The 64,892-nt window shown below is 52.2% G+C and overlaps 2 protein-coding genes and 1 long non-coding RNA gene across 6 annotated transcripts; 1 reads left to right on the plus strand and 2 right to left on the minus strand.

Annotated features, from left to right (window-relative positions):
- Nucleotides 1–4,516: 4,516 nt before the first annotated feature.
- Nucleotides 4,517–24,787, minus strand: B3GNT3 (UDP-GlcNAc:betaGal beta-1,3-N-acetylglucosaminyltransferase 3). 4 transcript variants are annotated; one of them, XM_055541589.1, is made up of 4 exons: nt 24,396–24,787; nt 8,606–9,273; nt 6,150–6,200; nt 5,811–5,939 (listed from the first exon to the last, which is right to left on the minus strand). In XM_055541589.1, the coding sequence occupies exons 1-3, from the start codon at nt 24,664–24,666 to the stop codon at nt 6,198–6,200; spliced, it is 942 nt and encodes a 313-aa protein (XP_055397564.1). In that variant the 5' UTR covers nt 24,667–24,787; the 3' UTR covers nt 5,811–5,939; nt 6,150–6,197. The 4 variants fall into 4 exon arrangements, with proteins under 4 accessions (XP_055397540.1, XP_055397546.1, XP_055397555.1 ...); XM_055541565.1 differs by lacking the exon at nt 6,150–6,200 and having other exon boundaries at nt 4,517–5,939; XM_055541571.1 differs by lacking the exon at nt 6,150–6,200 and having other exon boundaries at nt 4,517–5,939; nt 8,606–9,214; nt 24,396–24,524.
- On the plus strand, nt 24,656–28,469 carry LOC129623744 (uncharacterized). The gene is made up of 3 exons (XR_008700637.1): nt 24,656–24,792; nt 25,122–25,221; nt 28,053–28,469. It is a non-coding gene; the product is annotated as an uncharacterized LOC129623744 (long non-coding RNA).
- Nucleotides 28,470–28,492: 23 nt separating this feature from the next.
- On the minus strand, nt 28,493–58,879 carry FCHO1 (FCH and mu domain containing endocytic adaptor 1). Its single transcript, XM_055541603.1, has 29 exons — nt 58,789–58,879; nt 53,983–54,031; nt 53,663–53,748; nt 53,188–53,258; nt 47,696–47,787; nt 46,561–46,635; nt 45,122–45,263; nt 43,200–43,352; nt 42,859–42,963; nt 41,756–41,854; nt 41,585–41,681; nt 39,956–40,000; nt 39,762–39,840; nt 38,767–38,791; nt 38,307–38,364; nt 37,445–37,623; nt 37,318–37,342; nt 36,884–36,935; nt 36,205–36,296; nt 35,565–35,840; nt 33,498–33,610; nt 33,306–33,393; nt 33,041–33,149; nt 31,956–32,111; nt 31,532–31,664; nt 30,884–31,083; nt 29,960–30,015; nt 29,291–29,455; nt 28,493–28,752 (listed from the first exon to the last, which is right to left on the minus strand). The coding sequence occupies exons 4-29, from the start codon at nt 53,212–53,214 to the stop codon at nt 28,730–28,732; spliced, it is 2,664 nt and encodes an 887-aa protein (XP_055397578.1). The 5' UTR covers nt 53,215–53,258; nt 53,663–53,748; nt 53,983–54,031; nt 58,789–58,879; the 3' UTR covers nt 28,493–28,729.
- Nucleotides 58,880–64,892: the final 6,013 nt, after the last annotated feature.

Consider the following 64,892-nt stretch of genomic DNA (forward strand, 5'->3'; position numbering starts at 1 on the left):
TAAGTACAGGAGTTTCAGCTTTAGCATCAGTCCTTCCAAAGAAATCCCAGGGCTGATCTCCTTCAGAATGGACTGGTTGGATCTCCTTGCAGTCCAAGGGACTCTCAAGAGTCTTCTCCAACACTACAGTTCAAAAGCATCAATTCTTCAGCATTCAGCTTTCTTCACAGTCCAATTCTCACATCCATACATGACCACAGGAAAAACCATAGCCTTGACTAGACAGACCTTTGTTGGCAAAGTAATGTCTCAGCTTTTCAATATGCTATCTAGGTTGGTCATAGCTTTCCTCCCAAGGAGTGAGTGTCTTTTAATTTCATGGCTGCAGTCACCATCTGCGGTGATTTTGGAGACCAAAAAAATAAAGTCTGACACTGTTCCCACTGTTTCCCCATCTATTTCCCATGAAGTGATGGGACCAGATGCCATGATCTTCATTTTCTGAATGTTGAGCTTTAAGCCAAATTTTTCTCTCTCCACTTTCACTTTCATCAAGAGGCTTTTGAGTTCCTCTTCACTTTCTGCCATCAGGGTGGTATCATCTGCATATCTGAGGTTATTGATATTTCTCCCGGCAATCTTGATTCCAGCTTGTGCTTCTTCCAACCTAGCGTTTCTCATGATGTATTCTGCACATAAGTTAAATAAGCAGGGTGACAGTATACAGCCTTGACGTACTCCTTTTCCTATTTGGAACCAGTCTGTTGTTCCATGTCCAGTTCGAACTGTTGCTTCCTGACCTGCATATAGGTTTCTCAAGAGGCAGGTCAGGTGGTCTGGTATTCCCATCTCTTTCAGAATTTCCCACAGTTGATTGTGATCCACACAGTCAAAGGCTTTGGCATAGTCAATAAAGCAGACATAGATGTTTTTCTGGAATGCTCTTGCTTTTTCCATGATCCAGTGTATGTTGGCAATTTGATCTCTGGTTCCTCTGCCTTTTCTAAAACCAGCTTGAACATCAGGAAGTTCACGGTTCACATATTGCTGAAGCCTGGCTTGGAGAATTTTGAGCATTACTTTACTAGCGTGTGAGATGAGTGCAATTGTGCAGTAGTTTGAGCATTCTTTGGCATTGCCTTTCTTTGGGATTGGAATGAAAATTGACCTTTTACAGTCCTGTGGCCGTATCTGAGTTTTCCAAATTTGCTGGTATAGTGAGTGCAGCACTTTCATAGCATCATCTTTTACGATTTGAAAGAGCTCCACTGAAATTCCATCATCTCCACTAGCTTTGTTCGTACGATGCTTCCTAAGGCCCAGTTGACTTCACATCTAAGGATGTCTAGCTGTAGGTGAGTGATCACACCATTGTGATTATCTGGGTCATGAAGATTTTTTCTGTACAGTTCTGTGTATTCTTGCCACCTCTTCTTACTATCTTCTGCTTCTATTAGGTCCATACCATTTCTGTCCTTTATTGAGCCCGTCTTTGCATGAAATTTTCCCTTGGTATCTCTAATTTTTATGAAGACATCTCTAGTCTTTCCCATTCTGTTGTTTTCCTCTATTTCTTTGCATTGATCGCTGAGGAAGGCTTTCTTATCTCTCCTCACTATTCTTTGGAACTCTGCATTCAGATGCTTATACCTTTCCTTTTCTCCTGTGCTTTTCACTTGCCTTCTTTTCACAGCTATTTGTAAGGCCTCCTCAGACAGCCATTTTGCTTTTTTGCATTTCTTTGTCTTGGGGATGGTCTTGATCCCTGTCTTCTCTACAATGTCATGAACCTCCATCCATAATTCATCAGGCACTCTGTCTATCAGATCTAGTCCCTTAAATCTATTTCTCACTTCCACTGTATAATCGTTAGGGATTTGATTTAGGTCATACCTGAATGGTCTAGTGTTTTTCCCTACTTTCTTCAATTTAAGTCTGAATTTGCCAATAAGGAGTTCATGATCTGAGCCACAGTCAGCTCCTGGTCTTGTTTTTGCTGACTGTATAGAGCTTCTCCATATTTGGCTGCAAAGAATATAATCAATCTGATTTTGGTGTTGACTATCTGGTGATGTCCATGTGTAGAGTCTTCTCTTGTGTTGTTGGAAGAGGGTGTTTGCTATGACCAGTGCATTCTCTTAGCAGAACTCTGTTAGCCTTTGCCCTGCTTCATTCCGTACTCCCAGGCCAAATTCCTGTTACCCCAGATGTTTCTTGACTTCGTACTTTCGCATTCCAGTCCCCTATAATGAAAAGGACATCTTTTTTGGATGTTAATTCTAGAAGGTCTTGTAGGTCTTCATAAAACCATTCAACTTCAGCTTCTTCAGCATTACTGGTCAGGGCATAGACTTGGATTACTGTGATATTGAATGGTTTGCCTTGGAAACAAACAGAGATCATTCTGTCTGCTGGGACTCAAACCCAGCCAAAACTCTGCTTAGGACTTGGACCACGTGACTGGGACTTAAACACAGCCAAAACCCATGGTACCTGGTTTCAGAACCTAATGAAGCTCAGGCTCTTGATATCTCATCACAGAAAGAATTCAGTGAGAAACAAAGAGATTTTAAGAAGTGGATTTAATCATATACAGAGAGAAGCACACTCCAGACAGAGTGTGGGCCATTGCAAAGGGTGAGTGCAGCCCCGGAATTTGGTGTGGTTGGTTTTTGTAGGCTGGGTAATTTCATAAGCTAATCAGTGGGAGGATTATTCCAACTATTTTTGGGAGTTCAGTTCAGTTCAGTCACTCAGTCGTGTCCGACTCTGCGACCTTATGGACTGCAGCACACCAGGCTTCCCTGTCCATCACCAACTCCTGGAGCTCACTCAAACTCACATCCATCGAGTGGGTGATGCCATCCAACCATCTTATTCTCTGTCATGTGTGATGTCTTCAATCTGCCTTTAATCTTTCCCAGCATCAGGGTCTTTTCCAATGACTGAGTCTTTGCATCAGGTGGCTAAACCTTTGGAATTTCAGCTTCAGCATCAGTCCTTCCAGTGAATATTCAGGACTGATTTCCTTCACCTCACTTTAATTCTCCTCAAAGTTCTTACCACTTCTGGTAACTTCCTGTTTCACTGTTCACAGGTTTGTTTTCTCACTATAAGGTGGCTCAGTGCCCACTGACCTTTCCCGGGGGCTGGAGGAGGAGTACAGGGCAAGGTGTGTAGCATACAGTATGACAGAAGGGGAACTTCCCGGGTGGTCCAGTGGTTATGAACCTGCCTGCCAATGCAATGGACATGGGTTTGATCCCTGGTCCAGGAAGATCTCACATGCTGTGGAGCAACTGAGCCTGTGTGCGCCAACTGTTGAGCATGCATGCCATCACTACTGAGGCCATGCAGGACAATACTGAAGCCCGTGCGCCTAAAGCCTGTGCTCCACAATGAAGAGGAGCCCCTGCTCGCTAGAGAAAGCCCTTGTGCAGTAACAAAGACCCAGTGCAGCCAAAAATAAATAAAATGAAATTGAAAAAAAAAAAAAAGCAGAGACACAAGGAAGGGGACAGAGGAAGGGGACAGAACTGTAGTCCCAGTGGGAGGAGGTGAACCCAGTGAAGAGAGGGAGGGCAGGTGGGGGGATTCACAAGGAGCCTGGCCAGCAGCGGGTGGGTCCAGTGTCCCATGCAGCTAGGAGCACTCTCTCCATTGTGTCTCTCTTTGCTGAGCCTGCCACTAAACTGGCAGTGAATATCAGTCTGGGGAGGTAATATTGTTAGGAGAAAGCTGACTGAAACTGCCCACCCTGGCCAGGCACCATGGTAGCCATTTGCATGAGCTATTTTATGACAGGAGGTCCTTGTAAGGAATGCAGAACTAATAAGCCACCATCAACCAGAAGAATTTGGAAAAGATCAAAAGAAGATATCACGTGTCCAACCACCTCCCAGAATCCTCGCTGGCATCCATCCTGGCTGAGCAATGCGGGCACCACCAGGAAGGACTCTGAGTCAGAATGATTAGTCAAAGACAACCTCAACTCATGGGGAACTAACCCCATCGCCATAAAACCTGAGACTGTGAGCCACGCAGCACAGCAGTTCTCCAGCATTCCTTTACCCTGCTGCTCTCCACCCGGGTGCCCTTTCCCAACAAAGTCTCTTGCTTTGTCAGCACATGTGTCTCCTCAGACAGTTCATTTCCAAATGTTAGACAAGAGCTCACTCTCAGACCCTGGAAGGTGTCCCTCTTCCTGCAACAATATGAGCTGAAGGCAATAGGGAGCCATGGAGGGTGTGTGAGCGGGTGGGGGGATGACGTGAGATCTGCCTGACAGAAGGTCTATAACTTCTTCTTCATCCTTGCCCTATTTTTACTGGGGTATATTTTCTTCTGGAAATAAGATTTTAAGGATGAATGTAGACTGATCTGATTTAAAACTTGTAAATCACTGTGAAAACAAAAGACCTCAAATTCTTTTGCGAAACATTTTATTCCCTGAGGATCTGCTCTCTGCAGTGAGACCCCCCCCCCCTTGCCACCATCCCAATCCCTGTGAAGCCCGTTTCAGACACCTGTTTGAGGGTAGCAGGGTGGGGGGGGAGGTCACCAGTTCACTTGGATCTCCTCAGTGGGAGAGACACACTGGGGTGGGGGCCAGTCTGAGAACTTAGGCGTCCCAAATACCCAGATATCCTCCTTCTCTGGGCACAAAAGAGTGTGTATGCAGGACTTGGACCCAGTGAGAACCCCTCTGGCCTCATTACTCTTCCCTGAAATCTTGGGGAGCACAGATGTGGGTGCTGGGCCCTGCCAGGGACACCAGAAACTCTGAGCTCCCATAGCCTGAGACAGATAGCCGCCTCCCTCCGCTGCTCAGTGTTCCCACTATTAGAGCAATTGATGCCACAAACAGGGAGGAGGCAGTCACGTTCACTGCCTTTCTGGCCCCTCCCACCATCTGAGGGGTCCAAGATCTGGGGAGGGATGGAGAACAGTAACCCTCTCTCCCCAGCTGAAAAATCCTTCTCCCTTCAGCTATGTGTGGAGCCAGAAGTTCTCAATTGGCCTTGAACCATGGCCAGAACTCACCTACCACAGCAGGTTCATGACCGAGAAGCGGCTGGCCACTGCTTAGGGTTCAGCCCTTGATGAAAGTCAGGGCTAGGAGGTGGGACATTGAAAAGGAATGGATGTAGCCGCAGTAGCTGGGACCTGAGCAGAAGTGCTTCTGCCCTTAACAGCCATGGAAAGAGACGGTCCCTCCAGCTGAGCATCTAGGGAGGAAGATGGAACATGGCCTAGGCAGTACCAGGTAGGTTTTGAAGGATGTGTAGGAGTTCACTGGCCAGATGATTGACTCATCAAGCCCTCCCTGGTACCCTCCTTGCTCCGCCTACTTAGGAGGACAAAGGTCTCAGCTTCCTGGATGGAAGATGCTGCCTTTTGCATAGGGATGGAGATAGTAGCCTCAAGGCTGGGGGCATTGACCCACCTCAGTAGACCTGTCCCCGCTTGCCACAGGTGACATTGGGCTGGCTCAGTGCATCCCACATGAGCAGCATCTCATAGGGTAAGAAGCGGTGCACCAATAGCAGCTCTCTGTAGAAGCAGGGGTCAAAGGAGGACAGGCGGCTGGAAGGGGACTGAACGCCAGCTGTGCGGATACCACTGTGTGAGGCGGGCTCCAGGCCCTCCTGCTTCAGGCACATGCCCAGGAAGACATCATCGATGGGGAAGAGGTCCAGGGTGCGGGAGGCGTGGCGCAGGGCGGTGGCCGTGAAGCGGGACAGTAGGAAGCCACCACCCCCGCAGTAGGGCGGGTAGTGTTCCTCCTCCATGACCACCTTTGGCACGTAGTACTTGCTCCATGGAATCCGAACGGGGCCCACATTGTGGATCAGGTGGCCCACAAAGAGGTGGTGGTCAGGGTTGTGGCTCTGCAGGTAGGCGACCATGTTGTCTGTGTGGGCAAAGACGTCATCATCCCCGTTGAGCAAAAAGCTGGCATTGGTGCACTGTGTCTCCTGCCACTGTAGGAAGAGCACCTGCGAGCGGGGGTGGGGCGTGGGTAGACAGGGCATGAGGGCTTGATGCCTGGGCCATCGGCTTTGGGTCCCTATCGGCCACCCCAGTAGTCCCCCAGTCAGGCTAACCTGGGTTCAATAATTCAGTCTGTGGGATGATCTTTGCAACCAACAGCCCCTCTCGGTGCCTCAGTTTTCAACTTCCCAGACAGGAATTGTCATAGGACCTACCTCCTGGAGTGTTGGGGATCTTCAGAGATGATGCTCTATAATGTCCCATCACTTCATGGGAAATAGATGGGGAAACAGTGGAAACAGTGTCAGACTTTATTTTTTGGGGCTCCAAAATCACTGCAGATGGTAACTGCAGCCATGAAATTAAAAGACGCTCACTTCTTGGAAGGAAAGTAATGACCAACCTAGATAGCATATTAAAAAACAGAGATATTACTTTGCCAACAAAGGTCCATCTAGTCAAGGCTATGGTTTTTCCTGTGGTCATGTATGGATGTGAGAGTTGGACTGTGAAGAAGGCTGAGCGCTGAAGAATTGATGCTTTTTAAACTGTAGTGTTGGAGAAGACTCTTGAGAGTCCCTTGGACTGCAAGGAGATCCAACCAGTCCATTCTGAAGGAGATCAGCCCTGGGATTTCTTTGGAAGGAATGATGCTAAAGCTGAAACTCCAGTACTTTGGCCACCTCATGCGAAGAGTTGACTCATTGGAGAAGACTCTGATGCTGGGAGGGATTAGGGGCAGGAGGAGAAGGGGATGACAGAGGATGAGATGGCTGGATGGCATCACTGATTCGATGGACGTGAGTTTGAGTGAACTCTGGGAGTTGGTGATGGACAGGGAGGCCTGGCGTGCTGTGATTCATGGGTTTGCAAAGAGTTGGACACGACTGAGCAACTGAACTGAACTGAACTGAATGTACCAAGAAGTGCTTGAAAATTGTCTTATTTACATTTATTGCTATTCTTTCTCACTCTGCCTTGCCAAGCACCACCATCACAGAATTACTTGTATGATTCTTATATAACATCTACTTCCCCTACCATGGCTCAGACGGTAAAGAATCTGCCTGCAATGCAGAAGACCCAGGTTCAATCCCTGGGTCTGGAAGATCCCCTGGAGAAGTTAATGACTACCTACCTCAGTATCCTTGCCTGGAGAATCCCATGGACAGAGGAGCCTGTCAGGCTTCAGTCCACGGAGTTGCAAAGAGTCAGACATGACTGAGCAACTAACGCTTCAGTACTTCCCCCACCAGACTCTGGACTCCCCCTGGGTGGGAGCTGTGTCTCTCCTATATGCCATCAGCACCCAGGAGGGGGTCAACACTTCGTAGACACTGGATTCATGTTTGTCAAGTTGACGTTCATCACAGGCTTTTATGTTTTGCATTAAGAGGTTCTGGGTCCTCTGCCCACCTTGGCTTTAGTAACCTTCATAACAACTATGGCTGCATGCCAGTGCTTGCTCAGTGTCTGCCCTACCTTGAATCCTTAATACAATTTTAGGAAGCAGGTGTGGTCTTCAACCCCATTTACAGATGAGAAAATAGAGGCTCTCCAGAGAAAGTGCCTTGAGTAAGGTCACACAACAGAGATGGTCTATTGTTCAAGGTCTTGAACCCAGACCTTTCTGTACTTACTATGAGCAAGAATCTGCACTGGGTCTCTTTCAACTTGGATCTCTACTCAGCTTGCTCCACCCCTCCCACCCCCCAAGCTGGTTGGGTTCTTGGAGCCTTCAATTCCTCCTCTGAGCATGGGCAAGATAACCTCTACTTCTCATGGTTTCTCTTCATCAGAAAGGTCTTTGTTGAATATCTACTGCACAGACCTGAGCCTCAGAGGGAGACAGACCAGAACAAAGAAACAAAGTGTGCTCTATCTAGTGTTTCCCACCGTGTGAAGTCGCTTCAGTCATGTCAAACTCTTTGCGACCCCATGGACTACAGCCCACCAGGCTCCTCAATCCATGGGATTTCTCTGGAAAGAATGCTGGAGTGGGTTGCCATGCCCTCCTCCAAGGGATCTTCCTGAGCCAGGGATCAAAGCCAGGTCTCTTGCATTTCCTGCATTGGCAGGCGAGTTCTTTACCACTAGCTCCCCCTGGGAAACCGTACCGGGCACTGGCCTAGGAACTTTATAAATATAACATCATCTCAGGGACTTCCCTGGCGGTCCAGTGGTTAAGACTCTGAGCTTCCACTGCAGGGGGCGCAGGTTTGAGCCCAGATGGAGGAAATTAAGATCCTGCATGCTGTACCACCAAATAAATAAATAAATAAATAAAACCTCAAATAATCCTCACTGTAGCCCTCAGAGGTGAATGAGTCCAATTAATATCCCATTTCCTTGATGAGGAAACTGATGCACAGAGAAGTGAATGATCATCTAGGGCAAACAGCAAATAAGACATTTGAACCCAGGTCATCAAGGCTTGGAAAGCCAGGCTTGCAAGCTCACACCACACTGTCCTTTCTCCCTGCCTTTCCTGGATAAAGAAGACTTCAGATCACTATAAGGACAGTAGAGGGGGTGGGGTGAGGGGGCTTCTAGTCTCTAGTACCCCTCAGAGGAGATGGTAGCAACTTTGGGCAGGAAGGACAAGTGGCCCCAAGTAGGTGACACCCCGCCCCCCCGCCGCCCCTCCCCACCCCCACCACTCCCAGGCAACCTGCTTGAGCGTGAGGTTGAAGAATGTGTCATAGAAATCCCACTGCAGGATGTCCTCGTGCGTCCGCGCCTCCATGGCCAGCAGCCGGTTGACCTTTCGCGCCTCCAGCGGGTTGGAGTCGGTGCCCACCAGGAAGAGGCGGCGCAGCTGGACACCGAGAATCTGGCGCTCACGGCCCCACGTGCGCCGCACCAGCTCCCGGCGCTCGTAATTGCTGGGCGAGGACTTGATCACTAACAGCAGGAAGACAGGGTCCGCACACTTGTCGGGTGGCACTTCCTGGAGCAACGCGAAGTCGCGGCAGTGTTTGTACAGCAGGAAGTCGCGGATGTGCTGCGGCTGCCCTGCGAAGTCCCGCAGCGACGTCAAGGAGGTGTTGGGCGGGCAAGGGGCTGGCGGGGCGCGGAAGTGCGGTGAGGGCCAGTCCGGAGCCTTGGGGGTGCGCGGCGGCTCCTTCAGGTGGGGGCAGGTGGGTGGTGACCAGTGCAGACTTAAGAAGAGGAGGGTGAAGGTGGCTAGAAGCAGAGCCAGGCCCGCCTCTTTCCGCTTGGGACGGGAACACTTCATTGTGGTCCACTGGAGTGGTCCGAGGAGACCCCTGGGCAGCTCCTGCAGACAATAACAGTCGCTGAAGGTGCCAGATGGGCCAAGCGCTTTTCCCGAGCTACCTGTGGACCCCAGAGCCTGGTTGCAGCCTTACAGTTGCTCAAGTCGGTAAAATGCTGAAACCTACCCCCAGAGATTCCCCTGTCCCCTACCCCCTCCAGTACCCCATTTGGCTCTGACTGTTGCCCAGGGCCTACTGGGGATCAATATTTACAGAGAAAACAGGCATGGAGATGCCAACGGGAGCCTCCTAGATTCAGTGTGCCCAAAATCCTCGACATCCAACCTGGACCTCTTTATGTTCCAGCCTCAGAGATGGCTCAGGAGCCTCCCAGAGAAAGAGACAGAGAACTCCCCTTTTAGTAGAGAGCTGCTGGGATCCTTCCTGCTTCCCTTTTCACTTGCCCCTCCAGGAAGCTCTGAGCTTCTGATATAACCATCACTCATTCTACATTTTGGTAGCAGGGCACTGTATGTGGGATCTTAGTTCCCCCACCAGGGATTGAACCTGCTCCCCACTGTGGTGGAAGCACAGAGTCTTAACTCCTGGCACACCAGGGAAGTCCCATGACTATTTTTAATGGTCCTGTGAGCTGAGCATGGACTTTCCTGATGGCTCAGTTGATAAGGAATCTCCTCCAAAACAGGAAACCCAGGTTCAACCCCTGGGTCAGGGAGATCTCCTGGAGAAGGGAATGGCAATCCACACCAGCATTCTTGCCTGGAGAATCTCATAATCAGCGGAGCCTGGTGGGCTCTAGTTCATGGGGTCACAAAGAGTTAGACGCGACTGAGGGACTAACACACACTGAGCTGAACATGGGCCCTGGCTCTTCACAGACCTCTCAGGCTCAGCATGTCTCAAACAATGCTATCTTCTTTGGCAAACTCCTGTTTCTCCTCTAAAGCCCATCTCAAATGATCCATTCTCCAGGAGGCCCTCTTTGACCCCTCAGGAAGAGTCCTGGTTCCCTATTCACCACTTCTAGTCCCATGGCCCTCTCTGGCTCAGTCATGGTCCCATGAAGGTGTATCTGACTTTGATTTCTTAAGGCTGAGGGCTTCTTGAGGGTCCTGGCATTGCCCAGCATGAGGCAGATGCACAGGGGAAGCAAGGTATGTCTGAATGAATAATTTATGAATAAAAGTAAGTTCACTTAGTTTCTTTCTGGCAAACTCTTGTTCATCCGTCAAAACCCCTCCTCCTAGAAGAGTTCCTTTCCCATATCTATGCAGAGCCCTTGGTCTCCTGTTCAGATCCTTTTCCCAGGCTTCCCTGGACTCCCTTGATGTCCTTTTGTCTGAAAAGGTGGTATCTGTGCTGTGTTCCGGCCCTAAATGTGAAGATGAACAGCATGAAAATGCTAAATTAGACCCAAGGCAGGACCTACTGATCCATTAAACGCTTACTGGCTTATCTCAAAAAGGTGCCCCCTGGAGCCACATTCCTGGGTTTCAGTCCCAATTCCATCACTCCCTGGCTGTGTGCCCTTCATACCTAGGGCCTTAGTATCCTTAGCTATAAAGGGGACACGTGAGCAACCCCCAAGTCACTGGGTTGTGCAGGTGTGAGGAGAGCTCCTGGCACCTGGCACCTAGTGGGCATTTGACCAGTGTTTGTTGAATGACTATGTGAACCTCAGCATTTACCTCAGATTGCTTCAGGAAGTCCGTGCTGGTCTGGGGTCCCCTCGTTCTCCCCTTTGGCACCTGAAACACTGTAGGGCAGTCAGCAGATTCTCCTAGGCCCCTCCAGCTCTAAGCAACTTCAACCAGCTCTTCCCTAAGAGCAAGAGTTTCCCATCTTATCTAGAGCCACAAAAGCGTGCTGGTGCTGGGGACAGGGCTTCCTTCCCTGATCCATGAGGTCGTTTCCCCAGTGTGCCCATCATTATCTCTGCACACTGCCTAGCCAAGGACTGTCTGGCCAGGTATGTCCCCAAGAAAGGGCTCAGACTCCACTCTACAGGTTCTACTGTGTGACTTTGGGAAAGAAGCTTGACCTCTCTGAGCTTCAGCGTTAAATGGGAATTAACCCTATGTAAGAATGTGATTGGGATTTTAACCTCAAACATGCTGAGGACCTCAAAAATGGTCCTGCCTCAGGACCTCTGTGCAGGCTGTCTCCTCTGTCTGATTCCCCAGATTTCCACACATTCCCTCCTTCACCCGCTTCCTGTCTTTGCTCAAATGTCCCCGTCTCAGGAACACCTCCTCAGGACATACCATCTCACTGGCAGCCCCTGATCCTCCACCTTAGCCCACTTTTTCTGTCTTCCACAGCACTTTTCATCTTCTGAAGTGAAGTGAAAGTTGCTCAGTCAAGTCCCACTCTTTGTGATCCCATGGACTGTGTAGTCCGTGGAATTCTCCAGGCCAGAATATTGGAGTGGGTAGCCATTCCCTTGTCCAGGGGATCTTCCCAACCCAGGGATCAAACCCAGGTCTCCCATATTGCAGGCAGACTCTTTACCAGCTGAGCCACCAGGGAAGCCCAAGAATACTGGAGTGGGTAGCCTACCCCTTCTCCAGCAGTTCTTCCTGACTCAGGAATCGAACCAGGGTCTCCTGCATTGCAGGCTGATCCTTTACCAGGTGAGCTACCAGGGAAGCCCCTTTCATCTCCTAAAATACATGATAAAACTTTAAAAAGGTACTGCTTTTCATCCATCTTCTCCACCAGAACACGAGCTCCATGAAATGTTTTGTTCACCATTCTATCCCCAGCCCCCAGAACTGTGCTTCGTACATAGTGGGTGTTTGGTAAATGAGTATTGAATGAATGAATGAATGCTCAAATGCCGAAGATTCTGAAAAATATTGACTCTTGGGACTTCCCTGGTGGTCCACTGGTTGGGACTACTCGCTTCCACTGCAAAGCACACAATCCCAGCTGGAGAACTAAGATTCTGGAAACCCCAGTGTGGCCAAACATACAAATATATATATAGACTCTCAGAATGACTTTATACATTCATTCAAGCCAATATTTAGTGCTTGTCCTGTGCCAGGCACCTCCTGGGAGCTGAGGACCCAGTGATGAACAGGCATGGGATACCTCAACATCTCTGCCACTCTGGGACCCACACTCTCCAGGGGGGAATAAATACTAAATAAAAACATCAGTGAAATGACTTGGGAGGAAATGGGGTCTGGTGTGTGTGGAGTGTGGATTTTGAGATGACATTTAAGTGGGATGTGAATGGCACAGCAGAGCCAGCATGGCTGAGGTTGGTGTGTGTGGGAGGAGGGCAGGAGGATACCAGGGAAGGCAACAGCAAGTGCAAAGGCCTGGAGGTGGGGATGAGTCAGTGGAGTCTGAGTAGCTAGGGACCCTGTCTGCTCATGGCACAGAGCCTGTCTTATTGCTGTGTGTCCCCGGCTTGGCTGCCGGCCTGAGAAGGGGTGGTTTCATCATCTGGAGGGCAGGTCTGTGAGTCCTAAAAGGACATATCACAATCTTGTGAACTGACAAATGTGATGCAAGAATGAACAAATCCAAGAAGGACATTTTCCTGAGCTGAAGAGGAGCCTGAGTTCAGAGTGGACCACAAGAAAGCAGTGTTTCAGGCAAACCTGGCAGATCCCTGAGCTCCAAGGATGGGGGAAAACAACTCAGGAGCTGCAATAGAAAGCCCAAGTCACCAAAAATCAGACGAGAGATGTCACAATGTTCTCTTTGGTGAAACTGGTGGCCAGAGACCCACAGATGCTGGAAGACACATGGGACCCCAACTTCTAACTCAGCACCTTCATTCAGAGGGTGAATTCATTTACAGTCTAAATCAGTTTTCAACCAGGGGTTATTCTGCTCCCAGGGGATACTTACTGGGCAACGTCTGGGGACATTTCTGGTTGTCATGATTGGGGGCGGGTAGAGATATGGGGCTGCTAATGGCATGGAGCGGGCGGAGACCAGAGATGCTGCTTAAATGAACATCCTACAGGTCACAGGACAGCCCCCACAACAGAGAATGATCCAGTCCCAGACGTCAACGTTGTCAGGATTGAGAAATCCTGGTCTTATTTAAATAAATAAGAAACGGAATAGAGAATTGAAAAGGAGGATGGATTCAAAGAGGGGAATGAGGGCTGGCCACAGAACCTTGATATAGGTTTAGATAAATTCCCTGGATGGAGTATTTGAGATTTATTAGTGTTGATTTCTATTTAAATAGAAAATCAAACCTAAATGGCCAAGGATCCCTTAGCTGGGAATGTGTTTAGTTCCCATAACAAAGAAAAATAATTCAGTGAAATAGTAATACCTACAACTCAGCAGGCTTCCCTGGTGGCTCAGTGATAAAGAATCCACCTGCCAATGCAGGAGAAAGGGGTTCAATCCTTAGGTCAGGAGGATCCCCTGGAGAAGAAAATGGCAACCCACTCCAGTATTCTTGCCTGGGAGATTGCACTGACAGAAGAGCCTGACAGGCTACTGTCTATGGGGTCAGAAAAGAGTCAGACACAATTTAGCCACTAAACAAGAAAAACAATTCAGCCAAACCTGGGCATTGGGGAGGGGGAAGGAATGAGAAGGGATAAAATGACTAAGTGGCTCATATTACAGGGATCAGTGTCCGGGCAAAAGAGAACCTCTTGAGGGTGGTCATTTGGTTCTAATTAATTCCATTAATGCTTGTTCTTTTCCTTGCATTTTCTTTCCTGTTTACTTGTAAGAACTCTTTGTATATGAAACATTCACTGTTTGTTGGCTACCTGCATTCCCAACTTTTTCTTGCCAGATCTCTTCTTAAAATGGAGGGAGCTTACAGAGACTCCATCCTCCCAGTCTCTGTGAGTCTCCTGACTGGGATCTGAGAGTTCAGGTTGGGAGCAGGGGAGGGGATGGAGGTTCTCCCTACACTTCTCCCTACACTAGACCTCTATTAATGCACCCCAGTTCCCCCCCCTTCCCTTTTTCATCCACCAAGGTCACCCTCAGTGCTGACCCATGGCCCCTTGAAACTTCAAGCAGGAAATATTTCCAAACTCACAACATCCCACATCCAGATTGGCATAAAAAAGAATCCCTGGGGCTCCCTTTCAGTCAGGCTGAGAGTATTGGGGATTCACTGATCCAGAATACCTTGCTGGGTATCTCAGTGGATGGTACCCCACGTGGTCCCCAATCTCCCCTTATAGGCCTTACTTTCTAAAGAGGTAATGACCTCACACCTACTGTGGGAAAGACTGGGTCTTAGGGGCCCAGTTGGGGAATCACTTGGTATTACTTCCTCCAAGCAGCTATGCAGCAACTCTGGGACCTTTGCTGGGGGGCTGGGTGGTTGGTGAGAACTTCCTCTCAGGCCTGCTTTCAATTCTCTGACCCTCCACCCCACCCCAAAATTCTGCTGTCTACTCTCTCCAGACTGGGAAGGACCGGACTTGTGGAAACCGAAATAGCTGCTCACTCTGAAGTCTGAGGGGTCTGAATAACTCTGGGAGAATCCCCACCCTCACTCCATAGCTGGGGAAGTGAAGTTCAGAGAGTCATCCTAAGGTGGCCCAGTGGGTGACTTGCATTGCCACAGAAACCCACTTTGTCTCCAAGTTCTTCAGTCCTAAGAAGGGTGTTGTAGTCTCTTACCCCAAAGCACACATATGAAACATTCATTCATTCAACAAACAGTTTCTGGAGGAACTGAGAAGCCTGAGCCCTGGGCCTGGCCCTCCAGAAGCTCTCAGACTTGGGGAGACAAATCCATACACCTGTGGTTTCAGGTCTGGGCCAGAAGAATGGATTGGGGTATTGAGGCTGAGGTTTTGAAGGATGCGTATGAGTTCACCAAGGGCGTTCAGATAGGAGGGTGAATGCAAAAGCGAGGAAGAGAAAGAAAACAGACTATTCAAGGAATCATGTGGTTTATTTTGTTGAAAAGCAGAATTTGGAGAGGGGTTGATTTCTGAGGCTAAGAGGTGGGGCCAGACCCCATAAAGACCTTGAATGCCAAACTGAGTAGTGGGGTTCTTTCCTGGGGGTATGGGAGAGCCATGAAAGGTATGTGAGCAGAGAGGCCCGATTCCTTGTTGAAGGGTCCCTCTTTGCTCAGAGTTGACCTTGGTGAGGCACTTCCTCTGGGGCATCTATTTCCTTGCTAGCATAGGGAAGTACTGAGAACATGCCTTGCCCTATAAACACACAATGGGTCACTTTCTATATTAAGTAGCAGAGGGCTTGGCATACACTGACTATGCAGGGACAACCTCAGTGACCTTGGCTCATGGTCCTGGATCCTTTAATGCCCCCAGAACCCCTACTTACAGATGGGGATAATGAGGCTTGGCATAAGGCAGGATTGGAACACAGAATCCGGATGGGTGGGAACCCTGTGGTTCCCACCTGGACGTCCCTCCAGAATCTGTCACAAGGAACCCATGTGCTAAACATCTGATGTAGGACTGAGAACCTGGTGAGCAGGTGGGGCATGCTGGGGGGAAGGAGAAGGGAGCGGGGGGCAGGGGAGGGGGGGGACTGGTGAGTGAACCTAGGAATAGGCAGTAATCCGGTTGTTTCACTTGTTGCACTGACTTGTGGGCCACAGAGCATTTACTGTGCACCTACTATGTGCAAGATGCTGGGGACACAGCCATGCCCAAGTCAGCCCCTCTCTTATGATATCAACACACGAAGTGGTTCTTTTAGTTGCAACCGTGTTAAACGCTGTCAAAGACAAAGAGATCCGTGGCAGGGAAGGGACCTGACCAGCCTGTAGATCCCCTTAAGGATGAAGGGAAATCACGTGGGCAGAGCCCTGGGAGGAGGGCATTCTAGGCAGAGGGCGCAGCAAGTGCCAAGGCCCTGAGGTAGGCACAACTTTAGGTTTTTGAAGGGAGAGGCAGGAAGTGGTGTGGCTGAAGCTGAGGAGGAGGGGGGGTGGTGGGAGATGAAGGCAGGGTTGCCAAGGATGGCAGGGGGAGGAGCAGGAAATGGGGCCTGGAAACAGCTCTTGTGTTGCCGGTGAGGAGCCATGGAGGGTGTGTGAGCAGGGGAGGGACGAGACTGAGTTATGCTTTGAAGATGTTCCCTGTGGCTGCTGAGCGGGGAAGTGCAATCAGGGCCCGAGTTAGAGGTCAGGGCAGCAAGAATTTGGGGACCTGGATAGGGGCTGGCTGGCGGGGTTCAGGGATGTGGGTGAGTTCAGCAAATAGGGAAGGGAGTAATCAAAATTTAGAACCTGAGTCTTCCCCGGAGGTGTGGTGGTTCAGAGGCTGTGCTTCCACTGCAGGGGGCATGGGTTCAATCCCTGGTCAGAGAATTAAGATCCTGTATGCAGCGCAGTGTAGCCAAAAAAGAAGAAAACAAATTGAAACCTGGATGTGGGGGAAAGAGAAGAATGGACCAGGCAGAAGCAAATGTGAGAGGTCTCTGAGCCTTTCACAGGGGATGTTATGGGACAGCAAGTGCCCCAGGTGCCGTGTCTAGGCAAGAGCCTTTGGCACACGATGGCAGGTACACCAGGAAGACCCAACGGGTATCTGATGGATGAACACATCAGTCTACTGCTTGCACTTGGCAGGGCCTCCTCCCTCTAGCTCATAGTGCCACTATGTAGAGAGTGATAGCAGTCATGTCCAGGCTGACTCTCAAGGCCCATCACCCAACCCCCCACTGCAATACCAGCCAATCCTGCTGGGGGCTGTTTGCCTTCCATGCACCATTGCAAGTTCACCATCACCCAGAGCCTGCTTCTTCCACTGCACACAGCAAAGCCTCTTGTTCCCACGGACTGAGACCCATAGCCTCTGCCTCTTGCTGTTCAGTTGCTCAGCCGTGTCTAGATCTTTGTGACCCCATGGACTGCAGCACACCAGGGTTCCCTGTCCTTGACCACCTCCCGGAGTTTGCTCAAATTCACGTCCACTGAATCGATAATGCTCCCCTCTCTCGGGGGCTCTCAACCCCCTTCTCCCCCGCCCATGACCTCTGCCCCCTCTCCTCCACTCCAGCTACACATTACCTCTGGTGGCTCAGAAGGTAAAGAATCTGCCTGCTGTGCAGGAGACCGAGGTTCGATCCCTGAGTCGGGAAGATCCCCTGGAGAAGGAAATGGCAACCCACTCCAGTATTCTTGCTTAGAGAATTCCATGGACAGAGGAGCCTGGCGGGCTACAGTCCATGGGGTCACCAAGAGTGGGACACGACCGAGTGACTAAGCACACACACGCTCAAACACCCAGGCTTGACCCTGCCATGGGGCCTTTGCACCTTCCACTTCAGACGCCCTTCCCTCCTGCTCTTCCCCCTGGTTCTCCTTGATCTTCAGGCCTCCATCCAACATCATCTCCTTAGAGACGCCCTGGCCTCCCAACTAAACCACCCCACCTCGGCTTCACCTTCCTCTGCTGCTCTCACCACCACTGGACAAATCTACTCGCTTCTTTCCTGTTTATTTCCCCAGCCAACATGGAGTCCCAGAAATGGGGCCCAGCGTCTGGGCACTCACAGCTCAGTCCCCACGTGACACTTGCTGCTGTTTGTTGTACGGGCAAAAATACTAATGATAATTCCCGTATCGGCTATTTCCTTGCGTGTCGTTTCAGCCTAACCCCATGGCAGACAACGACTGTCACTGTTCCCTACTCAGGACCCTAGAGGATGCAGTGATTCAGTCCTGGTAAATCAGCAAGCCCAACCATGGAGCCAAGGGGGCAGGACCAAGAAGCACTGAATATCCCTGACTCCTTCTTAATATGTGAAAGGGCCAAGTATTCCTGGCACTGAAATAGATTCACGGTGTATTTAATGAGCAAGAAGTGGTAAATATGAATGACCCACTAACAATACAGGAGACACTCAGTATTTATAATACATGAAATAGTTATAAGGCAACAATTAAGAGTTGCAAGGTGTATTTGTTATGCGTTAATGAATATGCATATTATCATAATCATATTCGACTGTTTGCAACCCCAAGGACTGCAGCCCATCAGGCCCCTCTGTCCATGGGATTCTCCAGGCGAGAATACTGGAGTGGGCTGCCATTTCCTTCTCAGGGGATCTTTTCTACACAGGGATCAAACCTAGGTCTCCTGCATTGCCAGTGGGTTCTTTACCAACTGAGCCACCAGGGAAGCCCTAATGAATATGCATGTTATCATAATGAATATGATAAGGACCAGCCACTAAACAGCCCTGAGGCACCAAGAGACATGCTCACTGAACAGTCTTGATTCATTGCATATATATATACACAGTACTTCTTGTTAATAACTCATTGAAAATTCATGAGACGCTAGATGTGCAAAAGAGGCCAATCACTCAGCAGAATTAATTAGGAACCCCCACTGGTGAAAGGTTGTTGTTGAACCACGAAAAGACGCCCGGATTCTTGGCCTCCGGAGGAGAAGAATTTAATCCGGGGCCAGAAACGAGGCTTGATCGCTCAGAGCTTTTGTGTAATAAAGTTTTATTAAAGTATAAAGGAGATAGAGAAAGCTTCTGACATAGGCATCAGAAGGGGGCAGAAAGAGTGTCCCCCTGCTAGTCTTCAGCTGGATGTTATATAGTCACTAGCAGTCTGTTTATTAAAGAAAGAAATGTCTTAAAATTCAGAATGGCACCAGGCCCCTCATCCATAAGATGTATTTTGGAATAATCTTGGCACCAGAGAGTCATCCCGGGCCATAAAACGATTGACTTGAATCTTGTAGGAGGGCAGATTACCATACAAATAGTTTCCTTTACATAGATTAGGGGACAATGTCTAACATACTGGTTTGTCAAGTAGGTTCTGAGCCATTAGGCGAACCCAATTGAAGACAGAGTCTGGGGCGAAAGACATTAACATAGCTTAAGACAAACATTTTCATAAGAAAAATACATCGGTTAACTCAAGGTTTGAAAATAGTTAACTTCAGGTGAAACCAGGTGTCATTATGGCAACACAGTATTTTAAGAGAAACCTACTTTTAAATTTGTATGGAGAAGGCAATGGCACCCCACTCCAGTACTCTTGCCTGGAAAATCCCACGGATGGAGGAGCCTGGTAGGCTCCAGTCCATGGGGTTGCTAAGAGTCGGGCACGACTGAGCGACTTCACTTTCACTTCTCACTTTCATGCATTGGAGAAGGAAATGGCAACCCACTCCAGTGTTGTTCCATGGGGTTGCTAAGAGTCGGGCACGACTGAGCGACTTCACTTTCACTTCTCACTTTCATGCATTGGAGAAGGAAATGGCAACCCACTCCAGTGTTCTTCCCTGGAGAATCCCAGGGACGGGGGAGCCTAGTGAGCTGCCCTCTATGGGGTCGCACAGAGTCGGACACGACTGAGGCGACTTACCAGCGGCAGGCAACTTACCATCGGCAGCCGCAGCAGAGAAGGAAAAAATATCGCTAGTTTGTTTCCTTCTGTTGCTTAAGATAGAGAAAAACGTCTGACGTTTGCAGCCTATTTCCTCCGTTTGGACACCGCTGGCCTTCCTGCCTGTTACCCTCTCACTGGTAACAGTGCTGTAGCCCCCATCCTCTGTCTACGCCCCCAAGCGGCAGCCAAGGTGTGGCAAGGTCCGGGCATGTGTGGGTCCAGGCAGCTCTATTCTCCTCACCCGTTCTTGTCACTGTCCCTTGGGAGGCCAGGAAGACAGAGAGGCTGAGACACGCGTGCTTAGTCACTCAGTCGTGTCCAACTCTTTGCCACCCCATGGACTGTGGCCTGCCAGGCTCCTCTGTCCATGAAGATTCTCCAGGTAAGAATACTGGAGTGGGTAGCCATGCCCTGCTCCGGGGGATCTTCCCAACCCAGGGATTGAAACCAGGTATCCCACACTGCAGGCAGATCCTTTACCGTCTGAGCCACCAGCGAAGCCCTGGGACACGTGGGGAAGTGAGAATACCACACTATCCAGGTTAGCATCCTTGGGGGTCTAGGCCAGCCCCGCAGCCTCCCCGGCACTAGTTCACAGATGGTGACGGCATGCCTTGCACCAACTTGGAGGTCATGTCAAGGTGATTTCCCACACGAGACTCCCAACTTGCAGATGAGAGCACTGAGGTTTGAAGAGAGTGAATCCCGGGTCCTCCTCCAGACCTGTCAGACACACAGCCACCTGCCCCACTTCCTACCCTCCGGTCCCGGGTGCTCCCAAACAGCCCAGGCCCTGGGCTCTGTTTTTAAGTCAGGAACATGAGGGCTCATTCCCCTCTCACCCAGCAGGTGTGAGGACCGAGAAAGCTGATGCTTCGGAAGCTGCCATGGTGGCCCCTGGGAGTAGGAAAGCCTGACCCAGCTGCTACTGGCCATCTGCAGACTCGGGGCAAACAGCTGTCCCTTCCCACTCCAGGCCTCAGCATCCCCTCTCCAAAGCCACCTGGTGTCAGCTGACCACTCATGGTTACCCTCAGCACGTGCTAAATATCAGCCACTGGAGCTTTCCTTGCTCCTCCTCTCCCCAACAACCCTCAGCTGGCATCTGTATGGGGATGGGGACCTGAAACATTCTGGGGTGACAGAAGAACCCGATTTGTATATATAACCCCCTGAGCCCTGGAAGAGGCTAGAGGACCAAGCGGTGACTTTTCCTCCAAGTCACACACACAGTTATGAAGTGCCAACATAGCGCCAACAGTAACAATATTAGAGCAGCACCAGCTATTGATATGACTTGCACACTAGTCATATCTGGTCAGCTCTGAGGTGAACACCCAGTGTATGTATACCACGCCCTACTCTAAGCACCCAGCCAAGTCGAGGGAGACAAACCACAGTTACCGTTGTCAGGGAGGCGATGGGCTAATAGGGGACAGGAGTAGCGATTAAGACAATTTTCCAGGAAAGCCCAAGGATGGGGGTCGGGGGTGCTTGCAGGAAAGGGTGCGAATCGCTGGCCTGTGGATGGGCCTCTGTAGTTCTCAATGAGCCGCCCAGGGAGGTCCCAGGCCCCAGTTCCTGGGGGTGGGGGGTCAGGTGGGCACAGAGAGGGCATCCACTTACCAGAGGCCAGGCTGCTGGAATTTGAACACTGACCACCTGGACTGTGGGTGACCCCTCACTGGTTCATACCAGTTTGGCCTTCCAGCAATGATAGGCTGGTCCCTTTTTACAAGAACCATGGGTTGCTTTTGTAAACAGGAATAAAAAGGAGCGAAAGCCCAGTAAAGATAATTTCTAAGAATGGCTCATTATGAGCTGACATTGCTTACCAGGTGTATGAGTGGGTTTTATGCAAATATACGCCCAACATTCACTCTGGTGAACCCCTGGGTGTGGAAGAAAGGGTGGGAGGGGGCAACACATGCCCTTTAGAACCTTGAGTCCTGTTTCCAGGTCCCAGGGCTCCTAATGGATGACTCATTGAATGAGCCAGCCCTCACCTACTGCAGAAACTGCCCGGGGTATCTGGGATGAGTCCAGGAAGGATTCTGAGGCTGGACATAGGCCCCTGATTAAATGCCAGCCCTGCCCCCGGATAAGCCACAAAGGGCATCTCTGGGCTCATTTCTTCAATGGGGAAACTGAGGCTGCGGGAGGCAGGCTATGCATCGCAGATCAAGGCTTCAACTCTTCCCATGATCCAGGGCTGATGTGGAAATTGAACCCCTGGGAACCTTCTGAAGGACTCTCAAACTAGGTCAGGGCCCTTTTCCGGGCCTTGTTAATTTCTCGCATGCAACAATCAATAAATGTCACGAATGAGAACATAATCAAAGATAGAGTTAACACGCAGGTCTGGCAGGCAGCCTTTCCACCTGCATTGCACACTTGCGCTGGGGTAGGGCTATGTTAGCTTCATTTCATTTCCTAGGGGAACTGAAACACAGAGAGGTCAAGGAACTCATTCAAGGGAGGTTAAGTGGTAGCCCATTCCCTGCCTTTAACCACCACCTGGTGGGATCTCCTTTAGTTTGTGATGTTGGTAGTGAGTTTCCCTATCATGGGGGTCAGTCAAGCTGAACCAGATTCCCATCAGGTGGAGGGACCACAGTGTGCATCCTCCTGGGGTCATGGGGGTTGGAGGGCAAACTATTGTCCCACTCTGAGCCTCAGAGGCCATTGGTGGGAAGAGAAGACTCAGTGACACCTTATCTCCTCCCCTTGGGCTAACCCAGCCCAGCCCTAGGGTCCCTGGGCCAAGCCGGCTTGTCTGGATTCCCCACGGTCTGGCTTGGAGGAGAGAAGCTCCAAGGCCCCTCCTCAGAGGTGTGTGGCCCCTCCCCTACACCCAGAGGATCAATCTTCACACTCTGTTGTTAGGGATCAATCTTCACACCCTGGGCTGAGGGAGAGGTGAAGGGAGGGTGTCTGGGCTGGGCTGTGCAAACATGAGCTGCTCACACAGGCAGCTAAGAGGTGGGGGCCCAGTGGCCTGACGCAGGGGCCACACCTCTTCCTCTGGACTCTTCAGACCTGTCTGGCATGGTGGCCACCAGCGAAGGCAGCTATACTCACCATTATGCCACCAATGCTGGCAGCCACCTTGGGAACAGACAGGGCTGTAGGAGAAAGCTGCAGCCCCGGTTGGAAGGGTGTGGCTAGTCGCTCAGTGTCAGACTCTTTGCGACCCACGGACTATAGCCCACCAGGCTCCCCTGTCCATGGGATTCTCCAGGCAAGAATACTGGAGTGGGTAGCCATTCCCTTCTCCAGGGGATCTTCCTGACCCAGGGATCAAAACAAAGTCTCCTACATGGCAGGCGGATTCTTCACCATCTGAGCCACCAGGGGAAGCCCATGTGACCCCAGGGCCAGTCCCAAATCCAGCAAACTTCCCCTGTGTCCTGAATTCCAGATTTGGACAAGGAGGCCCTGGCCCAAGGGATAGGGGATAAGGGTAGGAGTAGGGAGAGGGAGTGGAGAAGGCAATGGCACCCCACTCCAGTACTCCTGCCTGGAAAATCCCATGGACGGAGGAGCCTGGTAGGCTGCAGTCCATGGGGTCGCTGGGAGTCGGACATGACTGAGCGACTTCACTTTCACTTTTCACTTTCATGCACTGGAGAAGGAAATGGCAACCCACTCCAGTGTTCTTGCCTGGAGAATCCCAGGGACGGGGGAGCCTGGTGGGCTGCCATCTATGGGGTTGCACAGAGTCGGACACGACTGTAGTGACTTAGCAGCAGCAGGGAGAGGGGGCAGGAGAGGCCGGGGTAGAGGGTTGGGGGGAAGGGGAATAGGTCCTCAGTTTCTCCATCTGAAAAGTGGCCATAAAAAAAAAAAAAAAAATCGGGCCCAGAGGGAAAGTTGGTGGAGAAGCCATAAAGATGGCTAATGATGCAATGTATTAATTATAGTTACTAATATACTCATGGGGATGACTGGCTTTCTGTGGCCCCCCAGTTTGGCTGCTGCTCTTATTTCACCTTCACCAAAGTTCCACATCATGAGCCCCACTTGACATACAGGGAAGCCAAGGGTCAGAGACATACAGTCAGTTGCTTGAGGTCTTTCAGTGGCCAGAAGCGCCCCCACCATAAAAGCTTTTGCAGGCTAACCGCTCAGGCATCCTCGTGGAAGCTGGGTCATTTTGCTGCCCCACAGAGGGGACACTGAGGTGCATTCAGAGAGCAGGAGCAATCAGAAGCAAGCTATATAGCCAGGCACTGGCTGACCTGAATGAATCAGGCCTGAATGACCAGGACCTGAATGAATCCCAAAGGCAACTGTGAGCTGGGGTCCCGCGCGGGAACCAGGTGCAGCGCCTGGCAAGGCTGTTGCTGTTCCTGCCCAGACCCTCCCAATCAGCGTGTTAACAATCTCAACAATAACGATAACAGTAATAGTAATGGCCAGCGTGTACAAAGCGCGCTCCACTCTTCGTTCGGTTCCCACTCTATCCTAAGAGGAAGGCGGGAGGTGGGGGTCCAGGGTGGCTTCACTGTGTGCACCACGGCTGCAACGGGACAGTTACAGGATCAGGGGCCTCGGTGTCCCGCCATTGCCCAGGCGTGAATGAGGCTTCCTTCGGGGCCAGGACTGAGTCGGCCGTGGGAAGCAGGCGACTACTACCGATGGGTGAGGGCAACAGGGTTATTGAGACCCGGGGCTCCAGGATCTCTCCCCATGGGATCCGTCCCCATGGGATCGCAAGAGTTGATCACGACTTAGCGACTAAACCACCACCACACTTCAGGGTACACGCAGCGGGATACCGCGACTCCAGGGACCAGTCCAGGTTTCCCTAGAGCCCCGACTCCGCCCCTCAACCAGAGTTCCACTAGATCCTCAGGGGCCCCAGTACTTACCCCCAGACAACCGTCCAGCTTCCGACCCCTTATCCTGCTCCGGAGCAGGAGGAAGAGTTTCACTTAAGCGCGACGCCCCGCCCTTCCAGGCTTCAAGCCTCCGGCCGGACCCCACACCCTTGCTGAACCGCGTTCTAGGAGGGCCCGGTCGGTTTTCCGGCCGGCCCCGCCCCTTCCCTCCCCGGCCCTGCCCCTGCCACTCCACTGGCCGTATCGCTCCAACCCCGCGGCTTCTAACTTCCCCCGACCCTATCCCGGCCCCAGACCCCATTTGAGGGAGCCTGGAGCCAGAGAGTGAGCACTCCGAGGCTGGAGATACGCAAGAGGCGCCTTCCTATCTCTGGCAAAGGGCCCCAGGATTGGTCCAACATGTGTTCGATAAGAAATTATTAAGAGGGTGTGTGTGTCGGGGGCGGGGGGGGAGCGGAGAGCGAGGAGGCGAGTTGATCCCAGTGGCTCTTCAAGGGGTTACAATATTTCAGAACCTCATAATCTATCCGGAGCCACCAGACGTCCGGGTGCCGCGGGCTGGTATTGGAAGATTCTTGAGGTTGGGGCTGGCCAAGATGCGAACCCTGCCTGTGCTGCGTTTGAGTGTCTAGAACTTTCTGGTGTTGGCACATTAGATGGGTCGGGTGGCAGAGGAGAGCTCCAGTCCACAGGTGTAAGCCAGGTGGTGATTCAAGCCATCCTCTACTTACTCCCCCATCGCGATTTTCTCCCTAGGAGGAAGAGGAGCAGGTCCTGGCTGCACTTCAGTTTCCTCATCTGTAAAGTGGAGGAACTACACCGGGCTCGTCCAGCTGGGACAGGTCTGGGGAGCAAGGTCAGCACAGAGCAACTGCATGAGCTACTCTGCGGGTGTTGAAGAGCGATGACATTAAATGTCTGCCTCAAATAGGGGCATCAGATCCCTGGGTCGGGAAGATCTCCTGGAGAAGGAAGCGGCTACCCAATCTGGTATTCTTGCCTGGAGACGTCCTTGGACAGAGGAGCCTGATGGGCTTCAGTCCATGGTGTCGCAAAGAGTCGGACACAACTGAGCGACTAACACTTTTGGGCCACAGAGACCCTAGCTCTTGCACTTTTTCACGATGACAAACCTTTGAACTATGGAACCCGTTGAGGTTTCCTGGTTTAAAGTTCCTCTTTAAAGGATGCGGCCCCCTCGGGTTTCCTGCGTTCACAAGCCCCGTGTGTGTGCATGGTCAGTCGCTTTAGCTTTAGTCCTGTCCGACTCTTTGGGACCCCCTGGACAGTAGTCCCCCATGCCTCTCAGTCCATGAGACTCTCCAGGCAAGAATACTGGAGTGGGTTGCCATTTCCTTCTGCACAAGAGCCGGGTAGGAGAGCTTAATCAGACAACAGATCTGGTGGGTGTGCCTCTGCCCATCCCCCTCCACATCAGGCAAGGGCCCCCTTCCTGTGTCATCCCTCTCCCCAACCTCCCCTCCCCAAATGTGTGGGCCCTGGGAGCTGACCAGGCTCTCCCAGCCTGGCTGGCCGGCCTGGTAGGAAGTTGGAGTCTCTTATTACAGCCAGGGTAGAACTGTGGGGCTGGAGGGCTTGGGTTCAAATACAGACTAGAATTATCATATGACCCAGAAATTTAATTCCACTCCTAGGTATCCACCCCCATAAAGATAAAAAACAGGTGTTCAAACAGGTGTGTACCCTATTTATAGTAGAACAAGACAATCACCAAAAGGTGGAGACAACTCGTGTCCATCAAAGGATGAGTGGATGAAAACAATCTGGAATATTATTCAGCCACAACAAAGAAGAAAACAGTGACACATGCTACAATGGGCTTCCCTGGTGGCTCAGAGGTTAAAGTGTCTGCCTGGAATGCAGGAGACCCGGGTTTAATCCCTGGGTTGGGAAGATTCCCTGGAGAAGGAAATGGCAACCCACTCCAGTACTCTTGCCTGGAGAATCCCATGGACAGAGGAGCCTGGTAGGCTACAGTCCATGGGGTTGCAAAGAGTCAGACATGACTAAGCGACTTCACGATGCTGAGAGAAAGAAGCCAGCCTAGAAAGACCGCCTCATGTATGAACCCACTTACATGAAATGTCCAGAACAGGCAAATCTCTAGAGTCAGAGAGCAGATTAGTAGGTACCAGGGCCTGGAGGGAATGGGGAGTGGCAGCTAATGGGAATGGATTTCCTTTTGGAATGTTCCAGAACTAGAGGGGACAGTTGACAACATTGTGGTTGTGCTATCTGGCACTAAATTCTTTTGTATTTAAAAAAATATTGTTTTGTTTATTTGTTGGGCTGCGGGAAGGATCTTTTCACTGTGGCATGTGGAATCTAGGTCTCAGACCCAGGACCCTGCATTGGGAGCCCTGTGTTTTAGCCACTGGACCACCAGGAAAGTCCCTGAATTGTTTAAATCATTAATTTTCTGTTATGTGAATGTCACCTCAATTAAAAAAAAAAAATCTCAGGCCATTCACCTACTGGGGGTGGCCTCTGGCTGGTCTCCTAATTGCTTTGTTTGGAGGCCTCCACGGTGTAGGAGACCAGGGCATTGTAAATCACCCAATGACAGGGCCACCTGCCTGGGGCTGGCCACTTAAACGGGGATCCCACCTTCCCCCCTGGGACTCACCCTCCCACATAGGCACCTGTCACACCAGTTCTCGATGTCCGGGCACTTAAGAGGCCGCACCCAGAAATGCCCGACATGATTTAAAGGTTGCCCAGCCTCACTTGTGACCCAAGGAAAGCAAATGAAAGCCACCAGGAGGTACCGTTTTCCTGCTTCTTATCAGATGGGCCAGAAGCCAAACCCAGATAATGCTCAGAGCCGTGATTAACATCAGTGTCTCCTCACGCTCTGGTCCACAGCGTGGACGTGGCACCCCAGCCTTTCAGCCATACAGGACTAGCAAAGGGACTGTTCTGGAGGGCTCAAAGCCACTGAGAATACGTGTACTCATGTATGCACGTGTGCAAATGGAGGGAGGGGACAATCCCACAGGCTCTGACATTTGATTCTAGCTTATTTTGGGGGCTCATGACTTAGGGAACCTAGGGTGAGTGTGGGCTATGAACCTGCAGCTGAGGAGTCGGGGGCCTGTGAGGGGAAGGACCCACCTGTACTGGCTCTAAAGTCCTGCTGGAGGCAGCAAGGTATGTGCGCTGGTGCCATCCCTGGGATCTCCATGGCCTTCAGGGTCAGGTACCCAGGATCCCCACATGTCCACCCGGACCCAGGACTTTCCATCAAGCTCAGACCTGCTCCTGACCACAGTATGCTGGCTACCTCACTTGTCCTGGTCCTCCCTCAGGCCACTCCTTGCCCACCTGCACTTAGGTCCCCACCTTCCCCCCAGGGACCCCTGGTAAATAAGAGAATACCAGGACTTCTGGAGCGCTTACTCTGTACCAGGCACTCTTCAAAGTATGTGACCTCCTCACAAGCACCTAGTGAGCTGGGTTACAGATGAGGCCTGGGGAGATCATTACTGGCTCAGTCACACAGCCGCTGGCTCTAAACCCTGTCTTTTCAGCTTCACAGCCTCACGGATTGCAAGAGCTTTGTCTTGCTCACAGCTGTAGGTGGCTGCAAGTCCTCAGTCGGTGTTTGTGGGCTATTCGCTTCCTCACACTAATTGCTTTTTGCACCATTTTCCTTTGGTCCCACAGGGCTGTGTGTGGTTTGCAAAGGAATCCTGCCTCGAGGTCTCTGCATCTCCTGTGCCCACCCCCTGGGATGCCAACTCATATTATTCTGCTTGGCATGTCCATGCCAGCCTGAAAACTTCTACTCAAACCTCAAAGCCCCGTTTATAATGCCCTCTGCTTAGGAAGTCTTTCTGGGCATCCCCCTCTAGGCTCCTCTAGTCCATGTTCTCTTTCACCAGCCCATGGGACTGGAGGTATCCATAGGGTTGGGGGTGTTCATATCTGGCTTTTTTCGCCTCAATACCACCCTGTACTGGCTAGGTAAGGGTGGAGGGGTGGTGGTAAGATCATTAGGAATTTTAGATCTCTGCTACCCATCTGTCTATTCTTCCTCTCCTCTCTGGAAATGTGAAGGAAACTTCCTGGTGCAGGAAAAGTCTTGTTATTTATTTTATTAGAAAATAGAGTGTTTATGTAAAGAACATCAAAAAGTCAAGGACCTGCATGGGAGTTGGCGTGAGCAGGAGTGGATCTCAGGCTCAGCCAAATTGAGTACGGGGATCCTCTCCACGGAGTCAGGGCCTCAGGGGAGGCCAGGTAGGGAGCCCCCGGGTCCAGCAGGAGGGCAGGAAGCGGTCAGCGAGCACCACGATGCAGGGCAGAGCCGGGGCCAGCAACGCCAGTCAGCTTCTGCGGGCTTAACAGCTCACCAGGTACTTCCCTGTGGAGATAGAGTGGTGAGGGGAGAAGGGAGCCCCTAAGCTCTCCCAAACACCCCTGTAACTCATTGTTCCCACTGTCCCATGGACCCCAGCAGCCACTCATGGGGACAGAAGCATGGGATGGGGGTGGGGTTGGACACACCAGTGGGGCTTCCAGCTCCCTGCCTCGGGTTCTTACAAGGATGCCAGCCAGCCAGGGGACACTTCTTTTTTTCTTTTTTGGCTGCACTGCGCATGTGTTGTCTGACTAGGGCTCGAATCCACGCCCCTTGTAGTGGAAGCATGGCGTCTTAACCACCGGACGGTCAGGGAAGTCCCATAGAGGATACTTCTTGGTCCCTTTCACTGGGGCTCTGACCACCCATCTCTCCACCCGTACTCCCGACCTTGGGTCTCCAGGCCCCAACACCCACCTATCTTTTCCAAACACCCCAAATGTCTCCCCTCCCCCTGCATCCTAGCAGAAGCAATGAGTGGGACTTAGAGCCCAGCCTGGTCTTGGCTCTGGGGATGCGCAGTGGCAGGGTGAGGGCATACCTGTGGCAAACCTCCTCTTTACCAGTGACATGCGGTAGCCACTCCCCACCAGCTCCACGTCCACGCCGGACAGAGTGGCCCCCTCGCTGGTGAACTGAGCAGCCACAGGGCTGGGCGTGCTGGGCCCAGAGCATGGCTCCCAGCTGGCAGACAGGCGGCCAGAGCCTGGGGAGGTCTGAGGTCAGCTGTGCCCTTTTCCTCACCCCAGCCCTCCAGTGACCTGGACTCCTCCTCAGCCCTGCACCCAAGCCCTTTAACCTGTGGCTGTGTTCCCTTTGACTTCTTCTTGTGTCCTGCACCCTTTTCCTTTGGTCCTGCTGGGGTTGTGTGTGGTTTCCAAAGGAATTCTGTCTCAGGGCCTTTGCGCCTCCTGTGCCCACCCCCTGGGATGCCCTCTCTTCCCACTTTGTCAAAGGCCTTTTAAGCTTTCCTTGATGCCTACATTTCCCTGCCTCCAGCACATCCCTAGTTCTCCCCTAGTTTATTTACAAAACATTTTTAGCCATGGCTTACTGGATCTTAGTTCCCCACCCAGAAATCAAACCCCCGCCCTCGGCAGTGAAAGCTGGAGTCCTAGCCACTAGTCTGCAAGGGAATTCCCTCTTCCCTAGTTTAAATAAGCCTTTCCCATTTGAGACCTTCAAGCCCTTACATACAACCATAACTCACCCCCTGCCTCAGACACATCTGGAAGCTTCCATAGGAGTCGCTTCTCCTCCAGGTTCCTGGCATCAAGAGATCAGGTCAGGTCTTTCCCAGAAAAGATATTCAGAGCCCAGGGTCCCAGCTCAGTTGCCTCTTGACTACATGACCCAAGAAAGCCATGTCCCCTCCCTGGCCTCAGTTGCCCCATGTGTGAAACGGGGGCAGGGGTGTGGAGCAGCTGTTTCCTGAAGGCTCCTCAGCCTTATAGGACTTGTAGGTGATGCATCTGGTCCTATAAATTTGGTTTCTTGGTTGTAGGTTCTACCTTTTGTACAAAACAAAGTGGTACAGTGACTAAAAGCCCAGGGCCACGAGTGGGCGGCTGGTTCACATCCTGGTGTGACCTCTGGCAAGTGACTTTGCCTCTGTACACCTCAGCTCCCCCTCGGTAAGTGGGGATGATGGTGGTCCACCCCTCAAGGGATTGCTAAAAGCCCCGAGCCAGTCAGTGTATGCAGAGATGGAGAACAAGCCTGACATGTAGGAAGCTTTTGGTGTCAGACACGACTTTTGTTAATGATATTGCCCTTAGCCCCAAGCAAGGCACGTGCATGCATGCTCAGTCACTCCAGTCCTCTCTGACTCTTTGCAACCCCGTGGACTGTAGCCCGCAGGCTGCTCTGTCCATGGGGATTCTCCAGGCAAGAATATTGGAGTGGGCTGCCACGTCCTCCTCCCGGGGACCTTCCTGACCCAGGGACTGAATCCACGTCTGCTGCGTCTCCTTGCACTGGTAGATGGGTTCTTTAACACCAAGCTTCTTTGGGAAGCCCCTGAACGAGGTGAGCCCACAGTGAATGGTCAGGCCTGCGGTGGGCCCATCAGTTGCTGCATCGGAGGGAGGTCCACTAGGTTCTGAGCCTCCCCCAGCCTCCCGCTCGCCCTTACCAGGTGGCAGCCGGCTGCAGGCGGACATTGGTCACAGGTTCCCCCACGGGCAGCAGAATCTGGACATTGGTGAGCTGCGTGGGCACGGTTGTGGCACCGGGCTGGTAGCTGTACTCCACCGAGACCTGAGTGAGGGTCGGCCCACACTGCCAGTGGGCGCTCAGCTGCAGAGGCATGGACTGGGGACCGGGGCGGGAGAACTAGGGGGAACAAGAACAGGAAAGAGGATGTGGCTTGAGCTGCCCTGTCCTGCCACACCGCACACTATCCAGCCACGCTGCCCCTGCCATGCCACCCACCATTCAAATGGCCTGATTCTGCACTGCCTGGACACCCAAGGGGCTCCTGATACCCCAAGGGAGCTCTTTGTTGATGAGAGGTTGTACTACATGACATGTCCAGCAGAGGGCAGTAGAGTGCCTCATTCTAACATAGTCGGGGACAGGCCCTGGGAAAACGCCCCTTCTAATTTGCATAATGCAGCCGTCTGCCCCAGCAGAGTCCTGACCCCCTTACACTGCCCACCCTGCCTACCTCCCACAGCTCACTCCGCTCTCACTGCTCTCACCAGTGAGAGCTGCCTGCTCACCCTGCCCCCACCCACCACTGTCTATGCCCGCTCTGCCCCACCCCATCCACCTGGCCCACCTGGTACCGCAGGAGTACTACATTGTAGTAGGAGGCAGCTGGATTCTGCTCTGCCTGGCGCTGCAGAGTCTCAGTCAGAGTCGCCATGTTGAGCCAGAAGTCTTTGGTCTCCGGGTCACTCTGGGAAGGGTCACTGCAGAGACCGAGAATAATCACCCCAACCCTTGGGAGATGCCTACACCACAGCTTCCTAAAGATGCAGATTCCCAGGCTAACCTTGGGACCAGTAAAGTATAACTCCCAGGAAAAGGGGGTGGTGGGAAGCAAAAGAGGGAAGAAAAGTGAGTTTCAGAGAGGGAGAGTGGCTTGCCCAAGGTCACATAGCAAATCCCAGGAGGCAGAACAGAAATTCAGAGCCGGGGAGCGCCTGGCCTCCACCAGCCCCTGGTACTACCTAACTTTGCACCCTTTTCTCTAACAGTACCTGAAGAGCAGGTCAGCATTGGGCTGGAAGTGCTCAATGGGGGCCGTATGCACGAGGCGGAAGCTGAGGACGGGAGGGGGTGGGGTCCCGCTGAACACGCGTACGATGCCAGCAGGGAAGGTCATGGTCAGCTCCCCAGTTACTCGAGCCAGGCAGCTGGTGGGGGAGTTGAAGAAACTGGGCATTGGCTTAGGGCTCTACCAGGCCCCTCATCCTCCCCTCGCTCCTAGCTCCACTGTAGCCTGTGGCTCACCAGGTCCATCAGAATCAGCAAGGCCCTGACCGCGGCAGCATCCCAGCCCCAGCTGCCTCCCCTTGTGTCCCTGCCTGGACAGCAATCTGGACACCAGGAAGAATCCACAATGAGCTGAAGGGACACTCCCTTCCAGTTCTCTTTTCCCCTAGGCCACCAGGAAGCTCAAAGCAAAACATTCAGCCCTCAGCTTGGGTTTTGGGTCTGATACTCTCCTCCTCTTTGTGGCTTGATCTCATGGTGTCTTTCAGCTGGGCGCTGCCCCCAGATTATCCCTGGTCCCTTGATTCACCCTACCCTTTCCCACTCTGTGGCTGGCCTCTGGTGTTGCTCCTTCAGCGTGATGCCCACAGCAGCCTCGGAGGAGCTCCTCTAAACCATGGATACATCAGTGCCTGTCTGCCTGCCTGTGCGTGTGTGCACACCCGCTCAGTCACTAAGTCATGTCCAACTCTTTGCATCCCTGTGGACTGTAGCCCGCCAGGGTCCTCTGTTCATGGCATTTTCCAGGCAAGAATACTGGAGTGAGTTGCCATTTCCTTCTCCAGGGGATCTTCCCAACACAGGGAATCTGAATCTCCTGCTTGGCAGGCAGATGCTTTACCACTGAGCCCACCTGGGAAGCCCACATCAATGCCTTAGCCCAGTTCAAATGCCCTCTATGGTTCCTATTGTTCTCAGGATGGGCCTAGTTGTTCAGCTCCATGTTCGCGGCCATTCCATGGTAAAGCAGATCATGAAACCCCGCTGAACGCTGGCCCTGCTGGAACCCAGATGCACAGCTCCCAGGAAGCCCTGTTTGCTTGTCACCATCTGCCCCACCACTGTATACCTGGGGCTGTGGCCACGGAAGTAGGCGTGGACGTACTCAGTGAAGGCAGTGGCCACGGGCAGAGCATCCTGGGAGCCCAGGACCACAGGGCTTGGACCCCGGGAGACTCCTGGGGGTGGCAGGGAGGGAATGGGGGACAGACAGAGTGAGCACAGGTCCCAGGCTCCCGAACCCCCGCCCTCTGTGACAAAGCCTCTGTTGTATCACTTGGCCACCCACCCGGACTGGAGAAGGTGAACCTGAAGCCCAGAGAGGACCCACATACCATGTCCGGTCTGGGATGCGAAGCTGGGCCGTTCAGGGATGGAGCTGGGAGCTGAAGAGCCCAGTGGGGAGGGGCTCAGGGAACGAGACTGGAAGGGAAGAGAAGCCGGCCTGTGAAGACCCTAACAGAGGTGCCCCGATGCTGGCCCTGGAGGTGACCACCCAGCCCAGCTCCTGCTCGCCCCGACCCTACCAGGTCTCCATTGCTGCGCATGAGGGGACAGGATGCCTTCCTGGAGCGCGGTCTCCGGGATGGGGCTGCCAGACCCTCCCTGACTGCAAGGTCAGCAGGTACAGGCATCAAGTCTGGGGAACAAGCGTAAGCACAGACATGGCTCAGCTGCTGTCTGGGCCTCTTGGCGGAAGAATTCAGCCCCAATCTGAGAATCGGGCTTACAGGGGGAAACCCCCTGATGGTCAGAAGTCTTCGGGCTGCAGAGAAGGTGCTGGACACGACTGGAGACACCACATGCAACCCTGAGTCTCCCAGAAACTAGACTCGCGGCTCAATAAGGGGTGAGCTCCCAATTGCTGGAGGCATGCAAACAAGGGCTGGATGTTCAGAAGGCAGGCACACTGTTGCGGGGGGGAGGGCAGATTTTGCAGAGACCTTTTATCCAACATTTGGCAATTCTACGACCTTCATCCTCTCTGAGAGGGTCTCTCACCCTGGCCAGTGTCCAAGTCACACCCTTCTAATTTAACTAATCTCGGTGTTAACACCTCAGTTCCCCTTGCTCTCCTGCTTCCCTAGTATTCCTGCTTTGCTCCATCTATAAACGCTTACTTGCCCACCTACACCCCAGACTATGCTGTCTATCCCAAGGTTCTCAACAGTGTCAGATCCTTTGCTGTGGTGGGGCTGTCTTCCTCCCTGGCCTCCATCCTGCAAACGTCATGTGTACCCTGCCCCCAAGTGGTGACAATCAAGTATCAGTGATGCCGTTGCCAAGTGTGCCTGGAGAATAAAGGGGCAGAACCGGCCCAGTTGAGAACCTTAATTCTACAATAAACCTCTGATAACTTCATCTGTCTACACTTGTGGTCTACACTCACTCCTCTGAGCCCTGAGCCCTCCCTTGAACCAGTTCCAACCAGGGTCTTTCTTTATACCAAGGATGGTACCCTCTGCCCCCACTGTTGGGATCTCAAGTGGCCACAACTTGCAGCCCCTCTAACTCAGGCCCTAGAAGCCAAGCCACACCCAATCCCCTCCTCCCTCCCGGCCTTGACACACCCCCACCCCAGCTTCTTCCGCCCCATCCTTCCTGCTCTTTCTCTCCCTCCCTCTCCTTTCAGCTGCTCTCAGGCCCTCCACCCTGACTCCTCTTTTCTCTGGGCCCCATGTCTCCCAGCGGCTTCTCCCCACTGTTACCCCATCACCACTTACCTGGACTCACCTCCCTGGTCTCCAGCTCCCATCCTCACCGACCAAGTGGTCAAAGAGCCTGTAACTCCAGCAGGTTTCACCCCTCTCTGCTCACAGCCCCTCCCTCCTGTGGCTCTGACCTTGTTAGGGGTAAAACTCGCGTTTCTTTCTGGGATCACGGGGCCCCATCTAGTCCCATCTCCCTGTCGACACCTCCCCCTCCACTCCCTCCTTCTGCTGCTGCTGCTGGGTCGCTTCAGTCGTGTCCGACTCTGTGCGACCCCATAGACGGCAGCCCACCAGGCTTCCCGTCCCTGGGATTCTCCAGGCAAGAACACTGGAGTGGGTTGCCATTTCCTTCTCCAATGCATGAAAGTGAAAAGTGAAAGTGAAGTCGCTCAGTCGTGTCCGACTCCCAGAGACCCCATGGACTACAGCCTACCAGGCTCCTCTGTCCATGGGATTTTCCAGGCAAGAGTACTGGAGTGGGGTGCCACTCCCTCCTTCTCCCTGTCATTATTCTGTTTCAGTCACACTGGCCTCCTTGCTCGTTGTTCTTCAAAGGGCCTAGCCCACTTCTACCCCAGGGCCTTTGCACATTCCTCTGCTGATAATTCCATTCCTGGAGTCCACGTGGCTTCATCCTCACCTCCATCAAATCTCAGTTCAGCCTCTTCAGGAGGCCCTATGCTTCGGAGCCGTCACTAGGCTCCTGTCACCTCCTGCCTTGTTAAACATTCATCTCATTAATGTCCCTGCAAGGATTAGGGTTTCTGCTTGCCTGGGTTCCAGCTGTGTCCCTCAACACCCTGTTCAGGCCCTGGCCACATTAAGAACTCTCTCATCGCCCAGGGCTCAGAAAACTCTCAGACCAGGGGTAGAGGGACTCACCTCCTCCAGCCACAGCCTCCGGCCCCCAGGGGCTCGGGGATGCTGCAAGGGGATGTGGCGAGTCCGATGGCAGCAGGGACTGTGTGCCCCTTGACTCCGGGGGTGACACCCTACAAGTAGGTGGGCTCTGTGGGGTGCCGGGGCGTGGGACCCAGGAATCCGGGGAGGGACCCGGCGCCGCGTGGGATGGTGAGTCCAGTCCGGAGTCCTCCACGTTCTCGGGAGACGAGGAGGAGAAAGGCGAGGGGCTGGAGGTGAAGCCGAGGCTGCTAGAGCCTGGGGGACGGAAGGGGCAGCCTTCTCGAGACCCAACTCCTACGGAGTCCTGTCAATCCTCCCGCAGGCCACGCCCATGCTGAGATGGTCCGCCCCCATTCAATGTCTTGCCCTCCTCTGCAGGCCTCGTTCATCTCTACTGGTACCCCGCCCACCCATTATTGTCATCCCACTCCCACAAACGCCGCACCTTCTCGCCAGCTCCGCCCATTCCTGCTGTGGCCTCGCCCACCCTCACTTTGACCCAAAGGATCCCCACTTCCTCCCTCCAACCCGTCCCGCCTATCCGAGCCTCCTACTCTGGTAGTGGCCCCACCCAGCCTCCTGTAGCCACGCCCACGCCCCGAAGCCCCACCCCCATCACCTGTAAAATCTTCGTGGTCCAAGGCGGACTCTAGGGCAGGCCCAAAGAGGTTCTTGGAAAACTGCTCATCCGATTGCAGCTTCTCCGCACAGCTGGGGACAGATTGGACAGGCGGGGTGCGTTCTATTACTTCCACGCTTCCTGCTTCCACTTCAGGACCTTGGCATACCCTGTTTTTGGTCTTGAGCTCTGTTCCCCCAAATCTCCCTACAGCCACGTCCTGCTCCTCTTCAGGAGTCAGCTCCAGGCCCTCCCCACATCTCCTGCGACCCCTCCACCACGGCCCCACCTAAAGTCACTCACTCCTATTTTCCATCACGGTCCCTGTTTTAGTTTCTTCACAGCACTTCGAAGCATCAGAGATGCTCTAATGTACTTACTATTTAAAAATCCGGGCCACTAGAATGTGACTCCGAGAAGGAGGATCTATCTAGATCATTTATCTTTGGAACCCAGAACAGCAGGAGTACACACAAAGCACTCAATAAATGTTCATCAAATGAATGACTAAGTGGTCCCTCAAAAATGGCACATCCTTAACTCCCTGCCAGGGTAAAAGAAGGGGAGTCAGAGTCCTGGGGAGGTAGCAGGGGAGGAAGAGGAAGAGGTGGTGTTGGGGACAGGCCGGGCCCACCTGCCCACTCATGTGGGCCCAATGCCCCACCCCCATGGAACCCACCTGCTGGCCCTTGGGGCTGACTGAGGTCTCTGCAGTCTCCCGGCAGTGTCCCCTGTGAGAGATGGACCTCCTGAGCCTTCCCGTCACCAGGCCTGCACGGCTTCCCACTCCACAGACCAGGAGACCAAGGCTTGGGGCTGTCTAGTCAGCTGCCCAAAGTGACCATCAAATCAGGTAGAGAGGGATCTGAACCTGAGCCAACTTGTCTCCAGCTTTTGGCTTCTCTCCCAGCCTCAGTAATCCCTTTTGGCTCTCATTTAATTCTCATGAGGCATGACCCCATGTCATTAAAGGAGAGTGAGATCAGAGAGGGCAAGCAGCTTGCCCCAAGTCACACAGCAGAGCTGGCATTCAAACCCACACCCACATTCCAGGCCCAGTCTCCCCTCCGCGGGCGTCTTGTTGAACTGAAGAACCCTCAACAGACTACTTACGTGAAGAATGGCGTTTCATGGTGCCCTGTGGAGAAAGGGGTGGCGTCAGGTCCAGCGGCATTTGGCCAGTGCCCCCGCCCCACGCAGGGCATCTCCCCACGCCTCACCCCGGGGCCAGGCGCCTCACCCCGGGGCCGGGAGGAAGAATGAGGCTGCCCGCTGTGGCCTTGAGCTGGGCCGCAGCTGCCTTGGGACTGCAGGGTGGGGCCCGGGCTGAGGCAGGCTTGATGTGCACGTAGATTTTGCGGGGCTCCTCGTCATCAAAATCAGAGTCGCTGGATGAGAAGTGGGTGGACTCTGCAGTGCGTGCAGCGTAGTCAAGGCGCCAACACTGGCTCCCCCAGTCAACCCTCACACCCGTCCCTTCCTGCTCGTACGGCTTTGGGGTGCTGCACCATCTCCGCTCTCATCACTTGGCCCCCTCGCCTTGACACCATGAATTTGCCACCATGCTCCTCTCCCCACAAGCCTTCATACAAGCGTGTGTCTGTGCTCAGTCATTAAGTCATGTCTGACTCTTCACAGCCCCATGGACTGTAGCCCACCAGGCTCCTCTGCCCATGGGATTTCCCAGGTAAAAATACTGGAGTGGGTAGCCATTTCCTCCTCCAGGGGAACTTCCTGACCCAGGGATCAAACCCGCGTCTCCTCCATCGGCAGGCAGTTTCTTTACCACTAGTGCCACCTGGGAAGCCCCTCCACAGGGGCTTCCCTGACCTAATTAGTAAACCAGCTGCTAAACACATGACCACCTCTTCCAGGAAGCCCTTTTTGCTCTCCCCTCTGGGATAACCAAGCCCTCCTCTCTCTCTCTTGCTCAGCTCTGACCCCTCAGGGTGAGTGTCTGCATTTGAATCTGCTTGCTTCACAACTGGAGGCTCCACCAAGGATGTTCTCAGAGAGGGTGGCTAATGGTGGGTGGATCCCTGTGGATGGAGCTTCGTCCTTGCTGTGGCAACAACTGCCCCCAGAGGGCGCCAGGAGGATATTGTTCTGGGTGACATCAGGCCTGACGGTGAAACCTTCCTCATCCACCTCTGGACAAGTCTGGGGAGGGACAGGCAAGCAATGCGTTAGGCTCTCCGGTACCAAACCTCCCATCTCACCCTGCCATGCCTGCCTCCCACCTCTGGGCCCTGACTCAGATCAAAAAAAAGAACCCCAATGGCAATAACTATCTTCCCGCGGCGTGTGGGCAGGTTCTTAGAGGAAGAGAACATGCCACTACCTGTCCTGAGGGGCAAATTGAAGCGCAAGGAGGGTATTGGTCCCTCCCACATCGTCCATGGGGGTTTGCAGCTGATGTGGGACTGGAACCTGGTCCCTAAGCTGTGTGACCTCTAGCCCCTTGAGCTCCAGGCGTGGTTTCCAGGCATGGGAGTGGGGAGCAAGGCAGGACTGGACCCCTCCCACTGGGCAGTGCGGCCCGGCCCGGCCCATAGCACTTACCCCTAAATCAGGTTCCAGGGAATCTCTGCGGATGGAGAAGCAGATGTCAGTGTCTGCGCTGCCATCTCCTCTGGCCCTCCCCTCCGCCCCCAACACCAGATGTGGAACCTGCAGGCAGTCCCCTGGGCGGCTGGTGGGGCAACCTTGGAGCTAGCTTGCGGCTGGGGCCAGTGAGTCTGAGTTAGCTGAGTACAGGGCATTCTCAAACAGCTTGGAAAGGGAGGGACTTGGAAATCAGTCTGAATGTAGGACTCACCTTGGCAGGGAAATAACGGGGCCAGCCTTGGCAAAGAGAAGAATTCTGGGCTAGCCTGGGCAAGGCTAACCCTGGTCTAGCCAGGGAGACCACGGGTATAGGGAAGAATTTGGTACTAGTTTGGGCAAAGAGACTCTTGGGCTCATCTTGACAAAGGTAGAATTACCAGGCTAGATGAGAAGTGGGAAACAGCAAGTCTAGCCCTGCCGGGGAGAAATCTCAGGCCAGCCAGGGCAGGGGTAATCCTGGGTGGGTCTGGAACAGGCCACCCCTGGTCTAGTCTTGGCAAAAGGAGAATTCTGGATGACCTTGTGTGTGTGCTAAGTCACTTCACTCGTGTCCAACTCTGTGTGGCCCTATGGACTGTAGCCTGCCGGGCTCCTCTGTCCATGGGATTTTCCAAGCAAGAATACTGGAGTGGGTTGCCATGCCTTCCTCCAGGGGATCTTCCCCACCCAGGGGTTGAGCCCATGTCTCTTAAGTCTCCTGCATTGGCAGGTGGGTTCTTTGCCACTAGTACCATCTGGGTAGCCCCCTGGACTAGCCTGGGCACTGGTAATACTGAGCCAGCCTGGACAGAAGGGCTTCTGGGTTGGCCTGGGTAGAGGGGATCCTGGGCTAGCCTGGAATAGAAATTCTCTTGGGCTACCCTAAGCAGGGGGCTTCCAGGAGAGCCTCAGAATGAGGAGGGATCCCGGGTTAGCCTGGGCCAGGGCTGGGGGTGGGGGTGATTCCTCACACAGCTGTAGGTGGCTCCCGCTCCCGCCGGCTCAGTCCTGGGAGGCGAAAGGCCTTGGCTCCACGCAAACGTTTCATTGCTGAGAACAGAGGAAGGGGTGCAGATGAGCCCTGGGTAGGGGTCCCCTTCCCATTCAGATCTGCCTCCCTCATCCCCACGGTCCAGCCTGGGCATCCAGGCCCAGACGTACTTGCCTTCCTGCAGGGTAGCCGCTCTGTACGCCTCAAAGTCCAAAGGCCCTGGGACAGAAAAAATTGAGAAACTCAGCCAGGCAGGGGGACTGGGCCTGGGGAGGGTAGCAATATACCTTTGGCCACACAGTGGCACCTGGATCTGGACTTAAGGTGAGTCAGGGTCCAAGGCATGAGCCAAGATGCTGAACCAGTCTCTGAGACAGTCACGAGTGGGACGGGCCAAGGGTTCTTGGTCTTGCCTCGGATGGCTGCCACCTTGGGATGGACTGGAGGGACTGCCTGGGTTACTTCCACTTCCAGAATTTCTGGGTAGAACTTGGGTGGGTCAGAGGATGAATCATAAATGTCAGTGCAGTGGGCTGAGCCTTAAGTCCCAGGATGAGGACCTGGGACTCTCTCCCAAGGGTGATGGGAAGCCATAGAGGTTATGTGAGCAGGGGCAGGGCATGAGAAATCTGGAGCCAGTGAAAGACAAGAATGGAGATTCACACAATGAGAGGTAGCCTGAGCTGGGGCTGAGCTATAGAGACAGGAGGAAGAAAAGACAGACCCTAGTGGTTGTCTAGACCTAAGGATGTAAACAGCATTTACTAAAGTGCCTACTGTGTGCCAAGCACACAATTTTGTCCTTTATTTGCATCAAATTAGTGAACCCTGAATATTCATTGGAAGGACTGATGCTGAAGCTCCAATACTTTGGCCATTTGATGCAAAGAGCTGACTCACTGGAATAGACCCTGATGCTGGGAAAGACGAGGGCAAGAAGAGAAGGAGCCAACAGAGGAGGAGATGGTTGGATGGCATCACTGAATCAATGATGTTCATTGAGTTTGAGCAAACTCAGTGAAGGACAGGGAAGCCTGGCGTGCTGCAGTTCATTGGGTTGCAAAGAGTCGGACATAACTTGGCAATTGAACAAGAGTAACTGAACTTTCACGACACTGTTCATTGGGCGCTACCATCCCTGCTTTACAGAAGAGGAAACAAACTCAGAGAAGGCAAGACAGATGCCCAGGGTGACACAATGAGTGACAAGGGAAAGATACAAACCCAGACGTGACCCTACAACTTGGACTCTCAATTCTTCCTTGACCCTGTACCTGGGACATTTTCAAATGGGCCTTTTGCTCAACAATCCTCAGTGGCTCCCTTGGGCCCTCAGGGAAACAGTTGAAAGGCTGACCCTGGCATTCAAGGCCTCTCTGGTATCTAGCGGTAAGAGATTTATCTGTAAGATTAGGCATCAAGTTCTCTCCCTCTGTAGGTTGCTGAGTTAGATTTGTCTTCAGTCCATTTTTTAAAAAGATTATTTTTAAAAATGTGGACTATTTTTAAACTCTTTTATGGAATTTGTTACAATACTGTTTCTGTTTTATGTTTTGGTTTTTTGGCTGCAAGGCATGTGGGAGTTCCCTGACCAGGAACTGAATCTGCAGCACCTGCATTGGAAGACATCAACCTCTGGACCACCAGGGAAGTTCCATCCATCCATTTTTTCCTTTTTTTTAACCCCATTTTTCTGGTGAGGAAAATGAAGCCCAGGGAGGTTCATTCTCTAGGCTCCGGAATCCCGTTCCTTCCCCATAGCCATGGCTCCACAGCCCAACTCCCATAGACGCCCCGACTCACCAGGCTTCTCCTGGCCTGTGCCTTTGCTCTCTGCAAACTTCCTCAGGAGCATCTCCACGCTGACATTTTCTACGTTCTGCTTAAACTCCTCGTGCACCTGGGCCAGGAGGACGGAGTCTGTAACCAGGCAGGGCCTTCTTGCCCAGCACCCCAACCTCATGCCCCACTCACCTGCCCAATTTGCACATGGGTGTCCTCCACTGAGTGGGCGTAAGAGCCCATCAGTGCCTTCATTTGCCGCAGGTGGGTCTCTTCCATGGCTTGGAAGCGCTGAGGCAGGAGGGGAGGAGCAAAATGGGAAGGTGTGGCTAGTGACCCCACCTGACCAATCAGAATGTTCCAACCCCCTGGCCTCAGTGATTGATTTGGGTAAGAGCTCTGGGACTTCTGCTGGAATCATAGAAAAAACACCTTCATATCCTGAGTCAATGAGTTGGTAGATAAATGGGGCCGCTGCTGGTGGCTACTTTGCTACACACACACACACACACACACACACTGGGGAGGGTATGTCTGCCTGGGAATGAAGCCCTCAGGGAGAAAAATTTGAGATTTGAGAAGCAAAGAGGCACAACTTCCTGCCAACACCATTTGGGCACCTGGATCCAGCCATGCCTGAAGCTCTGCCCCACCCTGAACTTTTCAGTTCCCTGAGCCTGTTAAGTCTCCTTGTCAGTTTGAACGAGGATTTCTATTGCTTGCAACTTTCTATCACTGCAAAATCAGAAGGAAAAAAAAAATCTAATTCTTAATCCTGAGCTCCCAATCTGCTTTTTAAACCTCTGAGTAGACAGAGACTCAGAGAGGGGCAGTGCCTGGCCATAGGTTGCACAGCTGGTGATGGACAGAGGCTAGACCAGGAATCCAGGCTTTTCAGCCACCATGACATGTCAGGAGACTCTTGGCTTCTAAATCCTGCCCCATCTTGTTGAAAAACCTCATCAATAATAATAATAATACATCTTAGAGTGGTCTCTATGCACCTGGTACTAGTCTGAAAATTTCATACATGGTGACTCATTTAATCTTTACAAGTCTATGAGGCACGTAGTATTACTGTCCCCATTTTACAAATGGTGAAATTAAGGCACAGAACTGATTTGGTCTTTGAAATAATAACAACAACAACAAGAGCTAACTGGCTCTAGAATTTTACAGTTTTAGCCTGTGATTCTAAGGCTTCTGGGAGTCGAGGGTTTGGAAGGTTCTGGACTTCTGAGGCCCATAGCATCCTGGGCCCAGGAATGTGTAGGTCTCCAAGGCCCGGTTCTTACCAGAGCTGAGTCCAGCATTTTCTGCTCAAAGTCAGAACGGGCTGAGTTGTATTTCTCCACCAAACGCCGCAGGCTCTCTGCTGCCTTCCTGGTCTTGGTCTCCGCCTAGGAGGCAGACGGAGGGGACGGGGTAGGGAAAGGGACACTCGGGGCACTTTTCCTGGCCCCATCCCCCAGCACGTAGACTCCCGGGGTGCCCAGGGTGCAGTTCATGCAGGTTCAATGACCATGGCTCTGTGCTATGCTTTCCCTTTCCCATCAGGCAGCCCCGCCACCTCTCGGCTAATCCCTCGGGTCTGTGTGGGCCAGTGGTGGCTGGGGACCTGCAGCTGTGCGCCCACCTTGTCCATCTCCTTCTGGCTGGTGCTCTCCCTCCGCAGCCGCTCCTGGTCCATGCAACGGTTCAGGTAGTTCTCGCGAGACTTGGGCAGGAGCTGGCTGACCCCTGTGAGGACCTGTATGGCATCTAGGGTGCCCACTGCTTCCTCTTTGCACTGTGGGGGTGGGGAAGAGCATGAGGACCCCCTGAAGCCCCTGCTGGGGTGCAGGACCTGAGCAGACCCTGGTATACACCATGAAATTCCCAGCCTCCCAAACTTGTGGGGTTCCAGGTCCTACAGAATACTTTTTTTCTGAGAATTCTATGAATTTCAAAAATTTTAACTCTTTAAATAGGTAATATTTACACATAATTCACATTTCAGAAAGTTTTAAGGAGTGAGCTCCTCTCCCATAATTCACATATCAGAAAGTTTTAAGGAGTGAGCTCAGGTAAACCTCCTCTCCTCCTTTTTTTTTTACTATGAAGTCTTTTTTTTTTCTTTTGCCCCACTGCAAGGCAGATATGTGGGATCTTAGTTCCCTGACCAGGGATCAAACCCATACCCCCTGCATTAGAAACACAGAGTCTTAACCACTGGACCACCAAGGAAATCCCAAACCTCCTATTATTACCATGATACATTTCCCGAAATAATGGGCATGAAGATCAGTGAATATGCCCATTTTTTATGACAAATGGTGACAGGCCATCCTGTTTAACTGACTGCTTTTTCCACTTAATAATTCATTCTCAAGATTGTTCCATATCAGTCCAGAGAAAACTTCCTTGTTCTTTCATTTTTTAAAGAAAATTGTGGTAAAATACACATAACGTGAAATTTGCCATCTTAACCATTTTTACGTGTATGAAGTACTACAACTCTCTTCCTTAATGGGGGTTAAAAACTGCAGATTCTATGGCTCTGTAAATGCAAACCCTCTATGACTTTAGATTTATAAGCTTCAAATATTTTGGAATCTTGAGAGTCTAAGGTCTGGCTCTTCCAGGATTTTAGTTTTGTCAGGAGTCTAGAAGCCTGGCACTCTGTGATGACATAGAGGGGTGGGATGGGGTGGGCGAGGGAGGTTCAAGAAGGAGGGAATATATATGTGTGCTGGTCACTCAGTTGTGTCTGACTCTTTGTGACCCCATGGAGTTAGGGTCCTCTGTCCATGGAATTCTCCAGACGAGAATATTGGAGTGGGTAGCCATTCTCTTCTCCAGGGGATCTTCCTGACCCAGGGATTGAACCCAGGTCTCCTGCATTGTAGGCGGATTTTTTACCATCTGAACCACCTGGGAAGCCCCATGTTATTGTATGGGAGAAACCAACACGACATTGCAAAGCAATTACCCTTCAATTAAGAATAAATTTAAAACAACTTCATTTAAAAAATAAAGTTTAGGCCAAAAAAAAAAGAGTCTAGAAATGTCAAATAACCAGATCTGTAGCTTCTAACGCTCTAGATCAGGGGTCGGCAGACTTTTGCTGTGAAGGATCAGGTGGTAAATCTGACATTGAACTCAGCCATTGCAGTTCATAAGCCAGCCACAGAAGATCTGAACGTGAATGGGCATGGCTGTGGCCAACACAACTTTATTTCCTGGCGTTAAAATCTAAATGTCCTTTAATAGTCACACACCATAAAATATCCTTTTTTTGATTTTTTCCCCCAATCCCTTAAAAGTAGAAAAACTACTCATAGCTCAAGGTGGTGGTCTAGCCATCGCCCGCTGGCTTAGTTTGCAGACCCCCTGCTGTTAGAATTTTGAGAGTCTGAAATTCAACAATGCTCAGGTCTGTGAGATTCTGAGTTTGATGTCGTGGAATTAACAGAGCCCTCAGGGGCACACACCAGGAGCTGGAGTTCCAAGGCCCCAGAAGTCCTGGGATCCTAGCATCCACAGCCGTTCCCCACCCACCGGCCCGGCGGCACCCACCTTCTTGTGCGCCTTGAGCTGTTCCTCCCCGTGGCGGAGCACATCCTTGATGAGATCCTGAAGCTTCCGCGTCAGCTCCAGGTGGCAGAGCGCCAGCTTGTCTGAGGAGACTCGGAAGACCTCCCAGAGCGGGGCAAAGGTCCTGGAAACAGAGAGGTGGGGGGTCACACCCAGGGCCCAGCAGGCCCAACCCCAACCCCTCGGCAAGGGACCCCTCACCCAGCATGGCTGGCTTTGGCTCAGACACCTCATGTGTTCTGGGGCCTGCTAAACATGAACATATATGAACTCATTTAATCCCCACTGCAGTCACGGAAGGTGGGCCTGCAGCAGACAGGGAAACTGAGGCATGGGAAGCCCCGTCCCTCACCCAAGGCCCCTCAGCAAATGAACATCGGAGCAGGAGTTTAAACCTAGGCTGATGCCCACCGTCCTCTGTCTGGACTCCAGGCCCAGCCTGATACTCCCCTTCCCCCATCTTTCTCCCCACCTCATTTCCACTGTGCCCAGGCCCTGCAGCCACGCCTGCCTCTTTGCTCTTCCTCGAAATGCACAAGTGTGCTGCTGCCTCAGGGCCTTTGCACTGGCTGAGCCACCTCCCTGGGTCTCTGTCCCTCAGACACCCCCACGCCTGATCCTTTCTCATTACTGAGATCTCAGCTCCAGATATAGTACCCACCTTCTAATGCTCCTATTTCATTCTCTTCCTAGCACTGTTCTCTCTGGGAAAGGACTTTGCTCATGTTTGTGGTTAACATCTGTCACATATCCCAGACGCACACCCGATGAACAGGGCATGAAGGTGGCTGGAGGCTTGATCTGTTTTGATTGCCCCTGGGCCCCCTGGTGCCTCGAACAATGTCTGGCACACAGTATGGGCTCAGTAAATAGCCACTGAATGAATGAATGAATTGTAGCCCGCCAGGCTCCTCTGTCCATGGGATTTCCCAGGCAAGAATACCGCAGTGGGTAGCCATTTCCTTCTCCAGGGGATTGACCCAGGGATCAAACCTGTGTCTCCTGCATTGGCAGGCAGGTTCTTTACCACTGTACGTGCGTGCTCAGTTGTGTCTGACTCTTGCGATCCCATAGACTATAGTCCACCAGGCTCCTCTGTCCATGGGATTTCCCAGGCAAGAATACTGGAATGGGTTGCCATTTCCTTCTTCAGGGGATCTTCCCCACCCAGGGACTGAACCCAAGTTTCCTGCATCGCAGGCAGATTCTTTACCACTAGTACCACCTGGGAAGCCTCTTTACCACTGAGCCACCTATATATACATTCATATTCCTCTGTCCAATTAGCCCATAAGCACGGGGATGACTCCGTGCCCCACATATCACAAGTGTGAGGAGATGTACAGCCAAGGGCAGCCTCCTGTTGCCCCCAGGGACCCCCACACCCTTGGCGACTCCTGCCTCACCCACAGCCCACTCACCCCATGGGGGTCCCGTTGCTGGCCAGCTTGGAAAGTTTTGCCATCGCCTTCGAGTAGGTCTCCTCGATGGTGGCCCTGGGTAAGAGGACAGGGAAAGGATGGGGAAGGTCCTGGGCACCTTGGGACAGGCCCCATACCCCTGGGCCTCAGTTTCCCCATCTCAAACATCGGAGCAGAGGCCTCCAGGAGAATGATACAGCCCCCTGGCAGGGGAAGACGCTTGGGAAATTCACGGGAGAGGTTTTCATCCTTAAATAAAATTTTACTAACAGCAGTAGCAGCAGCAGCAGCAAGAGCAAGTAAACAAAATTTCGAGCACATAGTGTCAGTGTTTCACGTGCTTTGTCTCATTTAATTGCAGAAGATAAACTCCGATTTCTTTATTCCCTCTAGACAGACACTGCTAAATGCTTACCTAATATCCACTCACATTTTCATCCTAATAGAATTTCAGTTCTGTTTGGGGTAGCCATGTGCCCAGTTTAAACTAATTACCCACTGGGGTATCTTTTGACAGAGGCACCCATGGGGTACCACGGGCAATCGTGGATGGATCCAGGGTCTGAAGCCTCATGAAACGGAGCACGGCTGGACAGTTGTTGCGTGACATCCTCAGAGAGGAAAAACCTGGGTGATAATCCTTTGGACTCTCTGCCCGGATTTAATGGGCATTCAGCCGCTGAGTGGCTAGGGAGCAGAGGTTGCCTTGCAGTTTGAGTTTATTGTGTTTTCAGGGACGTCAGAGCATTTACAAGCTGAAATGTAGATTATTTCATCATACATGTATTTTCTTTTATTGTACTCAGGGCCAGAGATTGAGTTTTCAAATCTCTCCTTGTAAGTAGGTCATATTATCATCTCTACAAGAGGAGGCCTTAGAAGTCTGGTGAGTATTGTTTAAAATGGGACATAGGGCTGACAGTGTTGAGAACTGTCGGTCAGGAGGGTCTTCAAGCTCATTTGGTTCCTGGAGACCCCAGGGATCAGGACCCTTTCTGGCAGAATGTGGTGCCCTGTCAGGGTGGGATGGGCAAGGGAAAAAGGGGGCAGAGCCTGGGTGGAAGTACAAGATGGGCATGGCAGTGTGGACTTCAGGTCTTGGCCACGGGGATGGATGGGGCTTGGGGAAACTCACCTCTCCCGGATGAAGTCTGCCAGCTCCTTGGTGGAGATGGGCCCCTGCTTCACAGTGTGGTATAGAACCTCAAAGCCATGGTTTTTCTCTCCCTGCAGGGGGTGAGGATGGAGATTGAGAAAGAGGATGGAGAGGACATCAAGGATGCCTAGCAACAGGGGTCTGGGCTGAAGAGCTAACTGGCAGAAGTCCATCCCCTTGGCCATAGGCATTGGTTCTGGCCTGAGCCAATCACCTGTTGCATTTCCCCTGGTCCTAAGGATTGGCTTATGGACCTTGATTTGGTCTAATTAGAAAAGACCCTGGGATTCTTGTGCCATAGTTGAGAGAGAGGCAGTCTCATTCACTCTTATCTTCCTCTCTCACTATCTTTCTGTCTTTCTGTGCAAGTGTGTACGTATCTCTCTACCTCTGTTTGCTCCTTTCTCTTTGGTCTCTTCCCCTCTGTTTTTTTCTTTGTATCTTTCCATATATGAGAGATTATGTGGTCACAGGAGATCATGGAAACCATGAATTTTGGAAAGATGCTGAACTTGAAGGTCTGAATAAAAAGCCTGTTGAGGGACTTTCCTGGGGGTCCAATGGTTAAGAATCCACCTTCCAATGCAACGGATGTGGGTTCGATCCCTGGTCAGGGACCTAAGATCCCACATGTCGTGGCGAAACGAAGCCCATGTGCCACAGCTACAGAGCCCAGGCACTCTGGAGCCTGTGTGTTGCAACAAAGGTCTTGGTTGTGAAGTCTTTAAAAAAAAAAAAAAGCATCTTGAGTAGAGAAGTGCTGGGCCAAACCAACCCTGAAAGCCACACTATTGCACAACTCTTCAATTTTATGAATTAATACAACCCCTGTTGCTTAAGTCACTGTAGCCTTATTTTCTGTTCTCTTCAACATGAAAATTATCTCTGAGGATCCCACAAAGCAAGATGTGGGTCTGATACTCTCTCAGGACCCAGCAATGTGCAGTGCAGGGCGGGGCACAGAAAGGGCATTTGAGTTGGTTGAATAGAGGGACAAGCTATTTTGCTGTTGCCTGGTGCTGGTGGGGACAGAGCCTCTACCCTGGTGTCTGCTGATGCCTTGCACAGAACCCCTTTTCTCCCAGTTCTGGGCTCACCATAGTTTGAGGCGGGGCTAGGGCTACACTGTGTGATCCAGACCAGTCATGTCTCTCATCGAGCATATACTGGCTCCTCATTAAGATGGGGGCAGGGCGTCATCTACCTCTCATATGGGATGATCCACATCATGGTCCTCTGAAGTTCCAAAGGCAGCCCTCCTTGTTGAATAAGTCGCTAGGTTAGTCACTGTCATGCCCCACTCTTTGCAGCCCCATGGACTGTAGTCCACCAGGCTCCTCTCACCATGGGATTCTCCAGGCAAGCATACTGGAGTGGGGTTGCCATGCCCTCCTACAGGGGATCTTCCCGACCCAGGGATCGAACCCACATCTCTTGCACCTCCTGCATTGGCAGGCAGGTTCTTTACCACTAGCGCCACCTGGGAAGCACAGTGGGGAGGCCTCAGCAAACAACCCCAGCAGCCCCCTGCCCACCCCGCCCAGGGGATCCTGGGGTGAGGCTGCACCAGGCACTGCTGCCCAGGCCGGCATCTGGAGCTGACTCAGAGCCAACTGCTGGCCTGTTTCCCAGACCTGGCAAACCCCCAGCAGTGTCTGACCCCCTCGGGCTGGGCTGGCAGCCGAGGGTCCTGGGAGGGGCTGTCTTGAGCCTATGTCTCCTATCAGAACCTCTGGACACCAGTCTTGCTCTCAAGCCAGGCCCAGAGAGATGTTTCTCTCTCTTTTAAACTTCTTTGTTTTTGGCTGTGCTGCATCGTTGTTGGTGTGCAAGGTCTTCTCTAGTTGCAGGGCGTAGGCTTCTCATTGCAGTGGCTTCTCTTGTCAGGAAGGACGGGCTTTAGGGCGCAAGCGCTCCGATTGTTGCAGCATATGGTCTCAACAGTTGCGGCTCCCGGGCTCTGGAGCGCAGGCTCAATAGTTGTGGCGCACGGGCTTAGTTGCTCTGCAGTATATGGGCTTTTCCTGGATCAGGGATCGAACCTGTGTCTCCCGTATTGGCGGGCGGATTCTTTACCACTGAGCCACCAAGGAAACCCAAGAGATCTTTCTAATACAGCTTGATCATGTCCTTCTCCTGCTCACACTTCCCCCGAGTGCCCTCCATGCCTCCAGCCATGCCTTGGCCCAACAAGACTGGGGCATCCTTGTCTGGCTTGATCTCTCCCAAATGGAGCCTCCTTCAGATCAGTTTTCATTCCAATCCCAAAGAAAGGCAATGCCAAAGAATGCTCAAACTACCACACAATTGCACTCATCTCACATGCTAGTAAAGTAATGCTCAAAATTCTCCAAGCCAGGCTTCAGCAATATGTGAACCGTGAACTTCCTGATGTTCAAGCTGGTTTTAGAAAAGGCAGAGGAACCAGAGATCAAATTGCCAACATCCGCTGGATCATGGAAAAAGCAAGAGAGTTCCAGAAAAACATCTATTTTTGCTTTATTGACTATGCCAAAGCCTTTGACTGTGTGGATCACAATAAACTGTGGAAAATTCTGAAAGAGATGGGAATACCAGACCACCTGATCTGCCTCTTGAGAAATGTGTATGCAGGTCAGGAAGCAACAGTTCGAACTGGACATGGAACAACAGACTGGTTCCAAATAGGAAAAGGAGTACGTCAAGGCTGTATATTGTCACCCTGTTTATTTAACTTATATGCAGAGTACATCATGAGAAACGCTGGACTGGAAGAAACACAAGCTGGAATCAAGATTGCCGGGAGAAATATCAATAACCTCAGATATGCAGATGACACCACCCTTATGGCAGAAAGTGAAGAGGAACTCAAAAGCCTCTTGATGAAAGTGAAAGTGGAGAGAGAAAAAGTTGGCTTAAAGCTCAACATTCAGAAAACGAAGGTCATGGCATCTGGTCCCATCACTTCATGGGAAATAGATGGGGAAACAGTGGAAACAGTGTCAGACTTTATTTTTCTGGGCTCCAAAATCACTGCAGATGGTGACTGCAACCATGAAATTAAAAGACGCTTACTCCTTGGAAGGAAAGTTATGACCAACCTAGATAGCATATTGAAAAGCAGAGACATTACTTTGCCAACAAAGGTTCGTCTAGTCAAGGCTATGGTTTTTCCTGTGGTTATGTATGGATGTGAGAGTTGGACTGTGAAGAAAGCTGAGCGCCGAAGAATTGATGCTTTTGAACTGTGGTGTTGGAGAAGACTCTTGAGAGTCCCTTGGACTGCAAGGAGATCCAACCAGTCCATTCTAAAGGAGATCAGCTCTGGGATTTCTTTGGAAGGAATGATGCTAAAGCTGAAACTCCAGTACTTTGGCCACCTCATGCGAAGAGTTGACTCATTGGAAAAGACTCTGATGCTGGGAGGGATTGGGGGCAGGAGGAGAAGGGGACGACAGAGGATGAGATGGCTGGATGGCATCACTGACTCGATGGACGTGAGTCTGAGTGAACTCCGGGAGTTGGTGATGGACAGGGAGGCCTGGCGTGCTGTGATTCATGGGGTTGCAAAGAGTCGGACACAACTGAGTGACTGATCTGATCTGATCAGATCAGTCAGGACCCCAGCATCATCCAGCAAAGAGCCAGCAATACTAACAATAGATTAAAAGAAACATTAATTAAAAGAAATAGACAGGGGACTTCCCTCACAGTGGTGAAGAATCTGCCTTGCAATGCAGGGGACACAGGTTCGATTCCTGGGCAGGGAACTAAGATCCCACATGCTCCTGAGCGACTAAGCCTGCCTGCCACCACTACTAAAGCCTGCATGCCCTGGAGCCTGTGCACGGCAATTACTGAGCCCACAACTAGATAGTCCGTGCACCGCAATCAAAGATCCTGCATGCTGCAACTAAGATCAGACACAGCCAATACATAGATAAATAAATAAATAAAAGAGAAACGGACATTCTGGGGTGCTCCCTGAGCCCTGGGGAAGTAGGAGCTTCATTCCCCTTTCCCAGAGGGAGAAACTGAGTCTTCAAGATGCAAAGTCACTTGCCCAAGCGCTCCCAGAAGAGCCCAATTCAAATCCCAAACTCAAAGCTCTCATCCACTCTGTACCAGGCTATCTTTGGAGGGAGGGGTTGGGGGTGGCTACTATTTTCTCTTTGCTAGTCTGAATTTTCTGCAGTGAACTTGCCTGCCTCACACAATTAAAAAGAATTTAAAATACATGTAGGTGCTCCTGTCAGGACTGCAAAATGTGGGCAACAACTGATCCTCAAAAGGTCAAACCCCCTTACACAAAGTGCCACCGGGGTCTCAGAGAGGGGCAGCCCTTGGATGAGGTCACACAGCCATTCAGAGGCAAATCCAGGGATTGTGACCCTTGGAAAGAAGGTGGCGGTCCAGCCCTCCCCCCAGCCCTCCCACCCCACTACCCACCGCCCGCAGGTGGCAAGGGGGTGCTGCCTCTTTAAGAAAGCAAATGCTAGTAAGAGGAGCCCCAGCTGGGGAGGGAGAAAGGCCTGTTGCTAGGGGCAACTAGTTGCCTAGCAACGGGCTTCCTCTCTGCAAGCTCTGGGCCTGCAACCAAGGAAGGGGCTTTCTGCCCTGCGTCCTACCCTATTCTCCTGTTCACATGTCCTCTGTGTCTCCCCATTAGCCTGGCTCTGCAAGAGGAGTCCTTGTGCCCTCCACTGGCCACCCCGTGTCACACCTCTTTATTTTTGCCCAGGTGGCTCCCCCTGCCCAGAATGCTTCTGGCATCCTGGAAAATCAGCCTTCAAAGCCCATGGCAAACACAGCTCTGCATCCTGCTCCTTCTCTGGCACACACAAGGTTGGGCTCAGTCCTGACTCAGTAGGACTAGAGGTGTCCTACTAGCTCTGTGTCCCCCAGATTGGGGGTTCCTCAGGGTCAGGGTTGGGAGGCAGTCTCCTGGGGGCTCCAACATCTCTCAGAGTGGGCTGGGTGGGTGGTAGTGGTGACAGAGAGGGAGGAAGAGAGTGAACGAGTGAAAAAAAATCTGTCTCATTTGGCTCCTTGGGTTATACTCTGTGGTCCCCAGTCTGGAGAGCAGACAGGTGAGCCGGTCCCTAGGGGTCAAGTCAAGAAAACCCCCCAACTCCCCAGCATGGGGAAGATGTGGAAATTCCCTGGCTGGAATGATCCTGGAAGCTCAGTCGGGCCCTGGGTTTGAGACCTGACTCTGTACTTTCTCGCTGGGCAACTTCAGGTAAGAGATTCCTACTCTGGGCCTCAGTCACCCTGTTCAAGCTGTGACATGCCCAAGACCACAAGGCCTATGACATCTGGGGCTATAGATTCAAAGCCAGCCTGACTCTTCCCACTTTTAACTTCTAACCCCTGCAAACCCTCCATCTGCCCAAAACTCTGCCCACAAGCCACCAGGTTTCTCCATCTCCTTAAAAGCCCCCGCAGCCCTTCCAGGACACCCCACCAAAATAAGAGTGAATCTTACTTACCCAAAAATACTCCCCAAAATATGACATTTTGATGGCCTCTGTGGAGAGCCCTGAAGGTTCCTATCTTGTGCCTGTACAAAGAGAGAGGCAAATTTGAGTGGCAGTCACAGCCAGCTCAGGCCTAAGGAGGGGAAATTCCAACTTCTCTCCTTGTGGAGGAAGGAGAAAGAGGATGGAGGAGGAACCAAAAGCCCCAAAGTTGGGAGTATGCCAGGGTCCCTGGAGTGATTCAGCTTTGGGCATGGTCCCCAAGTAGCTCCCAGCCTAGGGGGACAGAGTTGGATACAGATACCCCCAGCCCTGTGGGGTCAGAGCTAAACTAAATGAAGGGATAGGGGCTGGGGGAGCCTAGACTAGAGGAAGGGGCATGGGGGTGGGGTTTTTAAGCATGAAGAGGAGTTCAGGGTGGGGGATGGGTAGAAAAGCTCTGGGCCATTTCAGAGACAGAAAAACTGAGTCCCCTCAAGCTACTTGCCAAGGTAACAAAGCCAGGAAATGACAGTGGATTTGCGCTTGGGTCAGCTGAGTCCCGTGAGCACTCGGCTCCACACCAGGCAGCTCCTGTCGGAAGAGGGTCTGGTAAGAGGTGGATACTGGGACTGTGATTGGCCACGTGGGAGTTGGGGTCCTTCAAGTGGCCCTAAGGTTCCCTTAGGGTCTCCTGAATCCCTTTACAACAGTCCCCATGCCATGCACATTCCTAGGATGGAAAGTCCAACCCTCGCCACGGTGACTCAGCTGACACTGGTGTGTCCATGAGTCCTGCCCCTGCCCCCTGGAAGCCCGTGTGTTCACCTGGTAGGTATCTGAGTCACTGTCCAGCTCCGTGCCTCAGTTTCCCCATCTGCAAAACATGAGGAAATGCCTAGAAGGGATCTTACTGGAGGACCCCAGGCCTCCCAGGCGAGGGAGGGACACTTGGTGTCCTTGGCGTGTTGTCGAGGTTGGGCTTGTCACTGGAGCCCACAAGCCTCATCCATAATTCATGACCCCGAGGGCAGTTCAGCAGCAGCTGGGAGCCCAAGAGGCACAGCAGCAGCAGAGACGGGGCTGGTGACCGCAGGGATGGGAAAGCTACCTGGGCCTCACTAGAAAGGACTGAGCAAGGACCTTGGGCAAGGCTGCCCTTCTCTGAGCCACAGTTTTCTAATCTTGAGTTTAATTTGACCCTTTATCAGCTAGCCTCCAGTTATATGACTTCTAGAAGTCACCTAGCACCCACCATGTGCCTACCTGGCCAGGACAATACCAGGGTCCATGAGATGATTCGGCTGGGGGACTTGAACTAAAGGAGAGGGCATGGGAATTGGGATTTTAAAGCATGAATAGGAGTTCACCAAGCAACAATTATTTTATTCAACAAATATTCCCAACCGCCACCCTGTGTTGGGTGGTGCTGGGACCCCTGAGAAACTCCAGCCCCCAGTGTAGCCCATGAGGAAACCTAGTCTAACTGGGGACATACAAAGCTGACAACCCAAGAGGGAAAAGCCCTAAATTCCCATCTCATTTCTTAGATTTTGGCCATGACCTAGACCCTGAGCATCTCCAAATCCCTTGGAGCTATGCTAACTGATAATGGGAACCACTAGCCCCCATGTGGCAACTTAATTTTAAACTAAATAAAATTAAATTAACCTCCTACTTCCTCAGTTGTACCAGCCTTGTTTCCAGGGCTCAGTAGCCACACAAGGCTGATGGCCACTGTACCAGACAGCACAGATGAAGTTCTGCTAGACAGTACAGGCCTAGAAGATCCTAGGAGCCAGAGGGCCTAAGTTCCCCCGAAACCAAGAATCTTTGCTACTGTTTTTACAGCTCCCATTAGATTGCCCCTCCCCGTTACACATACTCTGAGCACCAGTGTGAATGCGACACTGTGTCCAGCTCCTTTCAGGCACCACACACTCATTCAACCTTTACAAGCACAACGTGGGGCTCAATATCAGCTTTACAGATGAGGAAACTGAACCACAGAGAGGTCACCGACTGTCCCCAGGTCACTATGATTTTGTCCCTGACCTGTCTGCTGAAGAACCCCTGTTTGAAACTACCAGATGGGGCTCTGGTTCACCATATTTCCGCGACCGCCCTGCCATCCATCCTGCCGCTCAGGGTTGTACAGTCGGGGAGCACAGTGGCAGAGCAAAGGGTGACCCTGCGCAGGCCCAGGAAGTGACACGTACTGTTTCTCTCGAAACCCGGGCCAGGTAGGAGGGTCTCCCTTCTGTCCCTGAGAAGGGAAAGGAGGAGCAGTGGGCCTCCTGGCGTGGGCTCAAACTCACCGGACAGCGAGTGGGAACAGAGCCCCTGAGACCGGGCGGGTACCAGGAGATAACCACGTGGCCCCTGCCGCTTCCGTTAGCTGAGGCCCCTGTGCCTGGGGCACAGGAAGCTCACCCCGCCCCGCCCATGGCCCAACCGCCAGCTCACCTCCCCCGCCAGACCAGCACCCCTGGGACCTCCCTAGAACTGCGCAGGTGCTGGCTGGGAAAGCTGAGGCCCCCACCTTGGGGCTATTATTAGTGAGCAAATACCATCTTGATAACAATTGTCAAATAATAGTACCCACAAATTTGAGCACCAACCACGTAGACTAAACATTCCACATCTCACCATTCTCAGGTGGGCCACGGATGCCTGCTTCACTGGGTGGGCACGGGGAACCCAAGACTCAGAGAGGGGAGTCCACGTGCCCAAGGTTGCACAGCCTGTGAATGGAGCACCAAGACTCAAACCCAGGGCGGCATGAGGCCTTCCACGGGCCTGAGGCACTTTTGCTTTCAGAGTCCCTTCCTCCACTAAAAAAAGAGTCTAAACTATTTTTACAACTACATTTGACATAGAGACAAATATATTAATGGGAGGCTGGTGGCTCAGAGGTTAAAGCGTCTGCCTCCAATACCATATATTAAATGTTTTCTTTGACCCCAAAGCCTGGGTTTTCTTCCCCTTCTGATTTTAAAAGAAGTTAAAAACACCTTTACGGACTCCAGGGTTGTGCCTGAGACATGGTGGTCACCGTGTCTGATGGAGAAGTCAGCCCTGTGTGAACCCAGGTCTCCCAGCCTCCTCAGTGACGGGGCAAAGCCCAGAGATGGATAGGTCCTTGCCCAAGGTCACAAAGCAGGCTGTCAGCTGACCCGGATGCCCCCGTCCTCTGGCTGCTGGAAGTGGGGAACAGAGTCCTTCCCAGAGATGGCTGACACAAGCTCCGGGTGCTGCCTGGAGATCCAGCCTCCCCAGCATCAATTCCCAAAACCCTGGGGTTTCTCGCCAGTTCAGCATTTGAGCAGGTCCGGGAGCAGATAAAACAAGACAGGAACCAAGTCAGCAAAGAAGGCAGGGCTCCTGTTCCTGACGGGGTGTCTGGAACTCCTGACCTCTCAGTTAGGTGGCCTTGGGCTGCCCCTGACCTCTCTGGGCCTCTAGGCTTCTGCAAAACAGGATCTATCATTTTGCTCTCCCTCGGACTCCAGTTTGCTCACAGTAGGGCCAGTCTGGGGTCTTTCTCTTCTTGTCCTGTGACTGGCCTCTTGGCTATGCTACTTCAAGGACCAGCTCTGTCACGCACTTGCTCCCCTCTAGGGCTGGCCACCAGGATTGTGCCCATTTACACAGTCTGGCTTGATTCTCACAGTGGCACTTGGAGGCGGGGGTCTCGACTCAGCCATCACCCCCAGTGAGGCAAGTGAGGCAGTGGCCCCATGTCATACAGTAACTGGGTGATGAACAGCCTCTGAGCTTCTGCTCAGGAATTTTTCAATCTTCCTTGCTGTCTCCTCCCTCTCCATCACTTTCCTTAGCCAACACCTATTGAGCACCAACTGACTACTGAGCTCTGGAGACACAGCAGGCAATACCCTTGCAGATTTCCTCCTTTCCTACCCTGCCCTGACCTGAATCAGCTGTTGACCCTGTTTATGCTCACTAATATTGCAATTAGTAATATAATTACAATATGGTAATGATTATAACACTGTATGATAATGACTATAGTATTACAATGTCTGCGTTTACAGCGCTCCCGTTCTGCCAGTCTGCTCTGATCTTCCGAGGGGAATTCAGCCCATTTCATAGAAGAACACACCAAGGTGCAAAGGGGCAAAGCCACTCACAGGAAAGCTGGATTTGAACCTGGGAACTCTGGACTTCAACCCCCACCACAGGGACAGAGCCCCAAGGGACAGGGGATAGACTGGCCCAGCACCTCCCACCTCGTCCTGCCCTGGATCCTATCTAGGTACTGGCTTGCCTCTGGCGTGGGTGAAGGTATGTGGGTCAGGATATGCCCCGAGCAGTCCTGCCAGCATGACGAGGGTGGAGGAGCCCCTGTTCTCATGATAGCAGCTTGGTAATACGTTTTATTGTCTGGCAAAGCAACTCCTCTGGCAATGCCAGAGTGTGACCATCAGCCCATTTTTCAGTGCAGTAAACCGAGGCTCTGAGCCCAGCAAGGCATATGGAGGGATCTCCAAACCTCTCTCTCTCTCTCTCTCCTGTGACCATCGTCTTTAGCAAAAGGGTGGAGTCACAATTTAGCACAAGATGGAGTGGGTGGGTTTCAGAATCAGTAGAGTACAAGCTTTGAAGCCTCAATCCCACTTTCAAATTTAAAAAAATAATAATAATAAAGGCTCAGGGAGGTCTGTCATCTGTCCAAGGTCACCAGTGAGGCAGGTCCATCCGAAGCTACCTCCTGGTACCTACTGCAGATGAGGCAGGCGAATTCTGGGATCTGAAGCAGATGGAGGGGCCGCCCACCCCCCAACCCTCCTCCGCACCCCACTTTCAGTCAGCCTCCAGCAAGATCCTAATTTACCTCGATTTATTTTAATCCCTGGGAACAGATGCTCACTGCCCATCTCCCACTGAAGCAGGGACCACCACTGAGTCCACGCTCCAGGTCTTTCCAAGCCTGGCCCGGCCTGGCCCTGCCAGGCAAGGGACTCTATCTGACCCTCCCCAGAATTCCAACCTTGGGGTCCCTGCAGAGGATGCCAGTGAAATGTCCCTCCATTACCCCATCCTTGTGGTAGGGAGCTAGAAAAAGACACTCTAGAGGGGGGACCAGGGGACCCCCAGCTCCTTAGCCAGGCCTAGATAGGGGTTCACAGAGGAAGGGGTTCCTCATGTTGGTCTCGGGGCCGGGGGTGGGGGTGGGTGGGGCGATCTGCAGGTCAGAGCTGGGAAGAGGGAAATTGGGGGTGGTCTCCATTTCATCTGTCTTGGGTCCCAGGCTCGAGGGAGAGCGGCAAGCTCATCTTTGCAGCTCTGGAACCTAGACCCAGATCCAGGCTTAGAATAAAGGGATTTTGGGGAGGGGTCTCGATTCATAGCAGCCCCGCTGCACGCTCCAGTTCTAGGCCAGGAGATGGAGGATTTAGGAGGGGTCTCTATCTCCCTCCGCGGATCCCCGGTTATTACGCGGGAGGTGGAGGAAGGACCGGGTACCCACCGCGCAGCCCCCCACCCTCTGTTCTCCGTCCCTCACATCCCGCCGCGCCTTTGACCCTGGAGCCGCCGGGCTGCCAGGCGCGGTGCGCACGGGGTGCTGCGGGGGCCAGGGGGGTTCGGGGTGTTTCAGGGAACAGCACTCACCTCCCGAGCTCGGGCCGAGCCCCGCGCCCGCCGCCACCTGCGGCTCGGTAGCTGATACCCGAGCCCGCCCCGCCCCTCCCTCCGCGGCTGCGGCGCTGCCGCCGGATGGCCCCGCCTTCGGGGCGTGGCCGAGAGAGTCCCCACCTCCGCGGCGGCCTGGGAGGCAGGGGCGGGCTGCGAGTGCGCGCGGCCAGCCATTGGGCCATTTAGGCGGCCAGTTCCACCAGCCCTGCGTGCTGATAGTCTGGGGGAGCGGCTCCTTTTTTTAATCTCCCCGCCCCACTACCCGCATTCATTTGCATAATTTAAAGCGATAGATCCGGTTCCTTCCACCTGAGACTGTGGGAAGAGTCTCCAAATGTGTGACAAGCACTGAGGACTCTTCTGATTCCTCCTACAAGCCTGTGAGCGGCACATATTGATGGTCATTTTACAGATGGGAAAACTGAGGCTCAGAGAAGGCTCCTGCAGGCTACACAGCAAGTCTACAGCCTGATGCAGGCACCCTCAGGATCTGGTCCCAGGGGTGGGGGAGAGCCATCCTCCAGAATGTTGTCATGTCATAAACCTGAGAGGCTCCGAAATGAGATTCATACAGCGCCTGTGGGTCCTCCATTCAAATCTCTGTTCCTGGCTGATCTGCTTGCCTCCAGACCTGCTCCTCCACCAGCCTCCCGAACTTAGAAAGGCAGCCCAGGAACCTGGCCAGAGGCCTGGGAGTCTCTGAGATGCTTCTCTTCCGTTCATCATCCACACGGGTCACAGGTAGCTCATTTCCTGTACCCTGCAGTGGCCTGGGCCCAGGGTGCAGCCTGGATGCTGCCTCGGCTCCCTGTTGGTACGTGTGCCTCGTCTTGCCTTTCCCCCTTCCTCCTGACAATCCCTGTTCCGCATGGCAACTATAGGGCTCCCCCCCACGCAAAGATTTACTTATTTACTTGTTTTTGGCAGCTCTGGGTCTTGGTTGCTGTACAAAGCCTTTCTCTAGTTGAAGCGAGCAGGGATTACTCTCTAGCGATGGCTCATGGGCTTCTCATTGCGGTGGCTTCTCTTGTTCTGGAACACAGGCTTCAGTGGTTGCAGCGTGTAACCTCAGTCGTTGCGGCACACAGGTCTAGTTGCCATGTGGCATGTAGGCTCTTCCCAGACCAGGGATTGAACCTGTGTCCCCTGCATTGCAAGGCGGATTCTTAATCACTGGACCACCAGAGAAACCCTATAGAGGTTTTTAAAAATACATTTTAAATTTTAGAGCAGTTTTCAATTTACAGAATTACTATGAAGATATTACAGCGAGTTCCTGCATATCCCACACCCAATTTCTCCTGTTATTAACACCTGACATAATATGGTACATTTGTCACAGTTAGTGAACCAACACTGAGGTGCTGTTATTAACAAAAATGCATACATTATTCAGATTTCCTCAGTTTTCCCTAATGTTCTTTTTCTGTCCCAGGACTCCTTCTGGGGAAATCAAGTCATCATATTTCTTAGGCTTTTCTGAATTAAGCAGTTTCTCAGACTTTTTTTGATATTAATGACCTTGACAGTTTTGAGAACTGGTTAGTTATTTTGTAGGATGCCCCTCAATGGGGATTAAAAAATTTTTTTTAATTTGTTTGACATATAATATTGTGTGAATTTCCTGTGTAGTACATGTTGGTTTGATATGTTTATATACTGTTATATGATTGCCACAATTGAAATTTGCCTGATGTTTTTCTCTGGGTTTGACTGGGGTGATGGATTAGATCACAGAGGTGAAACCTCCCCTCATCACACTGTGTCCGGGGCGCACGCCTTCAGCATGAAATTTCAGTGATGTTGAGATTGCCTGGCTAAGCTAGCGTCTGGCAGGGGTTTCCATTATCAGGTTAGTCTCTGCCTCCTTTCCAAGCTCTACCCTTAGGAAGGAAGTCACTATTTACAGCCCACATCCAAGGGATAAGGAATCACTCTCTCCTACCTCGAGGGCAAAAAACTGATTGGAATTCCTCTGATGGGAAATAAGTTTCTTCTCCCATATTGGTATGGAATCATGGATACTTATTCTATACTTTGGGTCATAATCCAATACTACTTTATTATCTTGTTCAAGTTGTTCCAGCTTTGGCCATTGGAAGCTCATTCAGTTGGCTCTCATGTTGCTTTGACACGCCCCCATCTTTTGCATTTTTTGTGTCTTTTTTTCTCTTTTAGCACTTCCCTTTCTTTGTCACTACGACATGCTTCAAGCTCATCTGATATATTTCCTGCCCTAGTCCTAGAATCAGCCTTTCTCTAAGGAGCAGCTCTGGTGCCCTTCGTTGGAGAGTACATTTGGACAGTAAGTGTGCTCATCACTACTGGAGTATAGTTGTTTCTAGGCCCTCTCAGTGGACAGAGCAAGGACATATATGTGTGTATATTAACTTGTATATATACCCAGATCTATATATATTCCCATACATAACTGTATCTATAGGAATTAAACATGAATTCACACAGATGCCTTTACATTTACTAAACAGATCCTCCTAACCTTCTACTTTGCCTGTCTATAACCTCCCACTCCAATAGGGAGAAACCTGGCTCCTACCATCCCCTCTCCATTCGCTGAATTATTCCATTCAGGGCTACAGGTATAGAGGCTCAGGATGTTAACTTGTACCCACAGGGAGCAGGTTTCAAACAGAAAGTGATCACCTGCCTCTCTAGCTCCAAACTCTGCCCCAGTGCCCAGGACCCTCAGTAAGGACCCTACACCCCGGCCCTCCCCATCCCTAAGCCCTCCAGGCCAGCGCAGTCTGGCCTTGCTCCTCTCATGGCAGTTCTACAAAGTTGGTCTCACCTCAGAGCCTTTGCTTCTGCTGTCCCCTCCTCCGGGAGTTCTCTCAGTTCCCCATCTGACTGGTAACTTAGCTCTCAGTTCCTGCATGGTAGCTCTGGTCTGGCTTTCTTTCAGCTCAGAGATAACCCCTCAGGGCCGGGGCATGGTTAGGCTTGGCGCCCGCCCCATCAGAAACTGGGAGGTCCGTGGGGGCTCTGGCACCACCCACACCAGCTAGGTGGTGTCTGAACTTCATCCATACCCCCATACATGGCTTCCTCAAGCCTGGGCCAGGGGCAAGGTGGGGAGAGGGCTTTGATTCTTGTTTTACAGGTGAAGGGACCAAGGCTGATAGACAAGAGGCTGCTCTCTGAAGTCACACACAAAGACATGTCAGAGGCAGGGCTTGGCCCAGGTGCACTGAGGCCTAAGCTCTCACCGGTCCTGACCTTGGATCCCAGATGTTGTGAGGATGGGGGAGGACAGGATGCAGAACAGGCCTGTCTGGGGTTGGGGAAGGGATCTCAGGTGTCTGGTCACCACCAATACAGTTCGAGGGTATGCGGAGGCTCATGCCAGTCTTCTGTGACTGGGTGTGGGATGAAGGTGTGGGGTCCAGAGAGCTTAAGTAATATTCCCCAGGCCACAGTCCCGCTGCTGCCAAGCTGGAACACAACCAACGTTTCCTGAGCACCTACTATATGCCAGGAAGGGAAAAGGCACATGCTATACAGGTAGGGTGCCAGCCATGTCCTGTCCCTGCAGCAGCCCTGGGGGCAGACCAGAAGGCAGCACAAGAGTGACTTACTGGTGGACAGGCTGGTGTTTTAAACTGATCTGTTTTTGACTGTGCTGGGTCTGCACTGCTGTGCACGGGCTCTCTCTAGTTGAGCTGAGCAGGGGCTACTCTCTCGTGGTGGTGCGAGGGTTTCTCAGTGCAGTGGCTTCTCTTGTGGCCGAGAGAGGGCTCCAGGAGTTGTGGCGTGGGCTTAGCTGCCCCTCGCCATGTGGGATCTTCCCAGACCAGGGATCGAACCCATGTTGCTTGCATTGGCAGACAGACTCGTAACCACTGGAGCGCCGGGGAAATCCAGGGTGGCGTTTAAAAGGGAAGAGCCAGAGGAGGAAGAGGCCAGAGGAGGCCCTGGGCTGGGGGGTGGGGACCAGAAAGAGAGCAGGGAGGGCTTCCTGGAGAAGGATCCCTAGGTGGTGGGTTTGGAAGATGAGAGCTTTTATGTTGCTCTCTCGGAGAAAGGCTACCCCTCCCCCCTCCATCTTGGCCTTTCAAGAGTCCACATCTTTCCAGATAAGTGCCCTGGCCACGCCCCACCAGGAACCAGGTCCCCCTAGCCCCGCCCCAAGCCCCTCTGGAAAGACTGCCAACTCTACATGCCAATCCTGGTGTGCTCACAGCTCCCCAGCTTGGCTGGTCTCTTCCAACACCCGGTCCTTTGAAGGGCAAGTTCCATCTGCTCAGTGGGGTGTCCATGAAGCTGTAGGGATGGCTCCACCCCCAGCCTCCCAGTGTTCTTGAAGCTTCAATTTTATGTCTCCTCTCGGTTCCTCAAAAAGACCAAGCCTCTGCTTCTGCGGGTCCCTCTGCCACCCTTGCTCTCGGTCATCCCCTAATACTGGCTTAATCCTTTGCATCCTTAATGTTTTTCCCCACCCCCAGGTGTGGTGGACTCCTCTGGCACCCAGTGCCAGCCAACAGGCCCGGCATCGTGGGGTGTTGTCCCCTCCTATGTGTCTGGCTCCCCTACTTGACACTGCTCCCCGACAGGGCAGCAGCCAGTATGCGTTGACTGATGCAAGGCTGGACGGTGGCATTCCAGGGAGGGGACACGTTGGGTGCAAAGGCCTGGAGGCATGATCCAGATGTTGGAGCAACACTGAGAAATCAGGGGGCGGTTGTTGCTGAGGCTCTGGGCAAGTATCAGGGAGGGGCTGCCGATGAGCAGGCAGCGCCCAGAGTGGGTGCCCAGGACAAGGTCACACACGGGTCACACATCTGGCTCCTGCCAGGGCTTCAGGGCCCCCGGTACTCAGGCTGCTGCCAGGGTATTTTTAGTGCATGCTCTCTGTAGAGGCTGGGCCAGACAGCTGTCAGCAGAGACTGGGGTGGGGAGGGAGGAAGAAGAGAGAGGCAGAGAGGAGAGAGAGGAGAAAGGGGGTGGGGAACTCCAGGTCCCTAACTGTTCTAAGAGGTGAGATGGGAAGTCAGATTAATGCCAGACACCAGGCGTTGGTAAACCACAGCCTTAGTAAGCTGAATCCAGCCCACTGGTTTCTTTCTGTAAACAAGATTTTATTGGAATGCAGCTATTTATTTCCATTTGTTCAGCTATAACAGCAGAATTGAGGTCTGGACAGACTCTATGGCCCACAACACCAAAAAAAAAATTTATTTTTTTTAATAGAACAAGCTTGCCAAACCTCCTGCCCACCAGAACAAAACTACCTCTTTGGGGGGACTTGTCAGTGGCTATTCATTGATTTCCATCACTATTTCTGATTCTCCTCCTCCTAGGTACAAGAGGAGTATGTATCTTTCCGCTCCTGTATTGGGCAGAGTCATGTGACTTGCTTTGGCCAATGAGACGAGAGTGGAAATGGCACATAACTTCCTGCTGGAAATCCTTAGGAGCTGGTGCCTGATTTGTCGCATCCCTTTCCTGTCTGGCCACCCAATGTTCTAGGTGGTGGAAGCTCTGTCATGCCGGGCTGCTGAGTGAGGGTGATGAGAGTCACAGCAGCATGGGAAATCTGAAGGGCAGGGAAAGATCCGCCAAGTGTTGAGGGTAAAAGCCCAGACCCCTCCCTGCTCCCCACAACACACACACACAACTTACTGAAATAAAAATATAAGAAAAGAAATATAATCCAGGTGGAGTTCTTCCTAGGAACGTAAAGACAGATCAATATTAGAAAACCTACTAATAGATTAAAAAAAAAAAACAAAAACATTTTGGCCCTGCTGCATGGCATGTGGGATCTTAGTTCCCCAACCAGGGATTGAACCTGCACCCGCTATGGTGGAAGCTTGAAGTCTTAAAAAGTTTTAACCACTAGACTGCCAGAGAAGCCCCTAGATTTTCTTTTTAAAGATAAACTTACTCCCTCTGGTGGTTCATAACTTTGAGGCCCTGTTATTAGATGCATATAAATTTGGAACTGTTACATCTTTTTGGTGAGTTAAAAGCTTTCATCTGATAGTCCTTATTTCTAGTGTGTCTGTGCTAAGTCGCTTCAGTCATGTCCAGCTCTTTGTGACCCCATGGACTGTAGCCTG

This window comes from Bubalus kerabau, chromosome 1 (assembly GCF_029407905.1).
Source record: "Bubalus kerabau isolate K-KA32 ecotype Philippines breed swamp buffalo chromosome 1, PCC_UOA_SB_1v2, whole genome shotgun sequence".
NCBI classification, from domain to species: domain Eukaryota; kingdom Metazoa; phylum Chordata; class Mammalia; order Artiodactyla; family Bovidae; genus Bubalus; species Bubalus kerabau.

Coding starts and splice junctions, on each gene's coding strand:
- B3GNT3 (XM_055541565.1), bottom strand. CDS start 24,666: ATGGGGTCTGGGGCCGGGATAGGGTCGGGGGAAGTTAGAAGCCGCGGG. Junction 9,274..24,395: donor AGCTGGACGGTTGTCTGGGG/GTAAGTACTGGG, acceptor TGGGGTCCACAG/GTAGCTCGGGAAAAGCGCTT. Junction 5,940..8,605: donor TCAACCTCACGCTCAAGCAG/GTTGCCTGGGAG, acceptor CCCCGCTCGCAG/GTGCTCTTCCTACAGTGGCA.
- FCHO1 (XM_055541603.1), bottom strand. CDS start 53,214: ATGTCATATTTTGGGGAGTATTTTTGG. Junction 47,788..53,187: donor ATTTTGGGGAGTATTTTTGG/GTAAGTAAGATT, acceptor CACCCCCTGCAG/GGAGAGAAAAACCATGGCTT. Junction 45,264..46,560: donor AGCAACGGGACCCCCATGGG/GTGAGTGGGCTG, acceptor CTCTGTTTCCAG/GACCTTTGCCCCGCTCTGGG.